This window comes from Parasteatoda tepidariorum, chromosome 10, assembly GCF_043381705.1.
Source record: "Parasteatoda tepidariorum isolate YZ-2023 chromosome 10, CAS_Ptep_4.0, whole genome shotgun sequence".
Classification (NCBI taxonomy): Eukaryota; Metazoa; Arthropoda; class Arachnida; order Araneae; family Theridiidae; genus Parasteatoda; species Parasteatoda tepidariorum.
Genome location: NC_092213.1, coordinates 74,914,955 through 74,987,043, shown reverse-complemented (window position 1 = coordinate 74,987,043; position 72,089 = coordinate 74,914,955). Strand labels below are relative to the sequence as shown.

Below are 72,089 nucleotides of genomic sequence, written 5' to 3'. Positions count from 1 at the left end.
AATATTGCATATGAAGTTTTTTAAAAATCAATTTTTTTTGTTTTTACAGATTGAGAAAATTGTAGGAAAACATGGTCTTGTTGTGATAACTAGGAGCGGTTCTAACCCTGAACGCTTCATATATGAATCTGATACATTAACCACTTTTCGAGTTAGTAAGTTTGTCATACTTTAATATTAAAATATCTAAATATGTAATCATAATAGATGTTTTAATTTATGCAATTGTCAAGTAATGTGTATCATAATCTAGTTGTATTTTAAAATTTATATATATTAAATATTTAGTCAAATATTTATGTCCTTTAGAGAGTTTATCTAAAAAATTATTGAATATATATGTTTGTAATATATATGATCTGAAGAAAATTGTCATAGTTAAGCTTTATTTTAAATCTGTAAGAAATATACCTTTAATTTAGGATTCCAATGGTACTTAAAAAAGCCTTGAATCTTATTGGAAAATATCAGGGCCCTGATAAGTCCTTGAATTAATGCCCATGAACATTTTTTGATTTTCAAATTAATAATATCCTTTTTATATAAAAGATGGGGAAAAAAGGTTCAAGCAAAATTATGAAAATTTTGATCACTCCTCCCTCTTCCCTTTCTTTTTGTCGTTTTCCTTACTGAAGAATAGTTCAAAGTCAGATAAGTAAGGTGGTAGCCTAGGAGTCTGATATAAATTTAGAAAAAGACCCGTATCCTTCAAAATACAAACAAGGTGTGAAGAAACCAATAATGAAAAGAAAATATAAAACTAAGTTATGTCTAGTATTATCCACTTTTAACCACATGTAGCCTGCACTTCTTTTTAAACATGTATGGTCTCGATTTGAAGAGAAAGAAATTCATCTCTTCATTCAATCACATAATTTTTGAGAAACTTTTATGCATAAATTCTTAACTGTGAAAGGAAAATACATAATTTTCCTCTCCTATGTTTTTCTCGCCAGATTATCGTTCACCTTCATGTTTAGAAAGTTGGAATCTCTAGTAAACAATTTTAGCTTTTGTACTTAGTTTTAGTTTCCGCTCAACATGTAGTCTATCTTCAAATTTTAAATATAACCAATGCATTAACTTCATTAATGGCAGATTTATATTGTTATCATTAATACTTAACTATTTGATCTTTTCATTTTCAATAATGATCAATAATTTTTTATTCAGATTTGTACAATTTTTATTACAAATACGTGATTTAGTTCTTCAGATTCCTTGAATTATGAATTAAACATTCATATGAAAGTGATTAGTATAATAGTGATGTATGGATCATCTTATTAATGTGATTTGTAATAAATAATGTGATATGTTACTTGTAAGAATAATTTAATGATTTTATTGAATATTGTTTTTTAATGTAATTATATTTCAGAAATTAAGTATGAGTGTATATTTAACATATATATTTTTATTTATTACGTAAAATATTACATGGTTCCATAATTAAGTAAAACTTTGAAATGTATAGGTATTAGTTTTATAGAAAGAAATGATGTATTTTTTTCTTTTACAATTAATTTCATTTATATTTTTTAACTAAAAAATTAACAAAAATTGTTCTAGATAGATCACTGCTTATATCTTTTTCTTATGTATCATTTGTTAATAAGTGAATTTTTAACCTATGTCTCCATTTATATTCACCTTTTGTATATTTTCCAAATAAAATATTTTAATTAAAGTCTTATAATGAATTAACAGAAATTATTGTAAGAACTTCCTATTTTAAAACAATATTTGCCGACTAGTGTTTCTCAAAAGGAGCCATGTTTCCTTGTGCACTAAATTATATTCTCTTGTGTTCTTGAGATAAAATTAGATGAACAAACTTTTAAATAAATGCTTTTATAAAAATATTTGTTTTCTCTTTTAAAAAAAAAAGAATTTTTGATTAAGAAATAAGAAATGTTTTTAAAACTTCTTAGCTTGATTTAAAATATTGTTTGTTAATTGAGAACATCATTTTATAGCTGCTAGCATTAGTAACTGACAGGATAACTTGAAGACAAGTCTTTTAGTCTTAGATCTCGTTATAGTTTTAAAGTTATTTTGAAGATTAAAAATAACTATTGTACTTATTCCCTATACAAAATAAGGATTTATAAGGAGGAGAATAAATTTTATTTCTATTTAATTTAATAAGGATTGGTTTTGAAGTTATATTTCTTTTTAGTTTAATGAGGATTTCATCTAGATTTTTTATTTAGTTTAATAATTATTCTGTTTAGATAATATTTATATTTAGTTTAATAAGGATTCTATATTGATTAAATTTCTTTTTAGTTTGATAATGATTCCATTTTGTTTAATGCGGATCAATGATTAAATCCTAAATATGCCCAGTTTTAAGTCATGTTAGATATTTCTATCAGACTCAGGGTGTGCTGTCAACATAACTTAAAACTGATTTTTTGTTACTTCAGCTTTAGATATATTGTTTAGTTTGATTTTTGAGATTCTATTTCGATTGAATTTCTTTTTAGTTTGATAATGATTCCATTTTGTTTAATGCGGATCAAAGATTAAATCCTAAATATGCTCCGTTTTAAGTCATGTTAGATATTTCTATCAGACTCAGGGTGTGCTGTCAACATAACTTAAAACTGATTTTTTGTTACTTCAGCTTTAGATATATTGTTTAGTTTGATTTTTGAGACGCAAGTGATTATTTTTTTATTAATTGATTGATGATTTATGAATAGTTAATTGATTGATGACTTAAAATTGATTTTTTTAAAACCAATTTTGATATTTAAAATTTTTTTATTTTAGAATTAAAAATAGGAAGAAAAATTTTCTTTTTATACTTTTATAGTGCAAAAATTTTTAATTAAATATTTAAACTTTTATACTTAAAATTAAGTATTTAATAATTTTGAAAATTTTAAATTTTTCTGGTTTGGGAAAAAAATGATCTTATCTTTTAGAAAAAAAGTTTAAAAAGATGTTTTGTTTTAATCTTAAGTTGATCATATATTATTTTACCTCTTTACTTTGTTTCACGTCTTGATGTTAAGATATAATTTTCTATTTTTAGAATAACATACACATAGTTACTGAATGGATTCCTAATGAAATAAGTTCCACACATATCAGGTAAATATTTATTTTTCCAATTAAATATAGCTTCAAATGTTTTTCATGTTAACAATTATAATTTATAAGTTTTATTCACTCATCTATTATTCTTCATTTTATCATATTTGACTTCCACAGTGGACAAATCCCATGATTTGTCCACTGTGGAAGTCAAGAAGTCACTAGGAGAAATAGTTTTCTCCTAGCCCTAGTGGAGGAAATAGAAGACTACTAAATTAACAAATGATATACTAAATGTATAGCTACCATATTGGTTTTACAATAACAAATAGCATAATAATTTTTCTAATCGAACACTGTTTAAGAATCAATACTAAAAGTCTTAAGAAATATGTTATGTAAATTTTAAAATTTTGTATAAAACTAGGATTAAAATTTTAAAAAAAGAATTTTTTCATAACTTTTTTTTATATTAAATTTATATTATACTTAAAACACTTACTTCTAAGCAACTGTATTGTTTATTTTTAGTTTCTTCCACTTCGCCTAGTTTCATCTGTTTTTTTTCCTTCCATTCTTCTGGAAGATATAGGTTTCTTCCAGGTCAAATGTTAATACAGTCAAACCCCGCTATAGTGAACACTCAGATGTAGTGAACTTTTTTAGCGGTCCCGTCCGTATTCCTATTTAAATAATGTTATTTTTAACGCTTATAGTGAACAGCTTAGAACTTGGTTATAGTGGACTCAAATTTCATTTCTTTAAATATCTTTTTCAGTCCTCCATCTTTAAACTTGTAAGTGTTGGGACTGAAAATGAATGCATTCCTATAAAATGTGTCATATTACTCTCCTTTATGCTTATCACTTTTAACTATCCTGTAATAAATGTCAAACAGATCATTTATCTTATACTCCCCCCTCCCTGACAAACCTCGCTTTATCTCTTTTCCCCAAGCTTGCTCTACAACTAGTTAACTTGGCCACCTGCTGAATTTTTGGAATTTTCTTATCTGTTCAAACCATATTCTTTACAAATCACCCCTTGACAATCAAGAAGGGGAACAATTTAACTCATTCTACAGCTGCTCTCTTCATATTCTTACATAATCTATTTGAGACAAGATTTTTATTTCAAAAGCAGTGAAAATGGCAAATTCTCTAAAGAGAAAAGCGTTTTCGATAGAGGACAAAGTTAAAATTGTAAAGCGTATTGATGATGGAACCAATCAATCGACACTGTGTAAGGAATTTTCCTTTGTCAAAATCTAGAGTTTCAAACATTTGGAAAAATCAAAGTGCAATTCTTGCGGCATACGACAAAAACATGGTTTCATCGAAAAAACTGCAGCTGAAAGAGAAAACGTAGAAGATGCTTTGTCAAGATAGCTCGAAATCTTGTTCAAAATGTAAAAATCTTGCATTCTTTGCACATTGTAGATAAGAAAATTGATGAACTCAATTTAAAATAAAATTATGTTCAATCAAAAATCACAAATTTTTTTCATAAAAAGTGAAAATAAAACTAATATTTAGCGACGTAATTACTTTTTCCATCAATTTTTGCTTTATTATCTGTTAATTAGTTAATAATTTTTTAAATAACTTATTTAAATTGCAAAACCAATTTTCAATCATTCAACTGTCTTATGCAAAAAATATTCTTCAGGATATAGTGAACCATCGGTTATAGTGGACACATTACTGAGTCCGCAGACGGTTCGCTATAGCGGGGTTCGACTGTAACAGAAAATACTATAGAATTTATGGAAATTTTTTTATCTGACGATATACAGTTTTATCATAGATTTTACTTTTATTCTTACCTTTGTAAATGTGTTTGGCATGATTGCATTTTGAGTGTATTTAATATAGTTTAATTACTATGAAACTTATTTTTCTTCATACTGTTCTAATTTTCAATTTATTAGAATTTCTTAAGTATATCTATGAAATTAATTGAGCTGCATGTGTTTTCTCTCTCTCTCTCTTTTTTTTTTTGAAATTTTTTGCTTGAAAAAAAAATCTTATGATTTAAGACACTACGTAAAATGTCAAATATTTGAACAGCTTACTTAATTATTAAAATATACTTATATGGAAAAATATTTTATTTAGATATTCCTTTAGATAGATACTTTTTTTTTTGTGTCTGAAATTTGAGCAAATCAAAATTGAAAACTTTTTACTGCTCTTTTACTTGAAATTAAATACAGTTAACTGAGTTCAGAATCAGAATTTATTTTCTATATACACATATATAGTTATTGTTTGAAACAAGAAGTGAGAAAAAATAGCAAAAAATGCACTTGCAGTTGCAATAACTTTTGAAATTTTATTACAAATTTTAATTTATTAAAAAAAAGAAATCTCTACTCAGTGGTAAGTTCACAAATGAAAATTATCCTTTTAGCATGTTCAGCTTCAACTCCTTAAATGCAAATTTTTCGGGATGCAGACTGTCTCAAGTGGTATTTTTAACAGTTAATAATTCTTATACTAATTCTCAAATGTAATATCTTTTATTCTATTACACACTCTGGGCATTTCTTTGCATGCCTTCACACTTGAAAGCTTTTAATTATAGTCCTTGCGCAGCAGAACGTAATGTAATTTCAAGTTGAACACTCAAAACAATTCTTAATTTAAAGAGAGAATAATATTCTGAAATGCATGCATAAGGAGAAAATGATTTTTGAATGTTCAAAATTTTTTTATTCTATATTTTCTCAAAAATGGTCTTACATTATTTTATTTCGTAGCTTTTTGTTTCGACAGATAATCAAGAGTTTATTTTCTGTATTTTCAAATGTTAAGATAAACTTATATCCTATTTTAAAATTTATCCTGCTTCTTTTTCAGACGAGCTCTTCGAAGGGGATGTAGTGTAAAATACTTAATACCAGACTCTGTTCTCAAATACATTAAAGAGCATGAATTATTTTCTTCTATTAAGTAAGTAGAAACTTTTTATAATGTATGTTTTTACAAATAGTACATAATGCAAATTGTATATAATACATTTTTACGAATAATTTTTAGCAAACATTTTTATTACTAGTAATTTTTTGCAAACTTTAGATCTTTCAAAATAAGTAGGAGATTTTAATTTAAAGACAAGAAAATGTAAAGGTTTTTATTTTTAAAACAATGCATTGCTATCATTTGATTTTACAAAATTGCATTAATGATTACAAAACAAAATGGCATAAAGGAGTAGTATGTTTTTGGATTGCAATGATTTTGTTCTCAAGTTTAATTTTAAAAAGCATCTGATTTAATAAACCAGTGATTTTTTTGTGGGGGTCGCTGTATTTGAATTTCTTTATGTATAAATAACAACTTTTAAAAGATAACAGTAGAAGATGTTATAAAAGAAGTTTTTATATGCAAATTCATTAAAATAATTGGATCTTAAAGTATAAAGAGTGTTATGTAATAAATTTTTTTCCTGTTTTTAATTTAATTCTCAAATATAATGCATATATTTTTCTTTCTTTTCACTCTTTTCATGGATTCTGTAGTAAGTATCATGTTTCTTTTCATGTGAATGATTCAAATTATGAGTACATAAAAGGTTTATGTGATGATATGATTCTGGAACCTGAACAGGAAACTGCTGTTTGAAATACTAAAATGTATAATTAATCGTGAAACAAAATAAGTTTCCTAATTATATATATACAATCATAATGTGTAGTTTACATGACTTGAAAAATTGTTTACATAATTTTATATTTTATAATGAAAAACAATTTATATAATTTACATAATATCATACATATTTTACTTGAAATGCTTACTTTATTTATATTAGTTTTGCGGTGCATACTTGGTACATATTAATCTTTAATACTTTCCAAGCATTGTTTTGTTTACTTGTATAATTTAGGTAATGTAAAGTATTTTAATTAGTTAATGTAACACTTATATTTTGATTAGAAGATTTAAAGAATTAATTTTATATAAGTTTTTAATTTTTTGTGGCAAATCCTATTTTGTTACACCAAATTATGTCATATTTTCTAGATGAGTGTAACATAAATAGCTTTAAAATTTCTTAATTTGATTGTATTAATGTACGGCATGAAAGCTTAATTATTCAAAAGGCTTTTAAAAATATTGTAAAAATGCAGGAAAAATAAATTAATGATTTTCTGCTGATAAACTGATAGAGATTTTAATTTTAAATATTAAAGAATATATATTTTTGTTTGTTTAGATAGATAATTTTTTAAGGTATGCAAATATGTTTATAAAGATAGGTATTGTAATATTGTTTAGAAATTGTGAGCATTCTGTATTATAATTATTCATATGTTGAATTATTGTTTTAAGGGCATTCTTTCTATGAATATTTCATTAATATAATTTGATGTTAATGTACAAGTACTTTCGGAAATAAGTGTAAGCTAACTTAATAAAGCTCTCCTGATTAAATTATTAGGCCTTTATCTTTCTGATTGCTTTACCTCTCTTTATTTTCATGGTAAAAAAACCGAATATGTCAAAAATGATATGCTGATTCATAAATAATTTGTTTTTGTGTATGATTTCATTGCTTATTTAATAATTGACCGTAATTTGCACATATGAGGTCAACTCTTCAAACCAATGAAAAGGCTGTCGACTAATATGCTTTTTACAATAAATTCAAGTTGTTGACAATTAAAAACTAAAGCTTTCAGAATTTTTGGTAATTTTAACAAAATTTAAAAAGCTTTACAACATGGGAGCTTGAACAAAGTGATTTTTCATATAAGCTTTAGAATAATTTACAAATAGTGATATGGAAAATAACTTTAATCAAATTTATGAAACAACAAAAAATACATCGAAACATAAACTTGGACTACCACTGGAAGAAATCTTCCTAAAAAGCATGGAAAGTTGGCAGGCCTGCATTGAGATTCGAAATGAATGAGATTGAAGGAAAATTCGATCGTTAGAACAAAAGTACTCAGTTCAATAATTTAGTTTTTCTTTCTTTTTTCACTGTTCTCTATAATATAATTCCAAAATAAATACTTGCAAAAATCGTAGTTACAAAATTTTGATTAATGAGTGCAAATCTAATGTTTATAAGGTAATTATATTCATCAAACTTATTTAAGAATTCTCTGCACTATCTTTTGTAATATTTTTCTTGTGAAGTTATATTAATTTTGCATTATTTTACTTTTTTTTTTTTAGAACATGATAGCAACTCCTGCTTAATAGATATCCTGAAAACTACATATTGCTGTTCTAAATGTTCCTACATTGTTGAAGATGGCCATATAACTGTGCAATTCTAATTATGTATCATTGTTTTAAAATATTTATATTTATAACGTTGTGTATAAATGTTTTTAATTGGATTTGAAAAAAAATATTAATTTAAATACTGTTTTGTTTTGATTTTAAGAAATGGTGCTGTCTGATCAACTTCAAACTAAAACAGTTGTTAGTTTTAGCATTTTATAGGAATGATTTTTATTCCATTTAGATTTTTATGAGCAAAATTAGCAAGGACTTGCATCTGACATTTTTGTTATGACAATAATTTGCTTTTATTTGTTGATTTTATTTAAAATATATCATTTTAATTACTGTGATATGATGTTAATTCTGTAATGGCAGATTTTTTTGTTAGTGTAATTGCTATTTATTTATCTACTTTGCTGCTTTAAGTGTGTATTGTTGACATGAATAAAAATGAATCTATTTGAAATTGTTTCTTTCATTCAAATTAGTAATCTCATTAGGCCTAAAAAACTTTGGCAGTTTTTGAAATAATTTTTCTATATTCACAATATTCTATTTCAACAGGGTTCCCACGGTCCTTGAGAGTCCTTGAAAGTCCTTGAATTTTTTTTTGCTAAATTTAGGTCCTTGAAAGTGCTTGAAAAACTTGATAGGTCCTTGAATTTGTCCAATACTGCCGGCGGCCCGTTTTATAAAACATCCGCGGATCTTTCTTGTTCTTTCTGTTTTGTTCCCTAACTCTCTCACATGGTTTTTAACGCCACCGTTTCTAACCGGGCCTAGCGTCTTGGTGTCTGCCAAGCGCGCGGAGCACAGCAGACAATCAATGCGTTCGGGGCGAGACTCCACTTCATCTTCTGTCGCATATGCTTAGATCTTCTTTTNCTGTTCAAGCATTTTTATTTTTTCAGGGTGTGTAGCCGAGCTATGTAACAAAAAATAAGCACTTTTCAAGCACTCAAAAAATATTTTGAAGCACTTTAAAAAAATATCATAATTTGGCAGGGCTGGAAAGTTTTTGCAATTGACGGTTTTATCCAGGGCCGAATTAAATTTCGTATATTTTTTATTTATTCAAATATAAAAGTATTTATGTATCTTTTCATTTAAGAAAGCATATTTGAAGTAAAAATAAATAATAAAAAATTAAATTTTTCTTTATTTTGTTAAATTAGAACTAAAAAAATTATCGTATTTTATTAATATATATTTGAAATTGATTTTTTTTTAAATCATTGTTTTTCTTAATTTTTTAAAATTTATTTTCGAAAAATTATTTTTAAGGGGTCCCCAGGCCATGGCCTAGTCTGACCTAATGGGTAATCCAGCCCTGGTTTTATCTTGTTTTAACCGTCATGTAAAAAAAAAATAATGAATGAAAAAAACCTTTTGGCATTGTTTTTGACAATTGTCAAAAATCAGGAAATTTTGACTCGTGCAAAACGAATGGCGTTTTCATGCGCTACGGACTGACAATACGCCGAAATAGATTGGGGTTGAGTGAATTGTGAAAACGTTGAATAGAACAATGTGAACCGTGTCTTTTTGCATAATTCGAAACGAAAATAAACATGGTAAAGAAGAAATCTCATTTTGAAACAGGGAATATCAAGCGCTTTTTAAGAACACCCAATGAAAAAAGCACCTTTAAGGGCTTTTAAAAAAGGAAAATCGAAATAAAGCACTTTTTTTGAAAACGCTATGCACCCTGTTTTTTTAATAAAGCAGTTCAATGAGAACTTGTTTTATTAGCTTTGATTCCTAAATAAAAGGAAATGTTTGTGTTGATTGCATATGTACTCCTGGTTCAGTGACTTATTGTGAAGAAGTGGGGCTCAATTCTCAGTGGCAGCTGGGATGGATAGGTACCAGCTAGTCTGGAAAATGACGATGGACTGTGTGTAATGCTGTCCACATTGCAGCTAACTGGCATGTATGGTGTTCAGGGAGCTGATCCCATGTCAGAAAAATTCCATGTTTGAAACACAACCACAGATATAAATTTTCTTACTTCCTCTTTGTACTATCTGTCCTTTTCACTGGGGGGGGGGGGGAATGNGGGGGGGGGGGGTAATGTTGACATTGGTGTCCCTGAAAGAGTGGCCAACACTTCTGACTTTTAATATGTGGGTAAGTATTGAAAAAAAAATGCTATTGGTCAGAAAATTGTGAAGGTTTAACCACCCTGACCCCCGCTACCTCATAGTTATTGCTGGAATTCTTCACTTTTTATTTTAAGTGGTAGTAAACTTTGCACTTGGATTACTTTATTCAAAATTATTTAGATCATCTTCACTTAAAAACATAAATCTGAAAAGCACAAAGGCAAAATTAAAAAATATTTTTGTCTTCAATTATTATTTAATTTTCACTTCAATCATCAATGTGAATTGGGGAAATCCTCAACTTTCTGAAAGAATTTGAGGACTGATTGTTAAAAACTAGGACACTTTGCATGATAAACTATGCAAACCAGGTTTGGACTTAACCTTGATTAAGTTATAGGTCACTGTGATATCAAGAGGAAATATTATGATTTATTATTCTCGTAACTACCCAAAAATTTTATCTACTCTAACTATATAAAACTGAACTTATTGAATTTGATTATTTAATTCTAGGTAAAAGCTAATTTCAGATTCTTTTCAATAAGAGTTTTTTTAGCTTTAACAATGGGAAAAAAAATTAAAAACCGGGATCAATTTTGCTACAAATCTGACTATTTCTTAGTTTCAGCTTTAATAGGAAAAAAAAATTCAGAGTCGAAAGATACATTAACCATAAGCAATGAAACTATTCTGGTAGGTAAAAATATAATAAATTTTCTAGCTTAATGTTTCTACCACATTTGAAGCTTTGCTTGGTGTTTACAAACCCTGATTAATGCAACACCCACTCCATTGTTTCATTAATGTAGTTTCAAAAGCTAGTCAAACAGGGCTAGTTATTTCTGGCAGAAATAAGCAAACTTAAAAGCAATTTTTTGAAAAATGCAAAAAATATTTTTAAGGCAATTATTTATAATATTAATTTTATTTTAAATTATTTTTTTATGCGTGAAAGAAACTTATATGAAAATGTGTTGGTTTTGTAATAAAATTCATAAAAAACAATGTGTGTATGTATATTGATATTTTGCCCCCCAAACCAATGAATATTTTTCATTTTTGCATTCGCTACATAGAAATGAAAACTGATATCAAGCAAGTGAGCAGTCAGAGATAAATTATTCTAACTTTACTTTATTATTTCTTCCTTACATCTTATTTCTCGTGTAAGGAGGAAAATAAACTGAAATCAATTGATTTGAAATGTAGAGTCAAAAACCAATCGCTCTTATAAACTGTACAGACTGAGCTTGCTTTTAATAAGCCTGACACTAATCCACCACCAAGGAACAAACTAAAATTACAGGCTTTTACGGTGATAAATTGGCGAATAAATTTTAACTGCTCTTGTGACGAATATAAATAGAAAAATCAGATAGATTTAGTTTCTGGATTCTCTTTGTTTTTTAAATTGAGGAATGGAAAAGCTAAAATACTCTTACTTATAGCTTTTTATTTACATTTGACAGTATAATTTATTTAATTGAAAAAAACGTATAATGATATTATTATAGTAAAATGAAGAATAAAAAATTATTAAAAGGGAAGAAAATAAAAAAATATTATAAGGGAATAGTAAGTATATAAGGGAATAGCATATAATATGGGACTGAAAATTCAGTGCATGACTCAGAAGAGTGGAGTGGAGGCCATTAAACACTGACTCTCCCATCAAATATAAATAAGAATTTAGGAACAATTATTTACTATTGATTTTTTTAAAAAAGAGAGAGATTGTTTTTTAATTTTTTCAAGAATATTTCATTTTGAAATGCTCAAAAACCATCTTAATTATAGCAAACAAATCAATTATCAGAGAAGGTGAATTGAAACAAGGGTGAGTTTCTATCTATTTTTAAGTCCATAAGATGGCAGCACAAATAATGTTTATGGCTCAATTCTCTACGCAAGCCATAAGCTAACAATATATGACATATACCTGTCCTTGAAGTTATTAAATAAGAGCTGGCATCATGTAATATGATAATTGTGATTGGCTAGTTCCGATGCTCCCTACTTTTTTCTTTGTTTCGGACCACAAATGTAAAGGCACAGGTTTTGACAAATTTAAACGTCGTGTTTATCCGACAAACCTTTACAAAAGTATGATTTTTTTGGCTTTATCTTTTGAAGCTTCTTATTCTATTAAGGCTTATTTGTTTATGCGTCATTTATTTCCGAATATTTAGTTTATATGATACAATGTGTATTGATAAGTTTATGATATTCTTAAGCCCTGTTACAGAATCACGGCGACATTCTTCCTGACAGAATTTTCCATTAGGAAGTAAAAAAAAAATTGGTTTATTTTTCTTCAGAAATATTCAGAATTTCTTTTTTTCTGAAATTATATTTAAAAGATGCCTTTTTCGCACATCGGACGGGAAAGAAATGTTCGTGATCTTCCATTCTTATTTGAGAACAAATAAGGAATAATGAAATAAAAAAAAATGTTAGTGTGGACATCAAAAGATTTTTATTCGAAGGATCAAAAGGATGTCAAAAGATGTATTTTCCAAAGATTTTTATTCTGAAGAATTATTATATAACAGCGTATATTGTAAAACAAAACTTTGTACATTTGTCATAAGTTTCTTTTCGCGGGAGTCGGATGTTAAAGAAATGCTCTTGATTCTTAGATTCCTATTAAAGAATAAAAAAAAAATTCGATAATATCCCCTCGATAATGACTGGTTTCAGTTAAAATTTCTATTACCAAATATAAGAAGAAAAAAAAAACCGAAATCGCGAAAGTTGGAAAGATTGTTTCGTTTTAGAAATCATGTTTTTTCATTCATATATATTTATATTTTAAAGTACACCGTATTTAACATTTTAATAAAATTAATCTGAATGAGGATTTTATTATAAATTCAGATTTGTAGAAAAATAATATTCTACTTTGTTTTTTATTTGGTGGAAATACAATCAATCCAATATATTTTCTAAAAATAATTACACACATAAAAATTTTAAATCCTGCATATCCTTGAGTATTCACTTTTTTGCTCACAACTTGCGCCGATTATCTCGTAAATATATGTTTTGTTTTAATTATTTTTATGGTAATTATTGCTCTGAAGTTTTGCTTTGTTTTTTTTTGAAAATTGTGATGTCTTTCATTGCTCAGTTGTTATTACAGTGTGGAAACATACAGATATTATTACGGCACGTGAAATTCAAATTGTGGATATAAGGTATTCTTTGACACGCTTATTTATTGCCAATATTCTCATTAATTCATGCAGTTTTTCAATTGATCTTTTGATAGTTCATTGGTACGAATTTTCACATTTTTAAAAAAAAACTAATCTTGATGATTTTTATAAAGTTTAATTATATGCGAAACTTAATTCAATACCTTATCGTTTTTTTGACTCTTTAATGAATTTTTTGACTCCTACTGAATTACACAGTTTTTAAAATTCTGGCAATTTCTCAGTTGATATTATTTCAACACATATAATTTAAATTTCACATTTAAATAAACAATTTTTGACACACTTGCTTTATACCAGTACTATCTTAAATCCACGTGTTTCGATTGTATTTTTGGCAGAAATACGATGGAAAAAATCGATGCAAAAAAAGATTGAAAGTTTTATGTCGATAGTAAAAGATGTATGGTTGATTGGTTTTAGTAAACTCAAATTTTTTTTCATTTGATTCTAGTTTATAATTCTTGAAGATATATTTCAATATTTAGTTAATTTTGCATTAGTAAATCAAGCAAATTTTTTAAAGTATTAGTATACAAAAAACAGTAGTTTCACAAAATACTTTTTCTTAGAATTTTATTTTTGTATCTCATAGGAAACGATAAATCCATATTTTTGTGCTGATTTTTTATATAATTTTTAATTTTCACAAAATAGGTACCTAGACAGACCCTGAATATAGCTTTTTTTTATTTTTTCAGAATTTCTGAGAACATCCACATGAAATGTGCATCTTTAACAAATTAAGTTAAATGCTTTTATATCTTTTAACACACTCACGCCGGGGTGACCCACCAGTGGGTCACGCCAGATTGTCTCATCGGGCGGAGCACCGGAGTAAAAACTGGAAACAAATAAATTTAATTTTTTAGTTTTTTTCCGGGAATAATAAAAATCCATGACTACCAATCGTTTTTAACGGAAGCAATTTTTATATTGAATTTCTTCTTCGCCGTGATAAATTTACTTACAGTGAATTGTTATTGTTGAGAATAGATTAACTCTTCCCGAATACTATCTAATATTGAAATAGTTCTTCTACCAGTATTTTCTCTTTTCCGTCCCGCTTTCAGACGCAACACCGGCGTGAACGTGTTAAATTAGATTTTTATTACACATCCTATTTTATAAGTGTCAGCATCTATCTATGTAATAGTGGCAGTCTTGCGAGCAGGACAAACAGGCACATGATTTTAAAAAGAGCAAATTAATTGTTTTTATTTACTCATCATTATGAGAGAATGACTGTCCAAGTGACACGAAATCACTGTGCTCCTCAACAAAAGTTAGGGAAAATCTTGCAAAATAAATCCGTAAAATGTTATGTATTACAGATTAAGGGAAATCTTAGGTATTATAATTGGTCTGTTAAAATATGTCCCGGGATTCTCACAAGTTAGAAAGAGGGAAAACTTTAGAATGTTCATCATATAATGCATACTTGAACTAAAAATAGATTATAGGACAGGATGTGGATATTAATGTGTGAGAAAGAGCTTTTCGATTTGAATAATAAATTAAGAAAAGGATTTATAGAAAATTAAAAAGATGAAGCTTTATATGTGTGTATATATATGGATTATTTTATGTTATTAAACTATCAATATTGAAAAAATATATTTAACATAACAGAGTGATGACTTTAACAACTACTATATGCATCTAGAAATTATTTTTGTGACTATTTTTTATATTTGAAGCTGCTAAAAGGATTATGATCCCAGTTTGAACTCTGTTCTAAGATTATCATATCAATATTAGCTTTTATCTTATCTTATCAATCTTATTTTTCAAATACTAAAATATTTTAATATTATTTATTTTTCAGTTCATGATGTCTGCTGACGATTCTGTTCAAGAGGTTGGCTCCTCCCAAGAGCTGCCTCTGTCCCAAGAGACTTTTCTATATGGTTGGAACAAGTAAGTTGAAATTTCCTTTTTTTTATATTTTTAAATCCCCTTCAGTGTTTTCATCATAGAAAAAAAATGGGTGAGAATTTCTCACCCTTTCTCAAAAACAGGGTGAGATTTCAGAAAGTTAAGTGAGATTTCCAAAAACTTAAAAAACACAAATAGACTTGGAAAAAAAATCATTTCTTTTATTATAATACATTTTTAACGTCTTCTATTTTTTAAAGCATTGAATATTCTTGCTGCATCATCATAGAAGATTTTGCCTTTACTAGGTATTTGTCCATCTTACATTAGTGTATAAAAAATTTGAACGTCTTACATGAAAAAACCTTACCTACGGTAAAAACGTGATTGCAGAGAAATGTGTTCTGAAAGGGGTTCCGTGGTTCGGTTGTGTTCTGTTGTTCGAAAAGGTTCTGAACAATACTGGTAAATAGGGAAGCTAGATAACGGAGCAAATGTTGAAAATAATGAGAGATCCAGGAAGAAAAGTGAAACGGATTTTATTCTAAATAGCGTAATTCGAAGCTTCTTCCAAAATGCGAGAAATTCGCGAATTTTGAAATTGATTTATAGAATGCGCGAATTTCTCGCAGTAATAATTTTTTAATGCGAGAAAAGAAAAAAATATGCGAGATTCTCGCGTTCTCGCGCTGTAGTGAAAACACTGCCCTTTTAAGATCACGGTGTTGACATTTGCTCAACAGCATGTCTAAAACTCTGCAGGGTGGGTAGCGTTTTAAAAAGGTACTTACTTTCTTTTTTTAAAGCCCTTAAGAGCAGGAATCTGAGAAACTGTCACACCTGATATTATGGGGTGATAGTGCTCCGGAAAAAATTCGGATTTTTCGCTAATCGCAATCAAAAAGTTTCCAGAAATCGTCAATCACATTTATCAGGGGTCTGTCTAGGTATTTCTGAGAGGTACCTATTTTGTGAAAATTTCGACATAATTTGTGAAAAATTAAAAATTATATTAAAAAATCAACACAAAAATATGGTCAAAATATGGATTTATCGTTTCCTAAGGGATGCAAAAATAAAATTTTAAGAAAAAGTATTTTGTGAAACTACCGTTTTTCCTAAAGTTGAATTTGTGAAACTACCGTTCTTCCTAAAATTGAATTTGTGAAGGTACCGCTAAACGGTAGTAAATTAGGCCTGGACAGACCCCTGTTTATATATAAAAATTCTTGTAAATTTTATATAAAAATATTAGTGCTAGAATTTATACTTGGCATCACTTTTATTTGTAAATATTTTTTCTGGTAGAATAAATGTGATTAGAGATAAAAGAAAACTTGCACATAATTGTTCATTTAAATTATGCTGCATATAATTCATTTAGAATATCATGGTTTGAAAATTTCAATGATTTAAATTTATAAAGATATTAATTTTTTGAATAATTTTACTCAAGAAATTTTCAGGATTTTTGAGTTGGGGCCCCGCAATCACCCACTGTTCATGCCATCTCAGATTTCCTCCAAAAAATTCCTCTGTAAAAAGACAAGATCTAAAATTTTTTGCCCAAAGTTGAGTTGTTCATTTTTTATGGCCCCCCATAAACTCAGTGTTGCAGGAAAATTTCAGCATTTTTGCACTATGTGTGTGGAAATTGCAATGACTCACAGCTCTTAGCGCAAACAAAGTGCCACCAAGTAATTTAAATATCTTAAAAGTAAGAATGTTGGACTTGGTAAAATGGGTGAAAAGGCAAGTTATTATCACAAGGTCACTAAAGGTTGTAAAAAGAAATGTTTTTGGTGTATTTTTTTTACAATTTTTAACAATTAACTATAGCTTGCGCCTTCTAGTTGCCACAAATTAAAGATATACAAAAACACTTTCGAAAATTATTTATATAATTGAGGCATATTTTCGAAAATTATTTATATAATTGAAGCATATTTAATGCATTCTTAATTATATGGAGTTGAAACTTGAAAATTTTCAAATTTTACCAATATTTTAACTGTTATAACTTTTTGTGGCGTAAATATATTTAAATATTTTTTTACCTTTATTTTACTCCATTTTTAGTCAATCTAAAAAAGTAAAACTAATTGAAGCATGTAGCTTTAAAAAAATTAAATTTTTTTTTACTACTCCCTGTTTTGGTAGCTTCTTTCTCGAAGCAACTTATTCGAACACTTTACTATCTATATACAGTTCACCTTGAAAACCGATATTTTTTAGCATTTTATTGTATTTAATCTTGTTGGTTATCCATTTAAAGTAATATTTTATTATCATTGGCGTTTAGAATTTGTATAAAACAGAAATACATAAAGGTAATGCTGTAAAACATTTGTTTTGTAGCTACAAAATGCGTGTGAATTATTTATTTAGTGCAATTATTTTATTACGATTCTCAAGGGTCCCGAAAAATACACAAAATTGAGTTATTGAAAGTAAAAAAAAGATGGTGTGGGAACCGTCAAAAAGAAATGAATGCTTTTGAATTCGTGAAAAATTTTATTGTATTCTTAACGAGTAAAAAAAAAGGTTAAGATATCTGATTATTTTTCATTAAAATAATGCAAGTTTTTCTTCTTTGCTAAATAAAGTAGATTTAGGTTTCAGGTAGCATTAGAGCTTTCAACGAAATGTTAAATTTGTATATTTTTAAATTTTCATTTCATATAGTAGCGTCTTGTTATATTCGAGGATTTTGTCCAATCTGATGAGCATCATTATCAGGGGTCTGTCTAGGTTTTTCTGAGAGGTACCTATTTTGTGAAATTTTAGAATTAATTTGTGAAAAATTTAAAATTATATTAAAAATCAACACAAAAATATGGTAAAAATATGAATTTATCGTTTCTTAAGGGATGCAAAAATAAAATTTTAAGAAAAAGTATTTTGTGAAAGTACCGTTTTTCCTAAAGTTGAATTTGTGAAGGTACCGCTAAACGGTAGTAAATTCGGCCTGGGCAGACCCTTGATTATATGCATTTATTTTTTTAATTTCTAAATTTTTCTTTTGATAAATGCTTAAGAATATTATTTTAAAGTTAAAAAATACCTTTCAAAAAGAAATGAAATAAACAAGTTTCCAAAATTCCTTTAAGAATTTCTTGAAAAATTAAATATTTAATTCAGTGGGAAAAAGCTTTCATCTTAGGATGTATAACTTAATGTGATTTAATAATTTGTATAAAAATTACTATTGTTTATTACGAACATATATGTAAAAAAAATCCTATAAAATATAGAAAAAAATTTCATTGGTGTTATAGGCTTGATTTTTTTCATGTTTTGTTGAATAATTAATTAGTAGCTTTGTGGTATAAAATCGCTGCTCTGTATAGTAACTGTGTTTGCTGTTAGAAAATTTATTTAGAGTTTCGGATGTGTGTATTACGCAATATATCTCTACCATTGGATGCTCCAGCCAGTAAGAATAAACAATCAATATGTGCTTATATATTTATTAACAAAACGTAACAATGAAATTAACAATTAGACTGAAAACGAAAACAACAAAACATGACAAATAAAAAAACAACAGGAGCTTCCAAGAGGTGCTCTCTCCGGCGTAAGTGTATCCAGAACAACTAACAAAAATTATTTTGATTGGCGACAGATTGGCTCCGCCGAAAAGAATTAATTCGTATCATACGTTCATCAAAATTGTTAAGAATACAATATAGTATACCATTAAAAAAAAAGTTCGATTAAAGATAATTTTCAATTACAATATTTCAAATTGCAAATAAATTCTATTAAATTTAGAAAATCTTAACCCTAATTAATTTTGAAGCGAATTATTAAATTATTCATTATATTCACACAATTATTCAATATAGACTATAATATTCAAAAAGTTTTGTAACATCAACATTCAAATTTTAGATCTTAATTCAAAAATACAACAAAACAAATCTTAATTTTATGCTCTAATTGTAAACATAAAACTTTTAAAAAAATAAAATTTTTAGGTGAAATTTCCGCACAAATTCTGAATAATATTCTAGAGAACAATATTAAACATTCAAGATAATAAAACCCTTTTTTCATATACAAATGCGAGAATAATAATATATATATATAAGAATAATGAAGTAGTAATCAAATATCTAAATTTCACTGCATATTCAGTTCAGAAATATAACCAGTAAATTTCAATGTAAGTTATCAAGAAAAATATTGTTTAACAAACAACATTTAATACACTAAATCAAGAAATTATTAGTTAAAACATTTGCATTAACTAAATATTATACAATTTAAAAAATGCAATTCTAGATATTTATTTATAAAAATTTTTTTTTTAAAACACATCAATAACATTATGATATGCCAATTAATTATTTCAAATGATATTTTTAATAAATTTGAACTTTAGTTTGCAAATTGTACAGGGCGTTTAATAACTGAAGATTCAGTTTTTACCTTGCAAGCCCTCACCTTGCCATCTCTTCCAGGAAACAATTGAATTATTCTACCTAATTTCTAGGTAAATGATCTTCTTTAATTAAAACAATATCGTTAATCTTAAATGGAGGGATATTACTCTTGCCTTAACTAAATTTGAATTAATATATCTTAAATTTGTAAGATATTCATTTTTCCAACAAGACCAAAAATTTCTCATTAATAGTAAGGTCTAATTAGGTTTTTTCTAGAAGAGAGGTTTGTATCAAGGTGAAGTCTTACCGGGGGTAAAGATGTTATTCTTTTACCTAAAAGAAAGTGAGCCGGTGTTAAGACATTTGGCTCTTCTGCATCACTTCCAACATAAGTTATTGGGCCAGAATTTATCATTGCCTCAATTTCGAAAAGAACAATAAGCAATTGTTTAATAGTCAAGGAGGATTTACCTAGGGATTTCCGAAGAGCAACTTGTACAGATCTAGCCATGCGTTCGTAAAAACCGCCCCACTAGGCATCTGTCTCAACGATGTATTTCCATTTAATACAATTATAGGCACAAAATACTTTTATCTTTCTATCATTCAAAATTGACCTCATCAATTTTATTTCCAATTCAGCACGTTTAAAGGTATGCACATAATCAGAAAACACTATCGATGGTAAACCACATCGAGCAATGAAACGGCCAAAGGCTAAGAGAAAAGTATCTGTTGAAAAATATCCCACTACCTCAAGATGAAACACTTCATGTCACTGCGCATGTAATGAATAGGATGTATTGTTTACTTTCATTGTTTTTAACAAAGAGAGGACCAGAAAAGTCCACTCCAATGACGGAAAACTGAGAAGATTGCTCCACTCGTTCAGCTGGCAGCAGTGCTACAACTTGGTCTCCAGGAGAAGAATTTAATCTTCTACAGATTACACATTTCCCGAGTAGTGATTTTACTGTTTGTCTAGCCTTTAAATTCCAGTATTTTTCTCTCGCTTGCACTAATGTGTTAGAGACACTGGAATGGAAGACTCTTTTATGGGAATCCGAAATTAACAGCTCTGTTAATTTGGATTTAGCTGGAAGTATCACAAGATGTTTTTCATTCATTGATAAATCAGTCTTGCCTAAGCGTCCAGTGACGCATAAGACACCTTCTTGATCAAGAAATGGATTTAAGCAAAGCAGTTTTGAGTCTTTGGAAAGAGGTTTCTTTGCAATCAAGTTATTTTTATCTTCATGGAACGCTTCATTTTGAACAAGTTTTCTCTAAAATAGTTCTGCTCTGTTAAGTTCATCGGAAGTAAGGGGACCCTTTGGTTGAAGATTTGTTTTTAACAGGTGGAGGAAACGGAGTACCCAAGCAGTTACTCTAAATAGTTTTCTTAAACTGCTATATCTATCAGGATCTATTAACTTGGCACACACAATTGTTGAGGAAACCAAAACTTTCGGTCTGTATTCGGATTCCAACTCTTCAATTTCAGACTTTTGAGTACATGACCATGTGTCTTCTGAGTTACTTAACCATTCGGGTCCATGCCACCATTTTCTTGAAGAAATCAGGTCCTTGCAAGAAATTCCCCATGTCAAGAGATCTGCTGTGTTATCCTTGCCAATGCAATGACTCCAAACACTAGGATCTGTGATTGCTTGGATTTCTGTGACCCTATTAGACACAAATTGCTTCCATTTGGACGCTGAGCCAGTGCAGCACAATCGTAGAGTCACACCATAAAGATATTTAATCAAGATTTTTAAATAGTTCCTTGAGATGTTTCACTATTCTTGCAGCTATGATAGCTCCCATTAGCTCCAATCTGGGTAGAGTTAATTTCTTAAGGGTTGTTACTCTGGACTTAGAAATTACAAAACTAGTACTAAAAGTACTTCCAGATGTTTTGTTCCTGAAGTATGCTACAGCTTCAAAGGACTTCAGTGAAGCATCGGAAAACATGTGTAGTTGCATGTCTTTTTCTACTAAATTTAATTCGGGAAAATAATATCGAGGAATATTCAAGTTCTTAAGTTCATTAATTTCATTGCACTATATAATCCATTGGTCTTTTAATTCACCACTAAACTCATCGTCCCAATCAATTCCAAGTTGCCATAATTCTTGTAAAATGCATTTAACACGAATCAAAATGGGGGAAATAAATCCAGATGAATAAAATATTTTGGAGGCAATATGAAGAACATTCCGTTTAGTGCATTTATTTGCATATAAATTTGATAATGAATACCTTAAATCAAGTTCAAGAATATCATTTTCATTATTCCATTTAAATCCTAAACTTTTAAATGAGAATCAGGATCTTCATTAATTCCTATTTTGGAATTAGAGTGTTTCCATAAATTTTTAAGTTCTTTCAAGTTTGTGTCAAATTTTTTCATTGTCATATTTGCATCCTTTAAAATAGAAACAGCATCTGTTGATAACTGAAAGGCTTCTTCTACAGAAGAACTTCCATAAAAGAGGTCATCAACATAGAGGAAATTATTCAGCATTTCATATGCAAAAGGATGCGCATTTTTATAAGCTTTAATATGAGTTTTGATAGTTGCTGCCAAAACAAAAGGTGAACAGGTGACTCCAAAACAGTGTCTATTAAAATGAAACATTGTAGGGGGTTGAGTTTTATCGCAATTCTTATAATAGANACAGAAGAACTTCCATAAAAGAGGTCATCAACATAGAGGAAATTATTCAGCATTTCATATGCAAAAGGATGCGCATTTTTATAAGCTTTAATATGAGTTTTGTTAGTTGCTGCCAAAACAAAAGGCTAATAGGTGACTCCAAAACAGTGTCTATTAAAATGAAACATTGTAGGGAGTTGAGATTTATCGCAATCCTTATAATAGACAAAACATAAATAATTTCTATCAAATTCCGAAACTTGTATTTGTAAAAAAAACGCTCGAGCAATATCTCCGCAAAATCCGATTTTATGTTCCCGAAATTTTAAAATTATTTCTACAAGATAAGCAGTTAAATTATCGCCGGAAATAAGACATTAGTTAAAACTTAAATTATTTCCGTGTTTACTACTGGCATCATGAACTATTCTTGTTTTTGTACTGGAAGAATTTTCTTTAAAAACATCTCTATGCCACATTGTATAGCCCACAAAACAATTAGAATTACAAATTTCGATAATCCCTTCTTTTAATTGTTCTTTCATAACATCATTATATCTTTCCAATAAAGATTCCTCAGTGTTAAACCTCCTTTCTAGTAAACAAAATCTTTTTTCAGTGATCTCAAAATTATTGCATAAATTTTCACCAGCAGTCTCAGATTTCCACAAATGCAGTGCCTCATATCTTCCAATTTCAAACTGCAACTTGTTTTCAAAATTAATAAGATGATTGGAGTTCATTTTTAATTCAATATTCCATACACATGACAAATCATTTGCAGCTGAATCAGCTAAAGTGCTACTAATGTTTAAACAGGAAGCCACACCCTTAAAAAGACCATCTGACACCTGTCCTACTAAAGAATCTCCAAACAACATCAGCTGAAGGAATAATTTATTGCTTATTTTCAATAACTCACCCTTTAAAGTGGAATATGAGAAATCAGCACCTAACAATATTTGAATGGGTTTCTTATCATCCCATGAATCAGCAATTTTAAATCCTAGAGAAAGTAAAGTTTCTATTAATTGGGGATCAAATTCTAAATTTCCTCAGTAACTAAGGCTTCAATGTTTATACTCGTGTAGGGGGAGACCTTCTGTGTAATGTGATATTAACACATTCCTTATTCCTTTTCCAAAGGATTTCCATTTGAAAATATGTAAACAAAAAGTTTTTCCTTTCTTAAACTTTTTCATGTTTAATGCTTTAGCCAAATCCTTTGGAGCAGAATCATGAAGTAAGTATTAGAGCTATTAATTATAGCAGTTTGCAATAAAGTACTATTAATTAAATATTGATGAGGTGAGGTTTAAAAACAGAAGACATTACCACTTGATTTTCTTGAATTTGAATAGTTTCGGTGTTATTTGGAGGAGAAGTTTGTAATAAATTGTTATTTTTTAACTTTGGGCAAAACAATAAATTATGTTGAAAACTTTGACTTATTTCACAACGTTTGATTTCAACTTTACACTGATTTTGCAAATGGTTTTTATAAAAACATTTGTAACAGCGTCCTTCCTTTTTTAATTTAAAACGATTCTGTTCATCAGTAAAGGTTTTGCATTTTAACCCTGTATGAATTACAAAAAATGCAAGAATTTTTAACAATTGTATTTAAAGTGGCTGATGTAGGAATATTTTTGTTTTTAGTATATCTAATTTCGTTTTTTGATCTAGCTGGTTTGTGAGTTTTAATAGAAATCGCAGAAACTGCATTAGCTGCTTCTCGAAATTCAATTTCAAATTTTCTGAATATCATTAATTCACTGATATCGCCCGATTTATTATGATCTCTTTTTCCATGATATTTTATTAAGTTATGAGGCAATTGTTTTAATAAAATCGGAATTAATAAATAACGAAATTTATCTGATGCATAGGTTGTAAATTTCTTGTACTGATTTCACTTTCATCATACAAATGCCTGTGAATATTTGAAGAATATTTAACTGGTTCGATTTCCAAGAGTTTGTTTACAAAATTAATTAAATCTACTGAATTTTCCATATCTATCTCAGTGTTTTCATCTCAGAAAAAAAATGGGTGAGAATTTCTCCCCCTTTCTCAAAAACAGGGTGAGATTTCAAAAAGTTAAGTGAGACTTTAAAAATTAAAAAAAAAAACAAACAAAAAAAAAAAACACCAAGAGACTTGAAAAAAATTCATTTCTTTTATTATAATGCATTTTTAACATCTTCTAATTTTTAAAGCATTGAATATTTTTGCTGCATCATCATATGGAAAATGTTCTACATCTACTTTTTCATCAGCTATTCTCATTAGGTTGCTCAAATGCGTATTTGTTTCGTTTTGATCGTTTCTACCCACATTTGTTTCATTTTCATTTGTCCGTTTCGGAGTAGAAGATATTGGCTTTACAAGGTATTTGTCCATCTTACATTAACGAGCAAAAAATTTGAACATCTTACATGAAGAAACCTTACCTACGGTAAACACGTGGTTGCAGAGAAATGCGTTCTGAAAGAGGTTCCGTGGTTCGGAAGGATGGTGTTCTGTTGTTCTTAAAGGTTCTGAACAATACTGGTAAATAGGGAAGCTAGATAATGGGGCAGATGTTGAAAATAATAAAAGATCCAGGAAGAAAAGTGAAACGGATTTTATTCTAAATGGCGCAAATGAGAAATTTTTTTCAAAATGCGAGAAATTCGCGAATTTTGAAATTGGTTTATAGAATGCGCGAATTTCTCGCGGTAATCATTTTTTAATGCGAGAATATAAAAAAATATGCGAGATTCTCGCGTTCTCGCGCTGTAGTGAAAACACTGTATCTTTTAGTCAGGTTAAACACGATTTATAATTTTTTTCTGTTAAAGCAAAACCTGCTACTTAATGATTCATTAAAATCTATAGCGCTACTGAAACTATTACAAAATTCTAAAAATGTAGTTGAATCACCATTAGAAGTTGGAATGTTAAGTTTAGGCAAATTTGTAGGAATCGGAATATTTTTCCTATCATTAACATTTGGAACCATAACATTATTAGTGGAAACTGATTCTTTTATTTTGAACTTTGTTAACAACATTTTAATTTTCATTTTGGAGTCACCTATGTTTTCATCATATTCCATAGAGTTTTTAATTATGATTAGTTCCTCATTAAGGGATTTTAGCTCAGTTCGTTTTTCTTCGAGATCAAGTAAATATTCTGATAATTGTTTCTGATGAATTTCATCTTCGAAATTGAGATTCTGTACAGATGTGTCAATTTTCGTAATTGACTTAGCACAATTAGATCTACCAAGCTTTCGTTTTGCTTTAAGTTTATGAATAGTTTCCAATTTCGACACATTGTAATTAAATATTAGTACAGTACCTGTTAAGTTAAAGCTTTCTGTTTCAAGTATTCCAAAATTTCAAGTAATCCTTTCTTGAATCCATTCAGCTAAACCTTTGCAATTACGATGGACACGTTTGGCCAATCAAAAGACTGTATTTTTACATATCGTAAAATGCGATTTCTTTACAAAAATACAGGCTTCTGATTGGCCTAATTGAGCCACCATAAGTGCGAAAATTTAGCTAAATTTCGCCATAATGTCAGCAAGGATATGGGTTTTTCGCATCTAGGTGACAAAATCAACAATCAGAAAATTACATTCGGCATGATGGACATAGAATTGTCAGAAAATCAATAAAATGGACCGGACGATATTTCGTCTGACCATGGGGGGGGGGCTTTATACCTGTTTTAGGTTCTAGTTAATTTTCCTGTTATATATATATAATGAGGTGAAAAATTTAAATACCTCTATAAAGTTTAGTTCTTCATTACTAAAGTAGTGAGGCAGAGGGGGCCCCCAAAGAAGTTTTTGCCCCGAGCCCCAATTAGGCTAAGTCGGGCCCTGTTACGACTATCTGACCTTTTTTAAATAAAGTGATTTCTCTGAAAACTTCGTTCATTTTTTACTCATTTCAAAATCATTATTCTTGATGTCAAAACTAGAATGATTGTTCATAAATGAATTTTTCAAATTTTGTTTTAATATGTTTCCTTAATTTCTTATTATAATATTTTTTAGCATACCCGCTGTTCTCAGAGATATGCTTTGTAGTGAAAACGTAAGTATTATTAAATATTTCTGAAGTATTTTTTTTCTGCTTTCAAATAATTGGTTCTGTCAGTGTAGATGATTTCTGCTATAAAAATATGTTGATTTTTTTTTGCAAAATTTATTATTAATTTATAGAATTGATAAATCTCATTTCATCACACATGCAATAAATGCTTTTATTGAATCAATAAAAATATCTCCTATTTTTTAAACACAGTAGTTGTCTAAATTATTTAGTGTACTTGATTGTGTATTTATTCAAATATGCTAAAGTTATAATTAATAATGTAGACATTTTTTTAAAACTTTTAGTTTAATATTTCGTTACACCCTGAAGAAACGAACTTAGTGCAAGGTCCCATGATGGTAAGATTTTAATTAAATATTAAAGAAATGTGTAGACAATTCTTTGTTCATACTATGAAAAAATTTAAAGTTTTGTACCAGAATGGAATGGAAGAAAATGCCCTTGAAAAAATAGGTCTTTTCTAACCCAGGTAGAAGAATTAGAAGAAACTCATTTTAAAAAAGAAATATGCAGTATTAAATAAAAATTTTAAACAGTTAATTATCACAATCTTGTTATTTTTTTTAATTAGTGAGAATAAGATTAAGAATTAAGGAATTGTTTAAGAAATTAAGACAACTGTCATTTACAAGACATTGTCAAACATTAGAAAAATCAAGAGAATATCAATAATAATAATTGAATTTCAAAAGATATTGGTATTTCAAAAAAAGATAGAAATTCAGAGCGATAATTGCCAAAACAGTTGTAAAAATCGGCACGAGTTATGAGTGATGATAAAGTGAGTTTCAAATGTGGGATTTTGAATTTTCATGTGCGTGATATATTAAAAACATTGGACTGATTTTATTTTAACCAAATTGAAAAAGAATAATAATCAATGTACTGTATTGATTAATCTGTTTGCTACAAATCTGAATTTAGAACCAAATCTTCAGTCAGTCATATTTTATTAAAATATAAGATATGTTTTTTTTTCCAATGCGAACAAACTGTCTTTTTTTTGTGATTTCGTTTATTATTGTTATTTTTTAATATTTATTTGAAATTCTAGCTGAAGCCTGTCATTATTTAATTTTTTTTAAATTCACAAATGAGAATAGAAAAATCACAAGCTCTTCTATTCCCTTTGATGCTTGAAAAAGGAATCTTTTGAATATAATCCGGCAGAAAAAAAGCAGCCCTTTTAAAAATTTATATAAGAAAGAAAACCGAAATATTATTTCGCAAGGGAAATATTTTTCTGCTAGAACCCTGTAATGTTCTGAAACAATATCGCTGTCTCCTTCTGAATCTATCATAGGGTATCAGACACATACGTACACCAGTGTTTCTGTGCGAGTATGCGCTTGTTTTTTTGTTTAAACTTACTGTTTAGTAAAAAAATACTGATTACTTTGACTAAATCATTTTTCTACTGATGATTAAAATTCTTTGATATATTTGCTTTAGTGTTTTTATTTATTTATTATTATTTTTTTTTTGTAATCTTTCTAATTGCCTCCCTTCAACATTGTCTGAATGAAATTGAACTGTAGTTTTAATTTTGAAATTAAAATGTAGGCATGCTTTTTTTTCTTATTTTTAAAAAAATTTTTTTTCTCTATTCTATAGCAACTGATAGTTTAGATGTGCTCATTAACCTATTTTAATTTTATTAAATTTGGAGAAAGAAAATGTGTTAAGAAAAATAATATGAAGTATCGATAAGATATTAAATTATAAAGATTCTTTTTATTAATTCTTTATTATATTTATTATATTATATTCATATGCTAAAATTTGATAATGGTTATTTTGGCTATTAATAACTTTTTTCTCTTTTTCAAAAGCAAAATAATGCCAGCCTTCCATTGTCAACAATTCCTGCCTCTTCACTTGTGCCACAGTCATCCTTGCCCTCGACGTAAGTTATCCTTAAATTTACTGTGTAAAGGTCACCAAAATTTCCTCTTGTTAAAGATCCAGTTTCGTTTTTTATCGGTATGCAATGTTTATTTTTATTTTAAGGAAAGCATAATTACAAACATACTGAAATTATGTTATAATTATTAATAAAAATTACTATATTAATAGATCTAGAAATAGGTTGTTCTGAAGGAGTTTCCAACCAAAGGCCTTGACCTACCCTGGGGTGTCTTGACAAATACGATTAAGAATGGCCTTGGCTGCCTCAACAGCTGACTAACCCGAGCACATCCTATTCATGGCAACTCACTTCCAATTTCTAATCTTAAGGGTTTTCAAATCAATTTCGATGTTGAGCTGTCTAGTAGGGGGTCTGCCTCTGGGATGTGACCCCTCGGGGTTCTTAAAGGTGACTATTCTCATGGCGCTATTTTCAGGGCTTCTGCATAGGTGGCCCAGCCATCTCAGCCTACTACTGCGGATTATTTGTGAAAATTGGGACTGGTTGTGGAGTCGGTAGAGCTCGATGTTTAATCAGGTTCGTCAGCATCCCCTTTCTTGAATTGGACCAAAAATGGCTCTGAGGATCTTCTAGTGTCCGCTGTATATCTGAATTTAGGGTCCAAGTTTCACTTCCATAAAGTAGCACAGAAAGGATGCGTGTCTTATAGAGTTTTAACTTTGTTTTTTGGCTGAGAAGATTCGATCTTAGCTGTCTCCTCAGTCCAAAGAAATACTTGTTAGCCATTTGGACTCTACTGTTGATTTCTGCTCTAAGAATGTTTTGATCGTTAACAGCAGTGCCAAGGTATTTGAATTCGTTGACCCTTTCAAAGTTATAACCATTAATGCATAAAGAGGCACTGTAATTTTCAGTTGGACGGAAATTCCATGAATTTTGTCGTGTCTTCATAAATAGCAAGGCCCATATTTGTGGCAGCAGCTTTGAGAGCTCGAAAAACCTCTGGCACCCCTTTCTGACCTTCCAATTATATCGATGTCATCAGCTTAGGCCAAAACGTGATCCAGAGAGTGCCTCTTCAGTTCAGTTTACTATCTTGGATACATTCCTCCAAGGCAAGCACCCTGATGCAAGCCTCTTTCAGTTACAAAGGGTTTTTAATTTTAATCCTGCATCTTACATTATTGCGTGTAGCGCTGGTTAACAAGCTATGCAGGTATACGGAACTCATTCATTGCCTCAAGCAGCTTATTGAACGGAGCCGGTATATGCGCGTTCTTGAGGTTTCTGAACTTCTTTCTGATTGCTCTTATAAATTATCAAGTAATTGTTGATCTCTTTTTTTTCATGTTCTTCTAAAACTAATATTTTATTCAAAATTTTATTTTTGCTATAGGGAGGATTTGCCTGGTTTCTTCAATTTTACAGTTACTGTGCCAGTCAATGAAGCTGTTGCATCTAAAAACTCAACATTCGTAGTAAGCTAATTTAAATTTATCATGTTATTATATTGCTGCTTTTTGTTTTAAACTGTTAATGAAATAAGATTGTTGTGTCAATTTTAAATTGTAATAAGTCTTTCCAGTGGTTCACAACTGAACTGGTGCTGAAATTTCTAGACATTTCTTTCCATCTTTTGTGTTTTCTTTCACTTCTTTTTGTTTCTATCTCTCTTTTTTTTTTTAAATCTGAACTTTGTATTTTGAACTGAATAATAGGGAGTTAAAAAAAGTTAAGAACAAAAACTATTTCTTTTTTTTTTACTTGAGATATTCTCTCCTTCCGATTCTGCTATTTTTTATTTTGTCAGCAATTTTCCACATTTAATTTCTAAACTAAGGAATGTTTTTCAATATTCTTATTTGTAGTTTAGAATACATTTTATTTTTCTTCTGACATACTGATAAAGCTCTATTTTATATCAGCATTTTTAATTTAAAACAGCATTTTTCCAGTGCATATCAAAAACCTTCATTTTTGTTGTTAAAAAAAATTAAAAAAAAGAAAAATATCAGTGGGAAAAAAAAATTATCAATGTTTTGAATTTCAAATTTTTTAATTTTTTTTCTAATTTTTTAGTTAGTTAAGTTTATTGATCTTTTTTATTTTTTTTTTGTTCTACTATTCTAATTTATTACCTTTTTTGTAAATATCGATTCCATTTTGAGTATTTCAGAAAGTCAAAATTTTAATGTAGTTCAGAAGTTATAAAACCTATTTTAAATATCAAACTGTTAATGAATTTATTTTTTCTTCAGTTGTACCAAAGGTGCAAATTTCATGCCAATTTGTCTTTGGGAAAATTTGTAAGGTTACAAGCCGAATTTAAGGTCACTAAAAATTTTAAGGCCGATTTTAGTTCAGTGTTTTCACTGAAATATGTATCTTCGTGGTTCACTGCTTGCATTAACACAGCTTAATGCTAAGTGGAAAAATTTTCTTATCGCATATATTATGGACACTTACGATCAATTTTTTAAAAAAAAAAAGTCTTAAAGCATTCAGAATCCTTAAAAACTCATAAGAAAACATTTTATTACTTTCCTAGAGTGCTAATTATTAAGTTATTTTTGAGCAAAATACTCTTACTTTCATTTTCACCTTAACCGGGGAGTTGTGTGATTATTCACGAACTGATGTCGCATGTGTCCATCTGCTGTGTCCAACCACTATTTCATTCCAATAAGTTCTTGCTTTTGTTTGAATTTTTGTAATTAAATCCAATTATTTTAGATGGTCAATAACTATTTGTATAATAAATTGTGTCCTGTTGTAGCTTAATGAAAATGTGGGCACCCACTAAAACATTGTTAAAAGTTGACGAAATTTTCTAGTTTCAAATATTTGAGATTTTTTCGTTCAGTAAAAAATGTGTTTGAATGAGTTATGTATCTCTGATATTACTTATTTATATATTATGTTATAAATACAAAAAATTTGTTCCGTCATTTTTTAAACCATATTAATCTTGATTTTAATGTATGTTTCAAATTCATTTTTGTTAAGTGAAAGAAATGTTGAATAATTTTTTCAGAATTTTTCAGATTTTTAAATGTAGGAAAGTTTAAGTTATTGATATTTTTTATTTATTTATTCTAGTGTGAATTCAAAGCAGTAGCCTTTTAAAATTCATTCTTACAACAAAAAAAAAGTGCTATAAGAAGAAAAAATTAATATATTCCAGTAGATTTTAATAACTTAATTTCAATTGCGTTAATCTATGTTATAAGAGCATTTGAAATCAAGCATATGCATTTATTTAGTTCTACATTACAGAAACTGGAATCAACTTTATAAATTCATTTAAAAATGTTTCGTCCTAACCAAAGTTCCTATTTACTCAAAGCTATTTTTTAATTATTAAATAAAATAAAAAAATGTGCATTGGAATTTTGTACAAGTTTATTTTTTAATTTTTATTCTTTAGCTCTAGTGAAACAAAAACGTCTGGCTTAATATTATCTGCTGAAATTATGTGGATAAGTTAAATGACAATTGGTGAAATTTTAAGTATAAGTAAATTATGGCAATGATGATGGATATATATTTCAATGGACTAGAAACTTGAAAGGATTGATTCGTTATCGACAATATCGAATGCTTAACCCAGTGTTTTCATCATAGAAAAAAATGGGTGAGAATTTCTCACCCTTTCTCAAAAACAGGGTGAGATTTCAAAAAGTTAAGTGAGATTTCAAGAAAGTAACAAAACACAAAAACTCTTGAAAAATTTTTTTTCTTTAATTATAATGCATTTCTAACGTCTTCTATTTTTTAAAGCATTGAATATTTTTGGTGCATCATCATAGAAGATTTTGCCTTTACAAGGTATTTGTCCATCTTACATTAGCATATAAAAAATTTGAACGTCTTACATGAAGAAACCTTACCTATGGTGAACACGTGGTTGCTGAGAAATGTGTTCTGAAAGGGGTTCCGTGGTTGTGTTCTGTTGTTCGAAATGGTTCTGAACAATACTGGTAAATAGGGAAGCTAGATCACGGGGCAGATGTTGAAAATAATGAAAGACCTAGGAAGAAAAGTGAAACAGATTTTATTCTAAATGAAGCTTTTTAAAAAATGCGTGAAATTCGCGAATTTTGAACTTTATTTATAGAATGCATGAATTTCTCGTGGTAATAATTTTTAAATGCGAGAAAAGAAAAAAATATGCGAGATTCTCGTGCTTTAGTGAAAACACTGCTTAACCCGAGATTCAACTATTTCAATTAAAAATGTAAATTTATTAATTTTGTTATTTTATAATTCTTCAATGAAGCTCAACCTGTATTTTATGCTTTTTACTTTTTTGTAACTTCTTTTTTAATTTCAGTATTCCTCCATGCTGAAAAGATTGTATGTGAGACTGGATTCTCCTTGCCCCTTTAATTTTTCTGTCAATCAACACATAGGGGCATTAGTTCAGCCATCTTTTGTCAGAGCCACCTTATTTTATTGTTCTCCAGAAAACATTAACTATGCAGTTAAAAGGTGCTGCAATCATAGGCGACCAGATTCCGAAAAAGGTACTTTTTATAATTATTTTAAGTTTATTTATATATTTTATTGCAGAATATTTTGCATTTTTTTAATTTTTTCAATGAAATTAAATGATGCCTCAGTTGATTTTATTTTTCCTGAAAGTCGGACATATCATCAACTTTGTCATGATTTTTTTTAAAAAAAACTCAATTTATTTTAAATCATCTGTAACTAGTTTCATTCAGTTTCATTTCAAAGAAAGCTCAAAATGATTAGGGGGCCCCTTGTTGCAGAATTGCAGCGACACGTCATCATTCTCTCGCAGAACGTTTATGAGTTCTTGCAGAAATTTTTTTTTTTTTTAAAAAAAAAGAAGAAACGAAATTACTTTTCTTTTCTATAGAAATTTTGACTTAATATTTGAATTATGCATTTAGATAATCATTTAGATTTACGCCAATTGCATCGTAAATAAATGTAATGTTTCAACTGTAATTTCGGAAGTTATTGATATCGATTTTCACATGGATTTTAAATATCCCGATGTGTTTCAAACAATATGGAAAATTTAAATATTTGAATTGAAGGCAATAATTCTATAAAATTTTTGGCAGTTATTTTTATTGATTTCTCCATAGTTTTCAAATCCGATATTTTTTATATGATATTATTTATTACAACAACCTAATCTCGAGAAAAAACACGCAATTGAGGAGTTCGATTGGCATGATTTCATCACCGATCTTTTTTTCGGCAATTGCTGCTAAGTATTTCATGATTTTTAATTATTTTTTTTTACTGTGATGATTATTTACAAAATGGGAAGAAGGAAATAAATTTTGCTCCCACAGTAAAATGAGAGAATATCACCCGTAATATTAGGATAAAAAATTTTTTCATGTTCAAAGAAAAATTTGCATATGTATATCTATTTTTGTAGACACAGCATTTGTGTTATTTTAAATTAGTTACATTTCTTTTTGTTATTATTAAAAATATCTTGCAGAAAGGTATTAGTGCTAGAGAGTTTTGTCGCGGATAGCTCAAAAAAATTCTGCCACATGGGTCGGGTTTTCCGCACATTTTATTTTATATCATAAGACAGCTTTTGAAAATTACAAAAACTACTCAAAAAATTGCTTATATCTTTTTAAATTTTTTAGATATTCTAATCAAAAATGTTTCATTAGTCGCCATATACAATTCACTATAAAACAATATAAAAACTTTTTTTAATTTTTCTGCTTATGCGCAGTATAAAAGAATTACCTTAAATATTTTTTGTATATTGTACCTGTGTTCATGATTTTTTTTTAAAACTTGAAGTCAATAATTTTGTAATTAATTTTAAATTGCTCCAAAAATTTTGTTTAATTCCATTTAATATTTATAAAGTTATAGCAAAAAAGTAAGCCAAAAAAAAAAAAAAAACTTTATAAAATTGTCCATATCAAATTTTCTAAGTTTATGAAATTTAATACAGTTATCAAAAACAACAACTAAAGTATTTGATACAAGTTACAAGCATATTGCTTGATTTTCTGGCATAGTGTTCAAAAATGCTTGTGTGACACCCCTTTTTATGCCAGTTTCATTATTATTATATCTATTAGATCAAGGAGTGTTATAGAATTGGTTTAAAGGTTATGCCTTTTTTCTTTCTTCTTTTTTTGGACTGCTGCTGACAAATGGTGGTGTTAAATTTTAGAAATCTAACTGTTAAAAATGCAATATTAAATTTACCTAAAACTTGGAGACCTTCCAAGTTTGAGATTTTCTAAACTTCGAAGAAAATATTTGTACACAATATTATAAATTGCAATGAAATTTTCCAGAGAAGGAATTATTTAGGAAAGTGCTATGTTAACTGTCTATTTTTTCTTAATTTTTCAGTGTTATTTTGTTGTTTCATTCTATTATTATTTTCTTCTCTTTAATCTTGATTTTATATAATATTTTTTTGGACTGTCAATTTACATATATTGTGAAGAAAAAAAATGTACTTAATAAACATTTAAATAACTTAAATGATTTCTTTTCTGTGTTATTTTGTTGTTTCATTCTGTTATTTTTTCTTCTCTTTAATCATGATTTTATATAATAGTTTCTTGAACTGTCAATTTACATATATTGTAAAAAAAAAATGTACTAAATAAGCATATAAATAACTTAAATGATTTCTTTTCGTGTAATATATTTTCACATGCTGCTTATTTTTACTTTTTCATGATTTGAGTTGATAGGTATTTTCAGACTTATTTTTCTTTTCCTACTCTAATGCCAGACTTTGCATGTGACATATATATGTTCCATATGTAACTATAATGTATTCTCGGGATTCAAAATTATCAAGTTATTTTATGAATAAATTTAGAGGCACACCATTGCATTATCGCTATTTTTCTTTATTTTCACATTAAATAATTGTTATGCGACCATTAACGAGCACCCTAATTGGTTGACATTCCTTATTTTAGAATATGGTTTAGAAAACAAGTTTAGAGTTATTTTTTTTAAAGATTTATGTCTTGTATTTATTGATTTGGTTCTAATATAAAATTGTTATTTTAATTATGATAACTGTTGTTTTTAGGAGACTTGCTATGTGAGCATATTCTGAGGTCTGAAGGTCAGGGGGCAAAATATTTTAAGGATTCGGTGACAGGACGATGTAGCGTGTTGGTGCCTTTGGAAAAGCCTCCAAGTAAATCTCTCTCTTTATATATATATTAATCACACATTTATAGATGTATATACTAGAGAATGTATATACTATATATATATACTAGTGGGCTGCTCAATCTTATATGGTTTGCTTCGCTTGCTACTAACTTAGGTACATTGCAAATGCCCAAATTGCATTGCTATTAGAAATGTGCTATAGTATAAAATCTTAAGATAAAATTTCTAAAACTGATATCTCTTTAAAAGGGTTAAAATTTTGGCTATAATTAAGTCTATTAAAAATTGAAATAAGCGAATTGCAATGGAAAAACCTGCATAAACAAAACATTATGTTTTTAAAAAATAATAACCATGAATGATTCACAACTTTGTTAAAAACTTAAGTATAAGTCTTAGAATAAATTCGTGATATAAATCAAAAACCGTCAAATAAATTTGTAATATATAAACTCGTGGAGAAAAAAAAAAGCGCTTTCGGCAAAATATTAAAATCGAGATCTATTGACAAAGACTACTCACTTCTGCCTAGCTTAATAGTATGAGATTGATTATTTGAGTTCCCTCTGGTTATTTCAGTTTCCATTTTTAAAAGCGCTATATGTTGAGCCACATCAGCTAGATTTGGCATGTTACATTTTTAGCGGCAATCATTGGTCGATTTTCTAGGGTTGCCATTTAGGGAGTTGTAATGAGACTTTTTTTGTCGCCGTGTAAGAGAAATATATATAGATAGAGACACACACACACACACATTGATTTTAATTATTTGTATCAGCTTTAGAATTGCCTTTTTTAATTAAATTAATTTTTTGCAATACCTAAATGCAGGGTTAAAAGAAAACTTTTTTTTTCAAAAACTATTTTTCCTGTTTTTTGGTTTAAACTAGACTTTTTTCTGTTTCATTTGGAAAAAAAAAGGTTAAATAATAATTTACATTCTAAATTAAAAGTATTTTAAGTTATTATGAGGTATAATCATGAAAAATGTTTCATTTTTAATTAATCATATAAGTATCAATAACTATTTAAAAAATATCCACTTTTCTATAAACATGCTAACTTAATAGAAAGATGAAAGATTTTGAATATTCTTATACATTACTTTACATTTTAACTTAACATGCAAATAAAATTTAATTATAAAATGGTATATTAGTAATGTGTGAAGGAATCTCGTACTTAAGCATTATTTAATGTCACTAATTTGTTTGTATACAATGTACAACATTAATATTAAATATACTTAATAAAATGTTCCTTTTTTTTTCTTTCCCCCAATTGAATTAATAAAATTTTTAAGAGCGTAAAAAATGTCAGGTATTTTTCAGTTCAAACATATTTGAAAGTAATGGAAAAATTAAAAAGGCTAGAAACATCAAATATGTCACATACATATGTGTATATAAAATAGTAAAGGTATGCGTTACTACCTATTAATGATTTAATGATAAATAATGAATAAAATACTTATCGACATTTTTTTGACAGAATGAAGCTAAAAATCAATATGCTTATAATGCAGTATTAAATAAAATAATATACATTGATTAAATTTTAAATGAAATTTGAATATTTTTCAATATTTTTGATATATTATTTTTTATATAAGCATTGTATTTTGAAAATGTTAGAATCTTTGTAAACACTCTTCATACATAGCATTATTCTATATTTGCATTTTTTTATTAATGAAAAAAAAATTATTTATGAATTTTAAAAATTGAGTATGGAAATGATGATGGTCTGTAGTATTTGAAGAATTTTTAGAAACATAATGACTTTAAATCTACTCATCATTAATTATTTTATAATTATATTTTACTAGAAGAGCAATTGTACATTAACACTGAAAAATTACATATTACATTTGTTCATTTAAAGTAACATGAGCTGTTAAGCTCAAAATTCTAATATAAAAATTTAAAATTTTTCTTTCAGAGATATTTAGTTATTTAAAATATATTTTATTCTTTTACAAGAAACCCTTTTTTATATTTTTTTTATAAATAAACTTACTTGATTTAAACCATCGTTTGTTCAAACCTGTCATAAATAATATCTAACCAAGGAAGGTATTGAAGTTAATGATTTTTTTAAAAAAAAAATTAGTTTTTGTAGTTAGTCTTAGTTAGTTAATACAATTCTAATAATGAGTATTAGTGTTTTGTTATATGTTTTATGTAAAAGTAAAATTTATAACTGAGCAATTAGTTATAAAAATTTTGTTACCAATTACAAAAATCATGGAAATTTGATAAAATTAGTTCGTAGAAGTCAGAGATGTAAGTTTTTGTAGCCACCTTTTTGCTGAGGATTTTACCATTGTGTCCAATACATAGCCAACCCCGTTTTTAATCAGTTAAAATAAATATTACATATTAACAACTTTATTTTCTGTGGATTTAAAATTGTTCTTTGTGAGACCACAATAATGCAAGATAAAAATGACTAACAGTTACTAGTTCAAGTTATAAATTTAATTTGATAAAAATATTTTTTGGTATTGCGTTTAATAATTTCTTTCTTCATATTATAGTGGGTCAAGATTTCAGCACTTATTTATATAAATTCCTTTGCTATACCTCATGTACAGGCGGTCCTAATCGACGCCCGATGTCTGTTGTTTTTACGTTAGAGAACATGTAAGTTGTTCATATTTTTAAATTTCTGTCTTCATAAAACCTTCCTCTGGAAATAGAATGTATTATTTAAATCTCCCCATAAATTTCCTGAAATATTTTGAGAAATTTTATCAGGGGTCTGTCTAGGTTTTTCTGTGAGGTACCCATTTTGTAAAAATTTAGACATAATTTGTGAAAGTTAAAAATTATTTTAAAAAAAAATCAACACAAATATATGGTAAAAATATGGATTTATCATTTCTTACGGGATACAAAAATAAAATTTCAAGAAAAAGCATTTTGTAAAACTACAGTTTTTCCTAAAGTTAAATTTGTGAAGGTACCGCTAAACTGTATAGATGTGACCTGGACAGACCCCTGTTTATTAAACTATTTAATGGTTTTCTTCCATTATCAGAGATGACAACTGCTCCTGATTAAACAAATCATTTTTAAAAAAAACTGTAAAGAACTACAAATCAAAATTTGCAGATTTTCAGTTCATTTTCCCAACTTTTTAAAAGGATTAACATGGTTTAACTGTAATAAAATGGCATAAGCCTTTGAATTATTTTGAAGTAGTGGTAAATAAACTCCCATCTAAATCAAATTTACTAAACCGAGAATTACCACCTGGGTAATATTTGTTCACTGTCCCAAGAAAGTTAGCATCTTTGCACTATTCAATGACATTTTATTTATCAAGATTTATTCCTTCTTTACGTAAATATTGATTTCACATTTTGTAGAGCATCTTAGTAATTAATAATCTTTTTCTTTTTAGTTTCTACATCAATCTTTTGTTTCTCTTCTTGAGAACATAATGCAGTTTTCAATTAGCCTACTAGAGCTTATCTTTTTTGTCATTCTATGGACTCTGAAAAAATAAGCAATCTAAGGGCAGGATATCCGCGCAACAGGAAAGTCATGAAAAATCATGGACAGTCATGAATTTTAGTATTGAAAAAAATTAGTCATGAAATGTCATGGTTTTAACTATATTTTAAGAAAAAATCATGGAAAGTCATGAATTTAGGTCGCCGAAAAATCTTATTTCTAAAACGGAATTTCCCCCCTCCTGTTTTATGGTGTTCCGAATATCTGAATAAGTAACAAAATCTCCACTCACTGTCTTATTTTATTAAAATATAAAATGTTTTTATCTGTTCTTTAGAAATTATGGTGTTCTTTCAAAAAATGAAAGAAAAAACATACTTTCTAGAGCAAATGATCATTTAAATTTCTGTGATTTCAGAATTTTTGTTTTTTTTATTTTATCAATTTGAAATTCTAGCTGAAGCAAGCCAGACATTGGCCAATTTTTTTTTTGAATTGCAAACAGAAAAATCGGGAGTATTTCTTTCTTTTCTGATGAACAAGAAAAATATCTTTAGAATGTAATTCTGCAGAAAAAAAGAAAGAAAAAATTATTTGCTCAGCTATTATTTTTTCAGATATTTTATATCTTCATCTCTTTCTTTACTTTGTTTTTTAAGTTTAAAATCAATAAATATGAAACTGCAGAGAATAACAGTTTTGGTTATACCTATCACTTCAATGAATGTTATTATAATGCTTTTTAAATTTATTATTCTGTTTTTGTCGGAGAAAATAGTAGCTTTGTTAGGTCATGAAAAGTTCTAGGAATGAGGCATGGAAAGTCATGAATTTGAGAATCTAAAATGTAGCAGATACTATGTAAGGCAGGGATGGCGAACCAATGGCACGCCACATAATATTTTGGGCACGCCACCGATTACGAAGTTCACTGTGAAGCAATTTACCAATTAAATTAAAATTCACAAAAGCAAACATAAAAAAAATAAGCAATTATTGACAAAAAAATTACAATTAATGCCAAAAAGCAATTAATTACCATAAAAAACAAGCTAACAATAAATAACTAGCAAAAAAAATTAACAGACCTGCTTAAAATAACTTACATCCTATTTTAAGTTATTTGTCATCTTATCTGTAACAACAGAAGTCACACTGATGTTACTTTAAGTAGAAGAAGTTGAATTACGCGTATAACTCAGACATTGCAAAATTTATTCTTTTTCATAGTAAATAAAGAGTTTTGGGTTGATAGTATTTAGTGTTATTATTTTCCCAATAATCACGAAGTCAAAATTGTTTGACGGCACGTCTATGACCAAATTAAACAACTTTTTAGAAAAAATGGCACGTTGGTGCATAAAGGTTCGCCACCCCTGATGTAAGGGATGAGGCATGGAAAGTCATGAATTTGAAAATCTAAAATGTAGCAGATACTATGTAAGGGATGAGGCATGGAAAGTCAGGAATGAGGCATGGAAAGTCATGAATTTGAGAATCTAAAATGTAGCAGATACTATGTAAGGGATTTTCAGATAGTAAGATTTTTTTCCCCAACTAAATTTAGTGGGGACTAATGCCCTTTTTTATTAAAGACCCGTTATTATCTTCATGCATCGCATTTTTATATTTAAATATGCTTAAAATTTTTTTTAATTATAAATATATTAGAAAATAACAATTCAATTGAAATAGAAAAAATTCAAGCAATACAGGATTTCATCAGGGGGCACCTTGCATGCATTCATGTGGGAGTTTACCTGTGAATAACTGTAATGAAACAAAGGTGTTATTTGTTTCCTGAAGCCCCATTAGGAAAAAATACATAAAATCTACTTTACATTAAAGATGTATTAAAAATGGAATAGTAATTTGTAGAAAATCAGCTGCTAAAAAGTCTAGCCTTGCCATTATTATTTGCAGTTTTAAAAATTATGACTAATATCACTTGGTGACTGTAGTCCTGTGACTGGTTATAACATTGAGTGAGTGCACTTGGAGGTGAAAACTTCCTTCCCATTGAACTAATTAGGGATTCATAGCTGTCAATTCTACTGGATTTTCCAGTTTCTCCTGGTTTACTGATTTTATTAAAATTCTCCTTTATACATACATTTTAGAAAATTTCTTAAAATTGAGTAAGTTACCTTAAAAAATCCCTATTGAAATAAATTTTATTGTGCAGATTATTGCTTGCTTGAATATTTAAATATGTGTCACTAATACATAATGAAGCACGCCTCATTAATAAAATTCAGTTAACTATCCTTGAGGAATTAAATGCCTATAACAATTCTAAATTATGAATAAACTTAATACATAACATTTCAAATTTATTTAATGTGAAATAATAACTGGAAAACATTGCAGTTTTTCGATTTTGATGACAATAAGAATCCCTAAAATTCCCTGTGTGTAAAATATTTTGCAATAATTATCATGAAATTTATATTATTTCGTAAAATCTACTGGATTATTTGCGATCCGTGTTGGCATCTATGGGGATTGAAAAATGACCTCATTCTTACGTCATATGTCTACACCTAGGCAAAACCTATAATTTTACATTTTTACTGATAGACTGAGCATTCCCCCCTTTCTATTTGATATTTTTTACTTAGTACAGTAGAGAACCATTTATCTGGTATCCAGAAAACTGGGAAGAATTTTGCTTAGTTTTCCCGCTATTTTGAAGTATAGTGATTATAAAAAAAAAGCTGAAATTTGTCTCATCCTTGAAGTTGAGTAGAGGAAAAAGGGGGGAATTCTTCTCCTTTAGTCAGAGAAACTTCAATTCTTCCCCTGACCTTGAAGATCATTAGATCCAGAGGCGCCAGGGAAGGGACAAATGTTTTGTTTTCTCCTGTGTGTTGGTTGTTTTTCTGATAAGCTATCAAACTAAGCTTCAATCAAACTAAAAGGAGTGGCATGCTGATTTCATTTTCTCTTTGATATATAAGGGTGTAAGGAAAATGTATTACACACACATAGCTGCCAACCTTTCCACATTTTTACTTATTTTAGCTATTTTTTACGCTCAGAAGATAAGCAGGGGTCTGTCTAGGTTTTTCTGAAAGGTACCTATTTTGTGAAAATTTAGACATAATTTGTGAAAAATAAAAAATTGTATTTAAAAATCGCAGAAAAATGTTGTAAAAATATGGATTTATCGTTTCTTAAAGGATACAAAAATAAAATTTTAAGATAAAGTATTTTGTGAAACTACCGTTTTTCCTAAAGTTGAATTTGTGAAGGTACCGCTAAACGGTAGTAAATTCTGCCTGGACAGACCCCTGATAAGATTTTCTGCATTTTACCCGTCCCCCCGATGGGTAGGATTTTAAGTCAGACTATGTTGACTATACCCCACAGCAATGCTGAATGCGAAAGGGTGTCTTCTGTAGTAAAAAAAATAGGACTCAATTCCGCTCATCGATGTCTGATGAGACTCACGAAAAACTTTTAATAATTAAGTCTAAAGAAGGTAGACTTTGTTTTGAAAGAGATTTTTCGAAAGATGTTTAGTAAAAGCAAAAAATGCTACTAAAGAATCTTTGCAAAAAAAAAAATTTTTTTTGATGTAATTCTTTTTCCGTAATTTCTATTGAGTTTATATATATAGCGCATACTATTATAGTGTAATTAAACTAATGTTAAAATAAATATCAAAATATTATATATTTTCCTTTAATCAAGAATTAATAAATGAATATTGTCCCCTAAAGTAGCTGGTCAAAAGTTTTTTAAATTTTTTTTCCTTTTCTTGTTTTAAGAAAAAGGGGTCTATTTTTTTTAAATAAATTTATTAGGAATTAGTATGCATTTGCGAATCTTCTGCATTTTTATAACTAGAGATTGGCAGCTATGCACACACGTATCAATGAATGTCCAAGTTAAGAAACTTGAAACTTCTGGCTAAGAGTTGATATGGGAGATTTATTTTAAATCCTTTTTAGTTACTCAGTTTTTGTTATCCTTGATTAATAATGATTAATTATTTTATTATTTCAGATAATGCATTTTTTATTGCAAACGAAATGTTTTTTAATCACCAGTTATATTCATCTATTTGACATCGATTAACAAAACAATATATTTTTATTTTTTGAATAAATTCTGATTTTTTAGTAGTGCGGTATCATTAGCAATTTTTTTTTTATGTGAAATAACATCTGCTTTTGTTAAAAATAGTATTTTTCTGAAAAATAAAATAAAAGATTGTTTATTAATTTAAGCATATAATTATTTGTTAATAAAAGCAGACGATTATTTTATGAAGCAGATAGCAGTTTTCTTTTTTTTAATTTTGATTCTGTTTTCTTGATTTCACTGCATTTGTTTTTTTTTCTTTCTTTTTACGATAAATTTCGCACTCCATAAATTAATTCTTTTTATTCATAAATTTTAACATTAAGTTTTTTTTTTATTTAATTCCGTTGATCTTACAACATCCTGCTTTGTTCCAGGTTTTAATATTTATGTTAGTGCCTTTTTTAAATATCGTTTCCGTTTGATAATATTCAAGTGTTGTTTTTATTTAGATTAATAATGATCTAAATATAACCCCCCCCCCGTATATTTTGGTATGAAATATATTGGGTTTCTTAATTATTAGTTTTGTTTTATATTAGTTAATTTGGGGATTTTAAATATTATCGAAGAATAACTATAAAAATTTTGTATTTTTTAAACTTGTTTTTCTTGTGTAAACTTGCAAATGTTTTTATCATTTTAAATGTTATTTTTCTACCATTATTTTTAAAAATCCAGGAGATCTTTTTGTTTTTTTCTTCTTATTTTAAGATGTGTTTTACCTTTTCCTTCTAATTTGGTAAAACATTGATTAACGGCACTTTTTTCTGATCCAGAGAACCGGGATATTCAGACATCCGGGATGGTCCCGAGCATTCCAGTTAATTGGTTCTCTACTGTAATTTGCTTATGAAAGTGTTTTAAACATTCAAATAAGACTAACTTTAAGTTGAAATATAAATAGATTTTCAAGATAATTCAAGATGTCAATAATTAAAGATAATTCAAGAGGTCAATAATTAAAGATAATTCAAAAGTTTCATTAATTTTATAAGTATAATTCATGCATAGAATTTCTGCCATTCGAAGATATTTGTTCGTAGACATGGTGTAGCATAGTGTATGAATCTAGGTCCAAAAATTTTTTATTTTAAAAGCTTTGTTTTTAATTGTAATCCTACTATTCTGGGCAAATTTTCTTGATTGTTTTTTCTTTGTTTTCATTTAAACTACTATTAATTAAAATATGTGTTACTAATCATTTGGCAATGTTATGTCTTATAATAATTATTTGTTAAATATCTGTTGTATGATTTTGATTTTAAAAAACCGATTTTCTTAACTTTATGTAAATTTATAAAATTCTGTATTAAAAGGTGTGAGATTATGGGACGTCGAAAGATAGATGTAAGAGTGTGTTCTTGTCCTTTGAGAGATAAGACTTTAGATGAAAACAGATTTGCAAATGAAAATACAACAGACAATGCAATATCTCCAATGATCAGAGATATGCCAATTTCATGTAAGAGTTATTTGTTTCTACATTTGTTTCTTTACTTGTATCTAGTACTTGAAGGACTTGGGACAGTATAATGATAAGCCACATTTTAATATTGATCAAGTAACCCTTTTTTGATTTAAAAAAAGAAACACTAACATTTTAAAATAGGCAATAGTTATTAATGATTTTGCTGTTATGTTATAGCAATTTATAAATTTCTTGAAATATGCCATTTTTAAGAAAAATGTGTCTTATCATTATATTGCCTCAATTTTTTTTTATTTTTCAATAGTTTAAAAGTATGTTTTTCTTTTTCTAAAAATCAGCGGATTCCTCATTGTCGGACATCACTAATGACTGCAAACGGGCTACCAAATCTGCAAAGAGAAAGAAAGAGGAAGATAGTAGCTCTGGAGAGGAAAAGGAATTCATAATAAAAGTATATTTATTTTTAGTATATTTTATTTAACTAGTTACTTTTGTAATTTCAAGGTTGCCTCTCCGCAAAGAGAATAGGGAAAACCTGGAAAATAGAGAGAATTTAAACATTGCCTAAAATAACAGGGAAAATGCTAGGAATTTTGGATATTTCCTTTCAAACTGGGAAAAAACAGGGAATTTAATCTCTTATTTTTGTCTTTAAAAAAATGCAAACCTCTAAAAGCGCAATCTTAATTAAAGATTAATTATATAGCATTATTTGTTTAATGTTGAGCTGTTTTTCCAGCTACTAAAACTACCATCTCTATCCTAATATAGTTCACACGAGCACAGTTAATGTGTGTTTCCTCTTAATGTATTGTGTATAATATGTGTAGACAAAACAAAGGGAATTTTTTTACAGATATCAGTGGATGTATTACCAATGGATATTAGAAAATAAATCTGAAAATAAATAAATAAATAAATCTGTACCAATGGATATTAGAAAATGAATTAAGGTAGTACATTGAAAAATAAAATATCTAAGATTAGAATATAAAAGCTGGTTTATTAAGTTCTTTTGAGTTACTGGTTGTTGAACCAGATATTGCTATACCATACTCCTTTCTATACTATATATTGCTATACCATACTCATATTTGATGGTCGAGTCCAGTCCTATTAGAAGTATTGGATTTGAAAATATGGAAATTAGCATTAAACCCTTAACGATCGGTTAATTTTCAAGAAAATGGTCATAAAGGTGCCTATTTTTTTATATACTATATTATACATGTATTTAATTAGTATTAGTTTAAAATAAAGTTTTCAGTTTAAAGTAAACTAATTTAAAACATCTAGTTTAAAATAAACTAATTATCTACAATTACCTTAAAAATATCCTGGTACAGTAGGGAATCAATTATCCGGAATGATCGGGACCATTGCTATTCCACATAACTGATTTTTCCGGTTTTCTGAATCGCTACAAAAAGCCGTTTCTTTTTTTTTTAATTGTTAAACCCAACTAAAAAAAAAAATTTTGGAAATAATCTTAAAAAGAAGAAAAAACAATGAAGTAATACACTAATGATTATTTCCAAAATGATGGTAAGGTGAACATCTTTCAAAAAAAAAATTTTAAAATCTTATGAGGGGAAAAAAAAATGGCGGGAAAATTTAGCGAATTTCGTTCCGGTTTTTTGGTTTTCTGATTTCCGGATAATGGGTTCTGTACTCTACTACCATCTGGTGTGTAAAATGAGAAATAAAATACTTAGTTTTATTCTAAATGGCGCTTTACTACTGAACACTCCAGCCGGAAATAATACGGGAGCGAGAAATAGAGGGCGGAACCTCACCCCATCATTTTCACGGGAGCAAGAAAGAAGGGGTTGAAAATAAAATGTTTAACTGTGAAAGTAATGTGCCTACTGCAAAATATTTACAGTTCGTTTATTTGTTTAAAATATTTAGAAAGTTTGATCTGTAAGTTCGTGTGAATACAAGTCGTTGTTGCTAAGGTTTCAAGAACTTGGCACTGGTGTTTCTGTTTGTAGTTGGTCTTTCACTATTTTCACCAACTGATGAAATAACATCGGGGAGGGGTAGCATTATCTTCTCAAAAAGAAAAACCTAAATTTTTTTTTGAATGTCAGTATGATTCTGATGGGATAGGAGAATCTGCCAGTTTCTAAAACTTTCTAACTAAGCATATTTTACACTATTAGAATAACTTTTGTGACGGAACAGTTCAAATAAAACTAAACCAAATTTAAACAGAATAGGTTGAGTAGTTCTTGAAATGAAATTTTAGATATAAGACTTTTTTACAATTCGATAACTCAGAAACTTCTACTGATTATGCTCACATTTTATATTTTTCTATTTAAAAGTAATTAAAAATCATGTAAAAATTTCTATAGCTTACTATTCAAATTAAGTAATATAATAATAAATAATTAATCTGTGGATTTTACTATTGTTTGCAATTTTTTTTTCTTCGATTTACTTGAACACTTCTCAAAATAAAGCGACGTACACCACAAACTTTAAAATAACAATAATATGTATAAACTTACCAATGCTTTACTTCCTAAATTATTAGGACCATATTATTTAGGTTACAGCTATCCCCACAATTTGAAAGTCACTAAATCAGGTCTACGGGGAAAAAAAGCATATTTATTTAGAAGAAGTACTTGTTTGTATTATTTGGTAACTTATAATATCTGCGCTATTTAATTAGCATGTTGAATGTTATGCTAATGAACCATTTAGATTGAGTCCTTGTTCGTAAAAATCTTATCATTAGATAAAAGTTTTTCAAGGTGTTCATGTTGAATTTTTTATTTTGTGCATTGTATTCCATATACATATGTGCATTCCAAAAATAGCTAAACTAGGAAAGTCATGATAAAATAATTTTTCATGGATAAAGTAATTTTTCAGCTGTAATTAAAAAAGTTTGAAGCAGTAATCTGCTAGTATTTTTATGTACCATTTGCTGTAATGCATAAAAATGCTAGATTTGCTACAGTAAAAAAAAGTACTATGTAATATTTGCAAGTTGTTGAAAGAAAAAAAAGGAAAAAAATTATGCTTTTAAAAAATAGAAGAGTTATGATCATTTAAAGTGAAACACAATCGAAATAAGCACTGCCCTATTTGCAGTGTTAAAGTATTTCTGATAAAATATTGTTGTGTCTAGAAAATATGTGATCTGGAATTAAACTGATCTTTTCCTGTTAAGTAAGGGACATTTATTCTGAAATATATATATATAATTGCTTCTCAAATCTGCAGGTAGGTTGCAATCCCTGTAGCAGAATTTTTTCGAGCTATCTGCGACTAATCTCTCCAGCACAAATATCTTTCTGCAAGATACTTTTAATTAAAACAAACATGTATGTTACTTGTTACTAATTGAAAATAACAAATACTCTGTGTTTACAAAAAAGACTATACAGCTTTTTTAAATTGAATAAATAATAATTTTTTATTTTTATATTAAGGATGATATTCTCGCATTTTGTTGGGTAAAAAACGCACAAATTATCTGTGCGCTTTTCCAAATGATTAAATTTTGTAAATAATCATCACAATAAAAAAAGTAATTAACAATCATGAAATCCACATGGTCCCCATAGCTGAAAAAAGATCGACAACGAAATCACGCGAATCGGACTCCTTAAACGTGTGTTTCGTTTCGAGATTAGGTTTTTGTAACAAATAATATTGCATAAAAAAAATTGGATTTAAAAACTATGGAGAAATCGGTAACAAGAACAGTCAAAAATTCGATAGAATTATAGCCTTAAAAAGTACTCAAATGCACGATTCGAATTTTCCATATTTGAAATATATCGGGATATTTAAAATGAGCGTGAAAATCAATAACAGTAACTGCCGGAAATACAATTGAAAAATTACATCGATTGCCGATACTATCGGCATAATTTGAGCGTGTCAAAAAGTGATTATCTAAATGCATGATTCAAATATGTGTAAATTTTTATAGAAAAGAAAGCAGATTTTTTTTTACTTTTCCAAAGAAAGATTTTTCTGCAGGAACTCTCTGTAACGTTCTGCGACAATGTCTCCGTGTCGCTGCTATTCTGCCACGGGGGGTTGCAATTAGCTCTTGAGCTAACATACAATTTAAGCTCTGCATTGAGTTATCCATAATTTTTATTTAAATTTTCAATTTATTTGTTCATCATCCATATGAATTTAACTGTTAACCATTTTCTCCTTTTAAGGTACGAAGTGAGGAGTGTTATAGGTTCCTCAAGGGACTTAAGACGTGGTTCGACATTATGCAAAATTGTAAGACGATGAAAAATAATAATTGGGTTCCTACTGTAATTGATGCTAGAAATCTGCTGAATGCGTAAGTAAAATTTTATTCCCTTCGTTAACTGAAGTACACTCATAACTAAGGACACCTCCATCTTTTGTTATTTTATGTAACACAAGTCGGAGGGTGGCCATATGTGTCCTTGTGTTTTTAGCAGTTGATGGGAATACCAGACACAGAAATATTCTCTTCAATAAGTATTGTTCTCATAAATATACATTTGTTTTGGGTTCATTAAATAGGCAAGTTCTTTCAAAATTTAAAGGCACTTTTTTGTCTGCTCACACAATGTTAAAAATGAAAGTTTATGCAACTTCTTTTCAATCTGACAGATAATCGGGCTGAAGAAATCAGTTTTTTTTTTTTTAGAGCCGTGGTTGCTGAAGAGATAGAGCGTCCGCCTTCCAATTGGGTGAACACGGTTCGAATCACAGTAATGGCTGGTCGATAAGAATCATGCTCCCAGCTCGTACCGTCCACAGTGCTGACGTAAAATATCCTCAGTGTTAGATGAATCATGGGTTAGGGTACCCTTGCTGTGAGTCTAACCATGAAAGGTCTTCATAGTTTTCCTCTCCTTATAACGCAAATGCGGGTTAGTTCCATTAAAAAGACCTCCACGAAGGTAAATTTCCTCCAATACTTAATCCAGGAGTAGTTCCCTTGTCTTCTAGATTGGGTTCAAAATTACAAGTCTACGAGGCTGAACATGAGTAGCTATAAACCTTAAATTGGGGCTGTTGTTCAACGATGGTTGTTAAAAAAAAAAAAAATGTTTGAAAATTTTTTTAACATACTATTACTGCTAAAATGTTATGTGAAAAAAATTTTTTTTATTAATATATTTGAAAAAATTACATTTAGAGAAGAAAGATTTTTTCAAAGATGAGATAAATATTGAGCAGATAATAAATTCTCTACCTTTTAATCCATCTTATTAATAATCACATTTGCATTTCATCCATATATAGACCGAAAAAAGTTATATTTGAAGGATTAAGACTTTTAATTACATCTAATCAAATCACATTTAGGAAAATGTGTAGTTTGATCTAAAATAATTACTTTCTCTTTCTGATATTAATCTGAAGGGTATTTTTTGTTCAATGTAAGGTTTAATGTTGCCGAGACCGTAAGTAATCTGGTAATGCTCCCATTTTTTTTCTGCTGTTGCACCACAGCTTTATTTTTGTGCCTCGTCAACGATTATTAGCATAGCAAAATATCTCATAAGCAGAATCCATTAGACATTGAATTTTTCTCTTTTTTAGTTTTGCGTTAGTTGCTTCATTAAGTTAAAATTATATTGTTTAAAATAAAATTATACTGTAATTACCAATTATATTGTTTCAGAAAATTATTTAAATAAAAACTTTAAAATTTATAACAGACAAAATTTTATTGATATGAATGATAAACTAGTGTATGTAATGAATCCCTTATATATTAACACCTTTCACTATTTTCACAATTGTAACTCATGATAAAAATTTTGTGTCAAACATGAATATCACTGGTCTGGTTCGTAATCGACATTTCTGGCCAATCACGAGCCATAAGCGATATCTTTATCTCGGGCTTAACAAGAATGTCTAAATAGGTCCCTTATCTCTGCTTTATATGAAAAGGTATTTTAAATCTCGCCTCCTACTCATTTTAAATCTTGTCTCCTACTCTCTAATCCTCTATCTGACTCTCTTGTCTTAGGGGCTTGTTCTGAATTTCAGCATGGTGCAAGGGGTTAAGCTAATTTCTAATTATGATTGATGCTTACTGTCTAGCATGAGAGCAGTGTATGTTTTGCAAAGTGCCTTATAATTATGAGAAACACTTAACCAATCAAATTTTAATGTGCTAAAGTTCAATCATAATGGTGTGTGGAACTAACCTTTAGTATACTAATTAGTTTAGACTTATTACAGACATTTCATGTATAATAGCAGACTCAAGCACATACTTTTTTATTCGAAGGATTTAGACTCAATCTTCAAATTGGGATGGAGCCGCCCAATTATTTAGGTAATAAATATTTAGGGGGAAAAAATTCCAATTTTGGTGAGGTTTTAACCTATGAGCTTAAGTTTCTAAAACTAGTTTTTTCTAAAGTTATTAAGGTGCTATGTTTCCTTCTTTATTAATTTATTCATTTTAATTTTGTGCAATGTATTATATGTTAAATGTTTAATGTTCATTAAAGGTTTCATGGTAACAATTTTTATTTTTCTGTAGACTAACTAGCAACAGTGAGAGCGATGAGAAATAAAGCAAGTAGTTTTTCTTGGAAAAACGAAATCGCTATGAGGACATTCATGTGTATTTTTCTTTCCTGGACAATACTTACAAGAAGTTTTCTTATATTCATTCATTGCAAATTTATTTTTTTCTCATATCTTAGTTCATATATGTCATAGAAGTTCACATATCAGTGTATCTTAACACTGCAACTTAAAAATTATATCTTTAATGTACTCTTTAATGTTTTAATCTCTTTAGTGTTGAACTCTTATATTCTTTAATGTTTGCAAGTATAATTCAACGCATGTTTATAAACATTTGTATTGAAGTTATACTATTATACTAAGTTTCCTTACTTCCATTTTTCATCATATGTAATGTTTAAAGAAATATATAAATGATTATTCAAAATGTGCTACAGTTTTTTAAGAATTATAAAATATTCAGGAACGGGAGATGTGGGGTGTTGGGGGTGGGGCTGAAAAGAACAGAATTTAATTCAAAAAGAAAGGTTGAATTAAGTGTTCAGAGGAGTTATTAGATAAAAATATCTAAATTTAAACTAAACTAAAGTAGTTTAATTGTTTGTGATTTTTGGTAAATTTAATTAGGATTTGGTACAGTGGGTGCAAAGTTTGTGCCTGAATAATTCATTCAATCCATTGTAATATTTTGTTTAATTGATCTAATGATTAAGATTAATAAGAATAACTACTCATAAATTACGATGTTAATTACAAGAATCAACTACACATAAATGAAATGATGCATTCAATTCATGATATTGATTCAAGAGAATAGATAAAAGAAAATATTACTATTACTCACCTTATAAATCCGTGAATTAGGAGTTTACTGTATATAATGACAAATCAAGTCATAAAGTTAAAAAAAAAAAAATGATGCATGGTCACATTAATATATTAATCTAAACTGATAAAAATAACTAGGACAAAATTAAGGAATTTTGAGCATAACGCAAAAGTTAAAAAATAATTTGGTCAGAATAGGCCAACATGAAAAAGCATACTAAAATTAAATAATAATAATTTAAAAAAAGTAGATTATTTATTCAGTAAATAAAATTTGATCAAAATTCAGAAGATTAGGTAATCGAAAAAATATTCAATTAGTCTGAAATAAATTTCTCAATTCATATAAAAGTAGTAACAAAAATAAATAATCAAAGGGCTGCTGTGTTTAATCGAATTCAGAATTATGAATAATTCGTGTTTTGTTTAGAATCAGCAAAATTTTATAATTGGAACTTGCTTAATATTTACTACCCAATAAGAATCAATGTCTTAAATACACATAACACTAAATGCATTACAAATGCTTAAATGAAAATAAGTTAACAATTAAAGAAATATGTAATATTAATTTACTCTGTCACATGTAATTTAACATTGTGTTCAGTATCATAGTGGTGGTCAGTATTAAGTGGATGGTTTAAGGGTTAAAACCAAACTCCAGAAACAATTTTTTTTTTTTTAAAAAATTATAACTTTTCTCTAATACTCTGAAATTTTTCATAAATATGGGTATTCCTAGGAATTCTGGATAAGTAACTTTTTTGTCCTTTTTTTTTTCTCTTTTTCCCTTGATTGATTGATGGAAGTATGCAAAAACTGGTGACTGATAATTACTGATTATGTTATCTATTTTTGCTTTTGTCAATATTGTTCATTATTTCTGAATCTTTATAAGCAAACCTTAGGATTGTGAAAGATTTTCTTGATCAATTTCATTTTCTAGTTTATGAATGATTTGTTTTCTGTATAAAGTCAGTTATTATATTGTGATATTGTGTTTATTATGCTGAATTTTCTTTATGTGAAAGTGAGAAATTTGCCAAAACTAATGTTGATTCCTTTATTATTGCTCATTTAAATCATTTCTTTACTCTTGAAGTATTGTGACTGATTCCTTTTTTATTGCTCACATAAGTGCCTTAGATCACTTGTTTACTCTTGATGTATCACTGTTTATTATTATTTTTTATTGATAACAAAAGTGCCTTAAATCACTTGTTTACTCTTGATATGTCACTGTTGATTTTTTAATTACTGATGTCACTGTTAATTGTTGTTTTCACTGCCTGGTTGAATTTTTATTTTATTTTTTTAAATAAAAATTAAAAAAATTTTCTATAAAATCTTTTTTAAACATATTTTGATTTCACAGTCGCATCAATTTTAAATTTTGAATGTTCAGATAGATAGTAACTTATTTCTTATTTTTCATCACTGAATATTGATTATTAAAGTATAGTAATTTTGAAGCTCTTGAATATTTAAGTATTTCAGGATGTGTAGCATTTGTGAAATCAATGCTCTATGGTGCTAGTTTTTGGTTTTAATTTATTAAAAACCCATAAATGGTACTTATCTTTTATTGTGTGTTTATAAGTAATACTTAATTTTGCTTTTCTTTCCAAAATAAATTTTTTTAAAATTGCTTTGACAATTGTAGCCAAGAGTTCAGGCTTTATCTCCTATTCTCTGAAAGCAATCCAATAATATTTCAAATTTTTGCTGAATTCTACTAAACATTGCCAAATATTTTCGCTGATAGCAAAATAAAATGTTTTCATGCCTTAATAATTTCTTTGCTGTTGAAAAAAATATTTAAAAAATTAAAAGGTGCTTAAAGGTACTTATTTTTTTTTTGTTTAAAAATTTGACTATGCATCCTGCATTTGAAAAGTGCTTATAGAATTTTAGTCTCTGAACTCTTTTGACTAATTTTCTATTTCCTGAGTCAAAAGCTAGTTATCATAAAACTTATAGTCCCTGAACTCTTTTGCGAATTATTTTGTATTTCCTGAGTCAAAAACTAGTTGTCATAAAACTAAGTCAAACACTTGCCATATTTTCCACGCAGTCATGATATATTGGTTTTGAGTTCCTTATAGCTGTTGGCGAAGCTTCTGTTTTTAGCTATTTATTTCCAGGACTGATTTAATAAGTCATAAAAATGTGTGAATTACATTCATTATTTTTCAAAGTAACATTATATAATTCTCTTTTTGTCCATTTTTAGAACAACTTTATATGTGTGTTTTATGCTTTTATATTCATGTATTTTCTATTTTGGAATTTACTTCACTTGTCAGAGTCATCCAAAAAAAAAAAAAAAAAANATCAGTTATCCGGAATAGCGATGGTCCCGATCGTTCCGGATAATCGGTTCCCTACTGTATTTTCTATTTTGGAATTAACTTCACTTGTCAAAGTCATCCAAGAAAAAAAAGAAAAAAAACTTAATTCTTAGAATAAAGAAGCATTCCTAATAAGAGCTTGCAGGTGGAAATTACTTTTAAGCATATTATATAATTTCATATATTTTCAAGATTTTTTTAGATTAGCCTGGAAATGTATAGCTGAATCTTGAACTTTTTGATCATCTTTAGTATATAAATTTACATTTAGCATTTCATTGGCTTAAACATGTTAATAGGAAAAAAAAAGTACAAGTTTGAAATTCCTCAAAACAAAATATTCACATGTGATTAAGTATCTATGTAATGTATCCTTATAATATTTCAGTGCTTATGTATAATTTTTGGTTATGATATTTGTTAATTAAAATTATCTATCTATAAAAATCAGCATTGTAGGAGACTTTTTTTTTTCTTTTAGAATTATGTTTCATAAATGTTTACATTTTTTGTTATTATTTCTTCTGCGTTATTAAGATTTCGTTCACCTTATGGCAGAGAAAACATGTTCTCTGAAATGTTATGAAAATTTTGTGATATTGTTATTTTATTGTAACTATGTTATGTTTAGCATCCTTTATGTAAAAGAAGATCTTAATTTTGTAACTTAGTAAGATCAAAGTTTTTTCTCGAATATTGCATTTATTAATATCAAATTTTGATTCTGAATTATAGGTTCATTCAGAGAAAAAACATTATATACCTCAATTACTTCTTTTTACATAAAAATCATCTTTATTTGGTTTCCTATTAAATTTTATCTGAACAAACAATGATTTTTTTCCTTCTGAATCAGTTCATTTAAATTTTAATAACGGAAACATTGTATAACTTTGTATAAAATTTAAATTTTTTATCTTTTTACCATTCAGTACAATTTATATCAGAATATAAAATTCTGATTGTTTCATTCTATATTTTTATGTATATATATAGTTCATGCTTTTGCATTTACTGCTATATATGTTGAGCGTATGTATATATTTTGCTTTTTTTTCTTATTTTTTTTATTATAACTTTTCTATTGTATGTGTTATGAATAAAGTTTGAACGTTACTTCATACAGTTTTCTTTTTCCTTGGCAGCTGTTTTTCTCACCCAATAATTTATGATTTTTCATAACACAGTCTTTACACAATCATAATATTTACAATCATTACACAATATTTCATAAATAATGTAATTAAATTTTTCTAGATGGCCTTGTGCTTTTCAGATATGTTATAAAATAATTCTATACACACAGGCAAACTGGGTTTTTTTCCCCCGGAGTTGGATTGGATTGGTTCATATTCTAATTAATGAGTTGAAAAAAATTATGTACTATTGTAATCACTGTTTCAAACATGCTATTGCAATATGCTAAATTTTTTTCCCTTCATGAATTTGGATATTGTGAACCACTTTGTATAGTGGACTAATTGTTGGATCTGCAGATAACGGAGTTTGAATAATTATTTAATTACAAATTTATGAGTAAGGTGAATAGTGTAGTAGTAGTAGTATATAAACAAAAAATTAGTCACCCTAGTGCTCAAGCACGGATGAATCCTTAGGTTTCGTTAGATGACGCAGTGGTCAAGCGACGTGCTCAACTGCATGCACATTGCTTCAACCTGATCAAAGACAAGTAGTTATCTGTGAGACATTTTTGTTTGAACTGAAAATTATGTGTAAATATGGGTAAGAGTAAAGATGTGATAGTGGCAAAAAGGGGCAATTGTGTTTGGCTGTGCCAATGGTCATATGGTGAATGAAGTTGCTGGATTTGTTGTCGTTTCAAAGCTGACTGTTCAACGTGTCTACAAGCAGTGGTGTAATATACGTGGTCGGAAAAAGATCCTGCATGAAAGTGACCGGAGACGTGTTTCACGACTTTTCAATCAAAANTGTTTGGCTGTGCCAATGGTCATATGGTGAATGAAGTTGCTGGATTTGTTGTCGTTTCAAATCTCGTGTCTACAAGCAGTGGTGTAATATACGTGGTCACGAAAGACGCCGTCAAAATTGTGGTCGGAAAAAGATCCTGCATGAAAGTGACCGGAGACGTGTTTCACGACTTTTCAATCAAAATCGTTGCCAAACTGGACAGGAATTGCTTCAGTTACTAAATGAAGATCCATCCCATCCTGTTAGTGAGAAAACATTGCTAAGGGAGCTGCATGCAATGAACATATGGAGTCGAACATCTCGTAAGGGGTCATTGCTCAAAAGGCTACTCGACTTCTGTGGACTCTAGAAGTCACCGAACGTGGATAGTTGCTGACTGGCGGAATGTAATGCGGTCTGACGAATCACGTTTTTGCATTTATTCAAAAGACGCACGTCTGCTAGTGCAACGCAGACCAGATGAAGCATTTCATCCTGACTGGGTGCAAGCCGGAGGTGGGTCTGTCATGTCTTGGGGGTGTTTTTCTTATTATGGACTGGGTTCCCTCACTGAAGTGGCCACTAACATGATCCGGCATGTTTATTTAAATGTTCTGGACATTTCGGAGTTGCCTTTCAGTCACCTTCTGCATGCAGAGTGTGTTGTCGATACCACTATTTTTCAAGATGACGACAGCAAAGTTCATGGGGATATGTGACTGGTTTTATGAACACTCAGACACTCCATTACATCTCGGCTGGCCTGCGAAATCACCTGACTTGAACCCCATTGAAATTTTGTGGGACATATTGGAACAACGGGTAAAACGCCAAAATCAGCATTCTCACAATTTGGTGAATTTGCGCCAACAAATCCTCAACGAGGGGCTTAAACTGGATTCGACGTACTTGCAAAACCTTGTGAGCTCACTTCCTAACCGAATCCAGGCGGTTATCAAATCCAGAGGCGGTGTTACACGTTATTACTCGAGCGAGAGTTTGTAAAAATAAAGAAATAAGTTCTTGAGCGAAAAATAAATTTTCTGCAACAAATGAAAGTCAAAAGGCTGAAACAAAATTCCCTAAAAATAACTAAGTTTTCAATTAATTTGAGCAAACTGAAATTTCGAAATAAAATTTGCATTAATAATGTACATAAATAAAACATGCAGAATTCGACAAACTTTCAGCATGTCGAATCTTGACTCCGTAGTTGCATTTCTGCAGACTACAAATTGACCAGAAATGGTTTTTTATCCTACTAGTTAATAATTATTGGGTCTTAATTTTTTTTTCATTATGTCGTATTCCCTGTACTTTTTTCTACACACCTTTATAATTTCAAGTTTCTAAGTCTTCTTGATTTAATGGCGCAAAACAAAATGAAACGTAATGCAAAAAGTGATAAAAAATTCGCAAAAAATCACTTTTACAATAACTTTCGAGAAAGAAAAAAACTTAGTGTTAAGTTAATAAATAAATATGGAAGCATAGTAAATTTCAAATCCCCAAGTTGCATTCTAGCAGGCAATATGTTTTCCCCTGAAAGTAGAAGTGTGATTGATTCTTTGCAGTTGTTTTTGGTTGGTACCCTTTTAAATATGAAAAGGGAAAAGTAGAATTTTCGACTAATTTAGCCTTTTTGCTATAAAAAAAGTTATGCTAACCGTGAGAGGTTTTCATGGTCTTCCTCTCTAAGTATCGCAAATGCGGGTTAGTTTCATCAAAAAGTCCTCCACGAAGGTAAAATTTCTCCCAGTATTGATCCAGGAGTTAGTTCCCTTGTCTTCTGGATTGGGTTCAAAATTGCAAGGCTACGTAGTTGAACATTAATAGTCGTAAACCCAAAAAAGTTGGGTCGACTGTTCAACGACGGTTATAAAAGTATGACGCGCCAAGCCATTTTAAACTATTGAAGAGTCAATAAAAGCATTAATTGACGCTATCTGGCGAATAACAATACACTCGAATTCGACCCATGTTATGTTTAATCTTGAAGCTTGACATATGGTTTCCTCGTGCTTTTACGGTAAAGAATTTGTGAGATTTGCTGCTCAAACGGCAAAAAAATTATCCATTTTTGAAGTGCATCATTACTGGGGACAAGAAATGGATTGTCTACCACCATGTTGCGCTCTCTAATTTTTTTAAATTGGTAAAATATTTACCTCAAATAAGGTGATCAAAAATCACTTGTATCAGTTTTTTGCCAGCAAAGATCAAAAATGGAATCGTGCTACTGTCAGAAAGTTAGCAAAAGGTATGGGACCGAAATTAACACTGTGTGATTCAATAAAATATTTATTCACTATAAGAAAATCTCCTTTCATTTTCATAAATAAATAAATACTTTCAGAACAGCCTGATAACTCTCTAACTATCGAATGTTAAATATTTTTATCCCATAGTGCATTTTTGTACACGTCTTGTAGTGTTAAGTTTCAAATTTTTGCGCAACAAAACAAAAATTTAATGTAAAGTTGAACAGCATCAGCCTTTTTTACAGTTTTTAAGTCGAGAAATATTTATGATCACTACGTTGAAATTAATCGGATTTGACGAGTTTAAATGCTGGTGGGAAATAAAAGAAGCTTACTTTACTTTTTTGCTAGGCATTATTGGGTACATATTTCTCTCAAACTTATTAGTTGGAAGGTATGATTCCATTACTTCATATAGAACAAGAAGTCAATTTTAAAAATAATGTATTAAATCACCCTATCTGTTGGTAAATATAGGCTGACGACCATGAAGCTAAAGTAAGATAATGCGCAAGTTATTATTGTTTTAATAACACAGGTGGGGATATCTTATCATTTTGAAGCTGATAAAAATATTATCAGTGAGTGAAAAATGCGGGTGCTTTGAATGAAGTTGCTCTTATTAAATTCATATTTATACTTGAGAATGGAAACCGTTACTTTCGGAAATATTATAATCCATTTTCATAGCTCTTGTGAAAATGGATTTTACTGTGAATGGAAAATTGAAAATTTTAGTGGTTTGGAATATAACGTGACAATCCAAAGCGCAGAGTTTTATCTGTCTCCGAAATGTGCCTGTTTTTTGGAATTAAAACGACCCTCTTGGTCGAAAATAACTTTAAACTTGTGTAACAGAATTTCCGTAGCTTCAGGGATACTCTTCGAGATCAGCGCATCACGGAGCCATGGAAAACTGTTTTACAACAATTCTGCTACCATCCATTGCTCTAAAGCCAACCAGAAAACAGATTTATTAAGTGATTGTAAGTTACCTTCCTTAAAAAATGAATCACTGACTATTGTTTGTTCCATGAAAGTAATTAGTGCTATTCCACCGTACAACAGACCAATGCAAAAGACATCTACGATTGATGATATGTTTGAGGCAACTGAAAGTAGCTGTTTGATCTGCGCAATTCCTCCCTGCAACGGACCAGTACATAATACATTGACGATTAATGGTATCTTTGAAGCAACTGAAAGTAACTGTATGGTTAGTGCAATTCCTTCAAGCAACATTCTTGAGCAAAATACATCTACGATTAATGATGTCATTGAAGCTACTGAAAGCAGCTGCATGGTTAGCGCATTTCCTCTCTACAACAGGCCAATACAAAATACATCAACGATTAAGGACATCTTTGAAGCAACTGAAAGTATCTCTATGGTTAGCGCAATTTCTCCATGCAACAAATCAATGCAAAATACATCAACGAATAATATCTTTGAAGGTGAAAGTAACAGTATCATTAGTGCAATTCCTCCATGCAACAGACTAGTGCAAAATACGTCTACGATTAATGACGTCATTGAAGTAACTGATAGTAGCTGTAAGAAACAACCTTCTTTGATGAATTCGGAAGTTTTCGAACTTGAATCTCTGAAGAGACTTTCGAATGATTTCTCAAAAATTTTTGAACAATCCATCAACACCGACTTCACTTTTTGTGTAGATGGCAACGACTTAAAAGTACACAAAACTATCTTGCGTGCCCGATCACCTGTGTTTGATAGAATGCTTAATCATATCACTGGCGAATTATTCGATTTGTCAAACTCAATCGATATAACAGATATTCGATTACCGGCGATGAAACGATTTGTGAATTATTTGTATTCCGGGACTTATAGAAGAGCAAGTTTCGATGAGACCTGCGATCTTTATTATGTCGCTGATAAATATGAAGTTCTGACTCTGCGTGATTCATGTCGGAGGGAGCTGCTTAATATTCTGCAAGTCAGCAATGCATGCTCTTTGCTGAAACTTGCAAACCACCATAGCGATGATGTTTTGAAGAATGAAGTGATGAAATTTATTGAAACACATTTCAAATCCATTGTAGAAACTGAATCTTGGGAAGAACTGGTTAACAACCACACGAAATTGGCGGCAACTGTAATGCGGATTTGTGCACGAGCATTATCCGTATGAATAGCCTGCGATATTTAATATGTCGCTGATGAGTATAAAGTTTCTTCTCTGCGGGATTCATGCAGAAGGGAACTTCTTAATGTTCTGCAAATCAGCAATGCATAATCTTTGTTGATGTTGATACTTGAAAAACGAAAAGAGAAATTTATTCGCCCTGAATCTTAGGACAATGTCCTGAATAGGTTTATATAGCAGACTTTGCAGTCAAATCATGCGAAATCTTTTTACCATTGCATTTTAAATTCATTCCGGAGAATTACACAGGTAAAAAGTGTATGCAATTTTAACATTTTAGTTTTACTTCTTTTATTAATTCTTGGTTCAAAAAAAGATGTTAACTACACCAATTTTTTGACGTTTCAAAATTTAATGAAAATCTTGTCAAGTGAAATTTATATATAAAATAAAAGTGCAAATCTTAGAAAGAAGGTCCTTTTGAAAATTTCGGTAGAATTCATAAAATTTGATAGATTTTGATTTTAATATCTTTACTAATAGTTAGAGAGGCACAAAGACATGCCAACTTTTCAGGATAATATTTGCTTTGGATAGTAACTATTAGTTACATGCAGTGTCAAACTGTTTTATTTATCAACTTTTTAAGAAAAAAAATTCTTTGTTTAATTAATTGCTCCAATTCAATTTATTTTTAGTAATCTTATTCTAGATTGGTTCTGATTGCTTCCACATCTTTACTTACAGTTATCATGGTATCTTATAAAAATTAAAATAAAATGTCCAAATAACCTTTTACGGTGATGTTTCAATTTTAAGATTAACTTAAAATTAACACAAATGGCTGTTTTAGAAATAAATTATATATTCACTGCAAGAGTTAAAATGTCATGGTAATGTATATGCATAGCGTATATGCATTATGATAGTATTTTCAATTACTAGTACTCAATCTTAATGATTTGAAGGCATAACCCTAACTACTAAATATGCTAATTCATTTGTGTAGTATATATTATATTATGTGAAATCATATATTTTAATATGTGAAATCAGATATTAAATACATGATTTCACATATTAAAAATATTTAATATATTTTAATACGTGAAATCTGACGCAAAGACGCATATTTTTATAATAAATATACTTTTTTTCGAAGGTTTTGGATTCTCGATTCTTAAAATATGATCTCTATAGTTTAGATAAGAGAATAATCTATTATTGAAACTAATGTTGTTAAATCAGCAAATAATAAAAAAATTCAGTGCAGTTATATTTCAGTGTTTTCCCCCTTCAAGACCGGCTGAATGAGAAAGAAGCGTTACTCCAGGTCCACTAATTCCAAGAGCCCGCGTACTAAAGAGTACGTATCCGCACTTATACGAGAGTATCGTATTGAGATCACGTCCATGTGATTCTGGACCGCTAGATTAATTTGTTTTACATGTGACCGTGAAGAGAGAATCGCGTGATCATACGTGATCATGTTCCTAAAAGAATTAAACTTCCAGAAAAGTAGTCTATTGCTGAAACAGATGTCGCAAAATTAAGTAATATAAAAAAATAATAATAACATTATAGTTATATTTTAGAGTTCAAATTTCCAGAAAAATAGTCTAATAACCAGCGTTGCAAGATTCAGCAATGTATAAAAAATATTTTCTTGGTCTGCATTAATCCTATAATTGCGCAATTAGTTTATACATTGATAAAATTGATATTACACAGATATATATATTGTTGTCTTAATTCATATTCGTGTTACTAACACATTACTGATTGCACATTATTTCAATTTTTGAAAACCAAGGGTGATATAGAATATTCCAAAGTTTAATTTCATTTGATTCAATATAGACAAAATTTATTGGAGTTTATTTAGAATGTTTTGCCTTCACATACTCTATTAGAAAATAATAGATGGTGGCCTAGCATAGTTTCTGTGTAAAATTACCAGTCAACAAAGTGTTAAGATATTTTAATTTTCATTTGAAATCAATTGTTTTCCATTGTTTTTTCATTAAACTATTGAATTTATTATCTTAAGAACTAATACTTAGTAAATTTTGTTGAATTTAATCAAAATTAAATTAGTTGAAAGTAGGCGTTACTTTTTAGAACATAATTAGGCGTCACTTACATAGCTAAAGCAACTTATATACATAATATGGTGCGGGATAGCCTGGTTGGTAGGGCATTGGACCCATGTCCATGAGGTCGTCAGTTCGCAAATGCTCCTAACAGCAACATTTTCCTGATATCAAGTTTATTTTTCCCTTATGTTAGTTTTTCGAAATCTGTTTGTATCGAGTCATCCTATCCCTGCCCCTACAGGCTTGTCCACTTTAGTTTCTACTATTTAAAAAAAAAACATAAAATAGAATAAAATAAAAATGTGTTATATCAATAAAACATTCGTAATTGAGGTCTCTCAATTTAGGGTCATAATTTAGCTATCTTATTAAAACATTCGTAATTGAGGGGGAAATTATATCTTCTCTATGTGTTTAACCTCCTTTTCTAAAAACATTCAAGTTACACCTACTTTCCACACTAAGTTTAATTTTTGGTTTACTAGTTACGCCTACTTCTAACATCTCAATTTCTCCACTCAATTTCGCCAAGAGTCCGAAAGATTTCGAATTCTTATAATAATTATTCCATGAAATTATGCATTTTAATGTGGAGTTTTTTTGTTTGGAAAATAATATAAAAAATTTTAATACCGAGATTTGGTTTTAATTTGTAATTAAAAATTTTAGTAAGAAAAGCAAAATATTCAAATTAACATTTAGTAACTAAAAAATAATTACATTACATAATCGAAGTATACAACCAAAATAAATATATCTTGGTAAACACTGAGATGTGATTAACTGTACAAAAATGTTTCTTGCCTGCATTCGTCGTTAAATAGCTTTAAAAATTCCACCGGCATCTTAATTGAAAAATTAAAAAAAAAATTCAGTTCTTCCTAATCAGTCTGACATTTTTTAGTCTTATTACAATCAGCCAATATGCCTTTTGCGCCGATTAGGAAAATTTAGAAGAGTTACTCAATTATAGTCGCAATCACAATGCTCGAATACGCCATCTGGAGAGAAGAGCGGTTCCATGGCTTGACCGTTTCTCCTTCCCTCTCCTTCTCTTCTCAGTTGTATAGGAATGTACTACGATATTTTCCCCTTTCTTAATTCTTTTTCGTATTTAATTGCCACAATTATTTTTTCAAATTTTCACTACGCTTTCTTTTGGAACTATGTTCAATGTAGTTTCCGGTTCCATATAGTCTCTTAACTTAAAAGTTTTAAATCTATTTGAAAACCAAGACTAACGTACTTTCGTCTCCCATGACTCTCCATACGTTAATAGTCAAAGCATGCAAAGTGTTACCATGGGCAGAGAGTTCTGCTCTACGCCACATGCAGCCCATTTCGATAGCCAATTAAATTTGTTCTGGCTCAGTGCAATAAACATTTAATAACGCTATTTAAAGTTAGCATTCACTGCTTTTGTTAGAAATTTCTCGGAATATTTGTTATTCCGTTGGAAATTTGTTAGAAATTTCAATATGAATAACGTAGAGTGAAGCCTCTAGGGAGCGACCACTCTCTGTTCCACAGTGAAAGGTAGTAATGGAGGTTGTTCGCTCTTAGACACCTCAGTGATAGGCAAGCGCTCTATCTCCTGATCCACCTTGGATCTCTTGTTGTAAGGTTTTTATTTTATAACCGTTGTTGAACAGCCGATCCAATTTTGGGTTTACGACTACTAATGTTCAACTCCGTAGACTTGCAATTTTGAACCAATCCAGACAAGCCAATTCGACAAGGAAACTCCTGGATCAGTACTCCCAGAGGTATTGATTTGTTATGGGAACATGGAGGACTTTGCAACTCGACAGATTTAACGTGCATCAGTCACCATTTACTACACGGGGAGTTTTCGGCAGGCAGGGATCGAACCCACGATCTCTTAGACATGGGCCCAGTGCCCTACCAACGTGGCTATCCCGACCTTGGTTGTAAATTTTAGTCCTTTTTACTACTAAACTTATTTTGACATCTGGAATTTTTCGAAAAAAAGTGTATCACATTTTGGCACCTTTTGCGTATGGGCGCCCTGTGACACTTTTACTCATGTTTTTCGCCGGCTGTATTAAGATAAGAAATTACTATTATTAAAAGAAAAATTAAAAAAAAGTAAACAAAAAATAAAGCGAATAAGTTATGGTTTTTATTCATAAACTATTAATTTCATTTCCTGTGATTCTTAAAAAATTGTCAACAGAAATTAGAAAAAAAGGTGTGCACAATTTTGATCTTGTAACAGCCAGCAGAAATTGAATTGCAACTTTCCATTATCAGTGTAAGTTATGATACATTTTTATGCAATTTACTTATTCAAATATCGTATGGTGTGTATGCATTGATATTTTACACAATTCATTCGTTCACGAAAGATAAAAAAGACAATGAAAAATATGACGTTTAGTCCATTAAGTTATGAAGTGGTTGACATTTGCATTAAGAAAAAAGAGAAAATGATATTACAACACAGGAAACCTATACAGTGACGCCCAAAGAATGATTAACGTAAATGTTGATAACATGCTTCGATTCTTAAGTCATGATTTCTTAATACAAACTAAGATCATTTTAAACTTGTTACTGATATATATTTGCTTTGCATTTTTAAGAACAGCGGATAGCGTTGTCTTATTATTAAAATACACTTAACAATACATTCCCAAAATTTAATATTAAAATATCTACCAGTATTTTAAAAAGAAAAATTGTTTTATTATTTTTGCCTCAGCTTTTTATAATCGTGCCTTAAACTAATGAGTAAGGAAAATAACGTGCCTTGGTAACGCTTGGCACCGCCAAGAATTACTTGGTCGTAATTTTTGGAAGGGTACAGGTCGTCCCTGTGTGACCTACCTACTTTCGTAGGTTGCTGGGTTGTTGTGATCTGCCCTCATTCAATAAGAATAGATTCAAATTCTATAATTCTGTTTTTCTTCTTTTTCTTTTTTGTTATTTTTTTTTTAAATTTAAATTTTTTTTTTATACAGAGCCATTAAGCGTGTAACCATTACTGTACTTCAACAAATTTGAAAATTTTTAACTAGTTGATTGTGTTACATTTTTGCATGTGCATTAGCGCACACCATTAAAAGTAACGCCTACTTTCAATTAATTCATTTTCGATCAACCCCTTGCCAGTGTCGCCTGAATCCAGTTCGGGCAACTAATACGTGCAGTATCTGTGATGCCCGAACTGACTTCGGGCAGGAGAAAAATTAACGTTTCTATTTTGTGAAGCCCGAGTTGTGTTCGTTTCTACTTTAAGATACTTGATTCAATATTTTCCTAATAGATGTGGTCATAATTTTTTACCAATTACGACCTCAGTCAAGGGAGGGAAAATGTGGGTGTCGTCAGGTGTTGCCATACTGCAAAAGATTTTTGATTGATTGATATGAGTGGAATCTCGGTGTTAAGCGCGAAGCGCTTCTAACCGATTCATCTATACTGTTTTGGCATTNAAAACTTTTCCGCCGCGGGCAGTTCAGTGATACGGCATAATTGCGAAGCAGAGAAAAACACGTCTTGTCTCTAGCAAGGCTTGAGCTGGTCCTTCTTCTCTCGGCCTCCAAGCCTTCAATTCAACAGCCTCCCTGCAAAAGATTTGTAAAATTTATGTATCATATTGTTGTGTTTTTATATTATATTATACTAGCTACATTACATTTAGCTTCAAAATTTTGTTTAATTTGCTCTAATTGAATAAGATGTGTGAGTAATCCATTACTTTTTTATGTGTATGTAAAAATTATAAATACAGTAGTTATTGCATTTAAAATTTTATTTTTGTAACAAAAAAACCATTTTCCAACTTTTATAACGAACAAAATTAAACAGTCAGAAAAATTTTCCATTTTTGGTTTATTTTTCTGAAATATATGTCACTGTTAAGGGGTTAAATTACAATAGTTTATTTACAGTTTCAAGGCCGCTAAACTGATATTGCCGTTTCACTACAATAGGAGTAACCATTTGATTACTTGCCATCTTCTCTCGCCTTTCCCCACAGATTTTTCTGGGATATTTTACGTAGTTGTTCCTCTTTTGCATCACCATGTTTAATTAAACTTTTTTCCTAATGATTTTGACTACCTCAAAATGTAAACTCTTACAAGAAAAAACCTGAAAAAATCGTTATTTTAGTGTATGCCGATGGTGCGTAAGTGCATAGTTTTTATCATTGTGCACTAACTTTCGTACGTTCATCCTGCGCGATATTAATTCTGGCTATGTGCGTGTGTTTTGCTTCCCGAGGTGTACCTGGTTTTTCTTCTTACTAGGAACGCTTCACGAGGAACCTCGAGAAACAAGATGGAAGGCAATGAAAATCTTCAAACAGGTGACAATGTTTAACCTGACGGTGGCTGAATTTCAAACATCCTAACTATAGTTTGATTCAAGATCTTAGCCTAAATATTGAAACGTTAAATAAAACGATAACTAAATTACAAGAGGACTTTAATCAATTTAGAATAGCAAGAAAACATCTATAAAGAACAAGATTATATACCAAAAAGTAAAAAAAATTATTTGAATAAGGGATTGTATGAAGCGAAAGCAGGGTTCCCACAGTTCTTGAAAAATTTTAGTGGTGGTAGTATATTTAGGTTAATATTAGAACATATTTCTTATTTGAATATACCACTTGATCGTTAGCATACCTGCCAACTTTCATTCTTTCCGAGAATGTATTTTCAGAGTGGTTGTAACACAATAAACGAAAAACAATCTGAGTCAAAAATATATTTATATTTTGATCCCGTTGAAATTCGCTTGAGCAAGGGTTATTACGCTTTCATATATTTATTGTAATTATTTATATGTAGTAGTGGTCAAACTCATTTATAATTATCATTATAATTCAAAAAGTTAATTGGAATAACCTGAGTATTGCTACCACTTTAAATATGAAAATAAAATCTTCCGGAAAATCCGGAAGAGTTGGCAGGTATGCGTTAGTGGGTTACTAAGCAGGAATTTTCATGCATATATACTTCCATTGGAAAAACAATTTTTAGTGGTGGTTACTAAGAAAAATTCAACTGTGTAGTTTAAAAAATGCAAATGAGTGCATAGACACAATCATTTTTGGAGAACAGTAATTGATTATGCAAAACTTATATTTTAATTATTTGTTTATTTATTTATTATTTTTTTGCAACTTTATAACATCGTATTTAGAATATTTTTCACAATTATAAGATATGAGCATAGAGAACATATTACTCTTGGGGGAGTCATTCAATGATGGTTTGGTGGTGTGGATTTCTTCACCTGGAGTTCCCTTACAAATAATCCCTGACTAATTTTCTTTAAAGTACTGTTTTTTCTTATATAATGTTTTACGATTTTATCTTTTTGCTATTGAACGCGTCTACTTACATACAAGTTATGTAGAAAAACCAATTTAAGTTTCTTTATCTTTGAAGAATAAAAAAAAATTCAAGTAGTCAATAAAAAGTACATAAAAAAAAAGGAAAACTCAGATATACTATATATTCATCTTTCTTCATTTATTTCAATACAAAAATTTTGAGACTTTTTTTAATGTATAGTTTTGCATCCAAACGATCAAGCCTTATGTGAAGAATTTCTATGAGCTTTTTCATCAAGAGTTTCTCAAATTTATAATACTAATGCTACTGATTTAACCCATGTAGTGTGGTTATTGTCCCTGATGCGGCTTGGTAATTGTACTCATTCATTAGATTTTAAAAAAAGTTTTTTTTTATTACTCAAAAATAAGATTTCGACTTCAAACAAGCAGTTTCAATGATGATTTTATGTGTGACAAGCATACATGGCAACGTTACTCTTAAAAAGTAACGAGTAAAAGTACAAGTATTTTTAAAAAAAGTAACGAGTAAAAAGTTCTTATTTTAAAAAGTAACGAGTAAAAAGTACAAGTAAAAGTACAAGTACTAAACAAAAAAAGTAACGATTTAAAAGTACATTTCTAGGAAATCGAAAATTCAAAGTAACCTAAAATTTTATTGAATAATATTCTTATGTTCTTTAATGTTTTTGCAAAATTGTTGTTATTTATTTAATTATTTTTAATTTTGAAAGTTATGGACATTAATTTATTTTTAAATTCGGAAGAATATTATAATATAATTTTATAATATAATCGTATAATATAATTTTAAAATCAAATATAATTTTAATATCAAACTTTTTATGGATTTGCACGAAAAAGAAATTTTATCTATTGATTTTAATTTTTAGTTTATTATTTTTATTTATTTAAATTACCATTGATTTAAAATTGTTTTACTCTATAGAAACGCGTTTTAAAAGCACAAACATAAACAAAGCAAACACGGGGTTTCAGATAGCTTTGTGATCTTTGAGCTAGTAAAAAATAATTGAATGTGCAGTATAAGTTGAAACAGAACAGCCTACAGTTTTATTTGTAACAATGGCTAATGCTGAAGTCATGCGAGAAAATCATTTTCCGAACATTTCTGCCTAACGGAATAATTAAAATTTTTAAACGAATTTTAGTATCAGCGCCTAAATTAATATCTTCGAGTTTTTAAGAGTTAAAATAGTAATTATAATAGTTTTCAATAGCACAAATAGTTCTGAAGTTCTTAGAGATTTGACTGGGCGTTGTTTGACAAGGTCGGGCGTAAACATAATTTTAGTAAAAAATGTACTAGGTAAAAATGTATTTAGAAAAAATGTATTAAGACAAAAATGTATTATTAGTGAGTTCAAAAGGAAAATTGAAAAACGTAATAACAAAATCAAGCATTTTTTATTTAAAATGTATTAAATAAATGTATAAAACTCGAAAATGAATGAAAATAACTACTAATATTTTTATTCATTTTGCAAAATAATTTCATTTCGAAAGTGGTATCACTGAGTCTGCTGCGAGAATTTCTCAGATCGTGCTTAGCCACGCTGAATAAGCGCTCAACGGGAGCACTAGAAGGTACTGCAGTATTATATTTCACAAATAATTTTTTTACGACTGGATATCGATTGGATTTTTTTTAGAAAGCTTACCGAGTTTTAGAAAAAAGTAACGATTTCATTCGACATTTCCGTTACAAATACTTGTACTTTTTCCCTAAAAAAGTAACGAAAGTACAAGTAAAAGTACTAAATTTAAAAAGTAACGAAGTACAAGTAAAAGTACGTACTTTTTACTTGTACCGGCGGTACAAGTAACGAAAGTAAAAGTACTGCCATATATGGTGACAAGCATGTTAAATATAAATTTAAAGCGATGATTTCAAAACTCTCTGTGTATGATTAAATAAAAAAAAATATTATGTTAATAAAAATAAGAATTCCCTTAAAAAGAATACGTTTTTAAGGATAAAAAATTCCTAAAAATTGCTCCTTTAAGTATAACAATTACTTTTCAAAAATAAACATTGTTTAGAAATGAAATATATACATAAAAAAATGAGCATAAATAATTCAACTAATTCTGTTATTTCTTATTTCTCTTTCAATCTTTTTAATTAAACGAACTTGTAACCTCTTTTTTGTAAGAACTTTCACACAGTTCTAATAGAGTTAGATGATTTATAACTAACGAAAATGAGGATAAGCGTTTCCATTCTTTCTATATATTTTACTCCATGTGTTTCATTCATTTGCAATAAACCCTTGGCATAAAGGTAGTGAAAAAGCACCATCTAATAGTTTATCGGCTAAGCAGAAGGAAAGAAAGACACGAGAAACTTTCAGATGAGAGACGAAAAGAAGTTCAAATAGCGAAAGAACGGTGTTTAGAAGCTGGTACACTCTTATTTTATTTATTTTCTCATTTCGATGCAAAAAAAAGGCATTCATTTTCACCAAAATATATATTTATAATGCAATCTACCTTTGCTATATTTTCTAAAACTAAAACAGAGTTAAATTGAAAATTATCAACTTAGTTTAAGTAATAATTGCATGATTCTCGACCATCGTTTTAAAAAATTTACTTCGACTTCCAACATTACTACAAGACGTATCGTAAACGTCATCTGGCAAGGTTAATGGAGTAGTAAAACAACGGTGATCTTGTGCGCATTCAATAAGCTTTTAAGTAAAAAAAAAAAATACATGCTACTTAAATTTCGCAGTACCTACCAGTTTATTTTATTTAAAAAAGTAAATAAATTTTCTAATTTCTCATATTCTTTGTTGATATTATTGTGTCTCTCATCATTTATTAGCTTACTGAGGTCATAATTGACGACTTAGTAATTAATCAAAATTTAAAAAAAGGCAAAGTTGTTTTGTTAGTGATTAATTATAGTTGCTCGCTAACGTAGAGCAGAAAGCAACGACTTCCACTGAAATTATTAGCTTTTAAAATTTTGATTTGTGAGATCTAAACATTTACTAAATATTACAGATCTGCAGTATGATAAGTAACGCCTACCTCTACTACTGAATTATTTCATTAGTTACAAAGTTTGAACTCCCCAATTTCTTTAACACGTTCACGCCGGGTGTTGCGCCTGAAAGCGGGACGGAGAAGAGAAAATATTGGTAGAAGAATTATTTCAATATTCGGTAATATTCGGGAGGAGTTAATCTATTCTCAACAATAGCAATTCACTGTAAGGAAATTTATCACGGCGAAGAAGCAATTCAATATAAGAATTGCATCCTTTAAAAACAATTGGTAGTTATGGATTTTACTCCGATGCGCCGCCCTATGAGACAATCTAGCGAGACCCACCGGTGGGTCACCCCGGCGTGAACGTGTTAATTCTGTTTTTTTTTTTTTACTGAGATATTAAGCGTGTAACCTTTAATGCAGTTGCTAACTTCAACACAAATTTGACAATTTTTAACTAGTTGATTGAGTTACATTTTTGCATCTGCATTAGCGCACACCACTAAGAGAAACGCCTACTTTCTATTAATTCATTTTCGATTAACCCCTTTGCCAGTGTCGCCCGAATCCAGTTCGGGCAACTACTACGTGCAGTATCTGTGATGCCCGAACTGACTTCGAGCATAAGAAAAATTAACGTTTCTACTTAAGGATACTTCAATTCAATATTTTCCTAATAGATGTGGTCATAGTTTTCCACCGATTACGACGTCAGTCGAGGGAGGGAAAATGTGGGTGTCGTCAGGTCTTGCCATACTGCAAAAGATTTGTAAAATTCATGTATTGAAAATCGTATTGTTGTGTTTTTATATTATATTATACTAGCTACTTTACATTTAGCTTCAAAATTTTGTTTAATTAGCTCCAATTGAATAAGATGTGTGAGTAATCGATTACTTTTTTTATGTTAAAAATTATAAATACAGTTGTTATTGCATTTAAAATTTTATTTTCGTAATAAGAAACCATTT

General features: G+C 29.0%; 2 protein-coding genes and 1 non-coding gene across 8 annotated transcripts in view; all 3 read left to right on the top strand.

The window, feature by feature from the left end:
- The window catches only part of LOC107437076 (nicotinamide mononucleotide adenylyltransferase), an 18,712-nt gene extending 9,952 nt beyond the window's left edge, over positions 1-8,760 (top strand). For 2 of the 3 annotated variants that reach the window (XM_016048961.3, XM_016048985.4), the window contains exons 5-9: positions 50-151; positions 3,047-3,105; positions 5,910-6,002; positions 6,572-6,685; positions 8,241-8,760. In XM_016048961.3, the coding sequence (XP_015904447.1) occupies positions 50-151; positions 3,047-3,105; positions 5,910-6,002; positions 6,572-6,674 (357 nt within the window). In that variant the 3' untranslated portion in view covers positions 6,675-6,685; positions 8,241-8,760. The remainder of the gene's footprint in view (positions 1-49; positions 152-3,046; positions 3,106-5,909; positions 6,003-6,571; positions 6,686-8,240) is intronic. The other variant, XM_016048969.4, reaches the window with a different exon arrangement.
- A 3,609-nt stretch (positions 8,761-12,369) lies between these two features.
- LOC107437100 (cellular tumor antigen p53) lies at positions 12,370-52,265 on the top strand. Of its 4 annotated transcripts, none has more exons than XM_071186104.1 (13): positions 12,370-12,505; positions 15,449-15,540; positions 26,601-26,640; positions 26,946-26,999; positions 28,494-28,567; positions 29,928-30,009; positions 32,865-33,057; positions 35,607-35,717; positions 38,235-38,340; positions 44,565-44,710; positions 45,016-45,128; positions 48,874-49,004; positions 51,201-52,265. In XM_071186104.1, exons 2-13 carry the CDS (start codon positions 15,452-15,454, stop codon positions 51,232-51,234), a joined length of 1,173 nt encoding a protein of 390 aa, XP_071042205.1. In that variant the 5' UTR covers positions 12,370-12,505; positions 15,449-15,451; the 3' UTR covers positions 51,235-52,265. The 4 variants fall into 4 exon arrangements, with proteins under 4 accessions (XP_071042205.1, XP_071042206.1, XP_071042207.1 ...); XM_016048996.3 differs by lacking the exon at positions 12,370-12,505 and adding an exon at positions 13,545-13,599 and having other exon boundaries at positions 51,201-52,018; XM_071186105.1 differs by lacking the exon at positions 26,946-26,999.
- Positions 52,266-65,502: 13,237 nt separating this feature from the next.
- On the top strand, positions 65,503-65,653 carry LOC122271971 (U12 minor spliceosomal RNA). Its single transcript, XR_006226707.1, has one exon. It is a non-coding gene; the product is annotated as a U12 minor spliceosomal RNA (small nuclear RNA).
- The last annotated feature ends 6,436 nt before the right edge of the window (positions 65,654-72,089 follow it).

Coding starts and splice junctions, on each gene's coding strand:
- LOC107437100 (XM_071186104.1), top strand. CDS start 15,452: ATGATGTCTGCTGACGATTCTGTTCAAGAGGTTGGCTCCTCCCAAGAG. Junction 30,010..32,864: donor CTAAAAACTCAACATTCGTA/GTAAGCTAATTT, acceptor TTTTAATTTCAG/TATTCCTCCATGCTGAAAAG. Junction 38,341..44,564: donor GTTTTTACGTTAGAGAACAT/GTAAGTTGTTCA, acceptor CTGTATTAAAAG/GTGTGAGATTATGGGACGTC.